Below are 72,089 nucleotides of genomic sequence, written 5' to 3'. Positions count from 1 at the left end.
GTTGTTGAAAAGGAAAATATGAAATCCATCAATGCAAAACTAGTGATCTAAAATGACTATAAGCAAGAAAGCAACTCAATATGAGTTAAAATGTAAAGAAGTTACTCAATATGATAAATATTTCAAGAAAATACATAATCTGTTCCTCAGTTTTCGATCTTCACAGGATTTCGACTTCTTACGAAAATATCCTCCTACACGATGAAAATAGGGTTGTGTAGGTAAGCCAAGCAGTGTTAATTAGACACCGCCATTGATAAAAAATAGTAAAAAGATGTGTTTAGTGAAAGTATAAAATGCGCACAATAATATAAAATAAACTAAAACGTAAAAACCACGGAACCAGCCAAGACAGTTACAAAGATAAGTTTGAAAGAGTGGGAAAAGAATGAGAATTTAAAAAGATCTGACTAGAACCTGGTTCGCAGCCTGTACACCTGTAACCGCTCACCGCAAGAGCTGGTGAATGAGTGAATCTTGAGAGTTGAACTCTTGAAATTTCTGAAAAATGATGAGCCATAACCAGTCGAAGACTACAATCTAACTTCGCGTTTCAGCACCTTGACATCGCATTCATTGTATAAAAACTCTGGCTTTAACTTTCAAGTCCTCAAAAAGTAACGTAGAACGAGCAATCCTGAGAAGTTCACCAACAAAAGAAGAATAAAAAATCGATAAAATCATAAAAGTGATGTCATAATTATGTTTAATATCATTATTTTAAATTTGAGATTACATGTCTAGCTCCCATCGAGAAACATCTGAATTCCCGCCATCTTGAAATTTATGATCTTGCATGATTTTTTATTATCCAACCACACGGTTTTATCTACCGGCAATAGTTGTTTTGGAGAACGCGATGGCCTATTGAATAACTAAATACTCCACAACAGTTAACTAGAAATGAGATAACTTATCACGTTTTTATTGGCTGAGGGAAAGTAATATATGTGGAGTAATTTGTTATTCAGATTCAATAGGCCGACGCGTTCTCCAAAACAACTATTCTGTTGGTGAGTAACTTGAGCAGTAAATATGAGATTATAAAATGGTAGAGCGGAGCTGTGCAGTTCTTCTCTTGTACTGTTACGTTTGGTTGGTAGATCCAAAGATTTTCTCCCAATTTATGGTTAACTTGGAGCATAATCGGGTGCTCGCATTTTTTGAGGATTTCAGAGTCAATGTCATTGCTAGCTTTGTCTGATTTTAGTTGATGAAGGTGCTTTTGAATTTCCTCGATGGGCGGGGTATCAGTGTCTATAGGGATGTTGGTGGAAATTTTACGAAGCTCATTTATAAAATCTGGCACGTTAGTCGAGAGTTCTTCAGGGATTATGAGATTATCACGGCTAGGATTGAAATGTTTTTGGTAGTGCTTTAGAAGCTTTTCTGGGGGGGGGGGCATTTTGCAGTTGTGTTTCTAAGGGTTGTCTCTTGGTTTTTAGCCCTCGAAAAGAGTTTGTCGAGTTCTCTATTGATGGCAAATTGATTGATCTTTTCAGCGTCTGATTTATAATACTGATTTCTGAGATGTTTTGATCGTAATCGTATCCTCTTTCTAATAGTAAATAGTCCCTTACTATTGTTACGAAGAGTTAAATCATCTTTCAATCCGTACAGACGTTTCAATTCCTCATCGTTATGCCATGGTTGGTATAATCTTGATCTCTCAATTTTGGTAATAGATTCTTCTGCAGATGAATTTATATACGTAATAAACGACTCATTGATGATAGAGTTATTATTTTGAAGTAAATCGATTTGTTCCAGTTTAGTAACGGTATTTCGAGAAATGCGTTATAAATTTGCGTATCATGTAGACACAAGTTCAGCTTGATACTTTTCGGTGTCCTATTTCATAAAATGTATCGACCAATTTTTGAGCTTGGTGTACAGATGTCTGCTATAAGTAACCGATGGTCAGAGTCAAAGTCAAAACTGTTGTACACACGACAGTTATTGGCATATTGGCGAAGCCAGCTACAACACAATACGAAATCGTATACTTTCTTGGTAACTCCATCTGGCGAATGCCAGGTGATTCGACGACACTTTTGTGGGTAAACCAAGTGTTCAGAACAGATAGTCGATTAGGGTTGAAAGATTCATGAAAGCGAAGACCATTTTTATTTAGTATAAGGTTCGATCAGGGTGTTTTCACGAAGGGAAGAATTATATAAGGTGGCTGATGAGGTAGCATTAAAATCACCCAGACAGATTACTTTTCGTGTCTGTTCACAGATGAATTGTTTGTTTAGGCTGGCGTAGAAGAGGTTTTTGGATGAGGTTGAATCGTCCTCAGTCGGAGCGTAGCAACAAATTATTTGAAGGGAGCAGCCACGTATGGTAATGTTTGCAGTAATTATTCTCGGACTTACTGGAAGCACTTCCTCTATTTCAATATCATTTTCGATTTTGATTGCAATACAAACTCCATGCTGTCTTTTCATTGAATAGCCACACCAGTACAGTTCATATTTATAGTTTTTATCGTTTATCTTGTGTTCAATTTTCACTGAGCTACTATTGAGACGACGGACTTCTTGGAAAGCACATACAGAAAGGTCAGCTTTAGCAATTTCAGTAAAACAGTTCTCTAGCTTTATATCATCTTTTCCAGTTCGAATGTTTACAGTACCGATTCGCCATTGATGAAGGTGATTTTTGTTAACCAGAAGAAAGTTGTTCGACCAAAATATCAGGAGTGTGTTAGGTCAGTTCCTCACTCCGAGACAAATTAATCCTGAGACAATTCAAGTCAACACAATAGCGAAACCTTGCATTAACCTTGAAATCCTTGTTCGGTATTTGATACATTCCTTCTGTCACGACATGTACTTGATCAAGCTTGATAGGTGTTTTGCATCCCTCGCACTTGGGTTGCTTTCCTTTTTGCTTTGATTGTGAAGGTGGTGACGGTAGTTGGTGTGGCTGCTCTGGTTCTGGCTGTGGTGGTGGAATATCTATTTATTTATTCATAGAATTATATTTCACAGGTCTATCGACCTCTACGAAATAATTTTAGATTTATAAAGTATTGTCTAATTCTTCATCTGTCGTCCAGTCGTCAGAAGATATGGACATGGAAGACGTTGTTTTGGTCTTTGTCCTAGGTTTTTGAACTAGGCGAAGGTTTGTTCTAGGGCTTCCTCTTACATGCCAAACGAAATCATATCTTTAATAATTTTTCTTTCGTTGATGGTGAAGTCGTCTGTAATGCTAAAGCCACCAATTTCATTTAATCGTTTCAGCTTATGCAGATTTTGCATTATCCGTTCTTTTTCCTCTATACTTTTTAAGATCAACTCCCGGGGGGGGGGGGGCACTCAAGGTAAATGATCTACCCGACGTTCGGCCCTTAAGGGTAGGTTTTTCATAGTTCAGCTAGTGCACTGTAAGGGTAGGAAATTACAAAACTGCACTGAACTGCACTGTAAGGGTAGGAAGTTGTGATAAAAGGCCAATTTTTTGACTAAATTGGCACAAAATTGGTCAATTTTGGAGGAAGAATTCCATATTTTCTTGGAAAATTGCAAAAATTTTTGCCCTTGCGGGCGAGAAATTTTGAAAAAAGTGCACTGTAAGGGTATGATTTTTCATGCCAAATCACTGCACTGTAAGGGTCCGATTTTAGAAGCCAAATTTTGGGCCGAACGTATGGTCGTTTTCAGATCGAGTGCCCCCCCCCCGGGGATCAACTTGATTGAACGCCAATGTAGCCCTTTTCTGTTTTGTCCAATACGATGATGGTGGGACGGATTGACACCAATGTTACCTAGTATACCTTCAATATCTATTTTGTCTTGTTCCTGTTGTTTCTCTTTGTTATCTACCTCTAATTCCACCATTCCATGTATAATAATATTTCGTGTCTCTTTCTTAATTCTTGTTTCTTGTTGGTGTTCTCTCACTGCTGATTTGAAATTATCCTTGTGTTTCTTAGTTATTTCAGCGTATGTTTTTTTCTGATGTTTTTTTCTATGTAATTCGTCGTTTGCTTTATTTCTTCTTTTATAATCTGCTTGGTTTTCATTTCAAAGTCAGCCATCTTATTGGTTAAGATGTTTTAGATATCGTTCTTAAGGCTGCGGTTCTTGGCCAGCTGGTTTTTGAGCTTTTTAATGACGTCGTCCTTCTTCTCGATCTCCCTCTGCATCATATGATACGAGTTCTCACCTATTTTACTCATGAGAGATCGTGTTATCCACACGCAATTCTGACATAGATATTGTTCGTTATAAGTGTTGGCACAAATTTGCAGCTGATAAAGCGGTAATTGTGTGCACTCATAGTGTACCATGCGGTGGCATTTTCGGCATTTTAGACGGTTTTGTTCATCGTCATCTGAGCAGGAGGTGAGAGTGCATGTTTGGTTTTGTTTAGCTTCTTCAAAATCTAGAAATCTAGAAAAAACTTTAGATGACATATAATATAAAAAGACTTTTTTATAATATATTGACATATGCCCCAAAGGACCAATGTTATATCTCAGCCATCCTGAATAGTTGCAGAAAATTCAGAAAACATATTTTGATTATTAGAAACGTTGCAAATTTTCTCACTAGCTTGTTGCTGATTATCACAAAGGTCAAACATTTTTTATATGTTTTTAACACAAATTTGAAAGCCTTGAACTAGACAGTTTACTGAACATACTAGTTGTGTCGTTGCTTGGAAGTAACTGGTCCTTGCATCCTTTCTTGAGATCGTTGAATTCTTTGCTCGTATATCCCACTTGATATAGCCATTAAACCGATCCGACCCTGTTGCAAATGTAACCAATGACGAGACTATCCTCAACCATAATCGGCGGAGAAACTCTGATGCTCGCAATCGTAAAAATGGCCTTTCAAAACCTTCCAAGATGTTCAAAGTCGCATCATTAAATTGTAGAACACTACAAACCGACTCGTCTATTTAGTTGAACTCAATAAGCTCCTTCATTCACAAACCATTGATATTACTTGTATTCAAGAACACAGATTTGTTCATAAACCTACAGACCCTGACATCGTTGCTCATAATCTTGGCTCATCTACACTGTTCACTGCTTCTGCCAAACGTAACGATCAAGGTGCTGCTATTCATGGTGTTGGCATTGCCATTAACTCTAAACTTCTTCCCATTCTTTTATCAGTAAAGAAAATCAACGAACGTATTGTTATCGCAACCTTCCAAGGAAATCCCAAAACTGTCATCATTTCATGCTATTCCCCACATAATTCACTACCCGAAGAAATGGTTTCTGATTTTTACGATGATTTATGTCACATCGTTGATATGATCCCTCCCCACCATATGCTGATCATTGGTGGAGATATGAACGCAAGAACTAACAACAGATTTTCTTGGCACACTATAACCGACAGAAATGGTGTTTTCCTACAAGATTTTACTAATCAATTCAATCTAATCATTGGAAATACGTCCTTTCAGAAACCTACGGCGAAACTTTGGACATACAGATCTCCAACAGGCTCACTGTCCCAAATCGACTACATCATGTATCGAAAAAGATGGAGAAACAGTGTCCTTGATTGTCAAGCATTTTCGTCTTCTCATCCTGTTGGCAGTGATCTCAGAATTGTATCGGTAAAAATAAAACTTACCGTCCGTCGCCCTCCTCCTACAACTGTGAAGAAGTTATACTGGCAATATCTACCTAGGGACAAAAATCTCTCCAATCGTGTTGCTAGTTCAATTAAAGGCCCCCCCCCAGCGGTTTGCATGATTGCGTGAATGGGCATATTCGGTTGCGTGAATGCGTGAAAATCGAAAAAAAATGCGTGAATACGTGAATTGAAAAAACTTGCGTGAACGTGAAAATGTACTTTTTGATTGCGTAAATGCGTGAATCTGGGCTATTTTGTGCGTGAATACGTGAATTTTCCCTTTTTTCCACCAACTATGTGCGGTTTTCCCGATTTTCCAATGTTTCCCCGATTTTTCCCAAAAAATTTTCCGATTTCTGAAAAATCGGGTTATTGCGTGAAACTCGAGGAAAATTTGCGTGAATGCGTGAATTTCGAAAAAAAATTGCGTGATTGCGTGAATTGAGGGTCCGCTGGGAGGGCCTCATTAAAACCCAGTTTGATAACCTTCCAAGAAACCAACAAACTTACTCTTCGTTCGTCAAAATTGCCAACAAAATAGGTTCTCAACTTCTCCCTACAAGGGATCGTCCTCCTCAAACAAACTCTGCTGACGTTCACGATGTAGTAGTTGCTCGGAAAGCCACTTTAAGAGCATCAACCAGAGCTATTCAAACAGCTCAAATCAACCTAAGAAACACTTACGACAGATCTGAAGACACTCGCATCAATGGTATCTTAAAATCATTTGATCACCCTCATCAGTGAAACATGCATGGGATCTTGTAAAGAAAATCTCTGGCAAAAAAGCTCACAGTGTTATCTTCATTGAAGGAGAAAATCGCCTTAAATGTTGGGAAACTCATTTCAAAAACCTTTTGAATTCAGAACCTCAAAATCGGACTGCTCCTGATCCTGTGCATAAGGTTTTTGATGAATGGAATGAAATCCCATCTGGCTTATTTTCTAAAGAGGAAACAGACAAAGCAGCTCAACAATTGAAAAACGGAAAAGCCCCAGGTTCCGATGGGCTACCTCCAGAGTTTTGGAAATTGCCTAAGACTAGAGAAAAACTCCATCAGTTCTGCAACGAAACCTTCCTTGGCAATCGCCCTCCTGAATGGGGAATCGCAAATCTAATCCCAGTCCCGAAAAAAGGTGATCTAACAAAAACAGACAACTACAGAGGTATTGCACTATCGCAAATTGCTGCCAAAGTTTACAACCGTTGCATCCTAAATCGAATTCGTCCTGTTATCGATAAAGTATAAAGTTCTCCGACCCAATCAAAATGGATTTCGTCGAGGCCGCTCGTCCTCTGCTCATGTCCTTGCCCTCAGAAGAATCGTCGAAGAACTGAAAAACCACAAGAAAGAAGCCGTCATATCATTCATTGACTTTCGAAAAGCCTTTGACTCCGTTAATCGTTCAAGAATGTTTGAGATTCTTACCGCCTACGGAATTCCTGTTACTATCGTTAATGCCATTAAAATCTTATACAAAGACACAACCGCTTCAGTTGTCACTCCAGAGGGAGAAACCGAACCTTTCTCCATTAAAACAGGTGTTCTACAAGGCGACCCGCTCACACCCTTTCTTTTCGTCATAGTCTTGGATTACGCTCTTCGAACTTCGATTACTTCTAACTATGGTTTCACACTTAAACGTCGTCAAAGTCGTCGCTACCCAACTGAACGTCTCTCTGACTTAGATTACGCTGACGATATCCCTTTAATCAAGGACGAAATAATTGCTGCTCAAGAGTTGTTAACAGCTGTTGAAAAAGCCTGTCAAGACGTTGGTCTCTTTCTGAATTCACCAAAAACAAAATACATGCATATCAATCCCTCTTCGAACACACAATTAAACTCATCCGATGGATCCAAAATTGAACGAGTCGACGATTTTAAATATCTCGGGAGCTTCACTGACACCAACCAGGACATGGAAGTACGTATCGCTCAAGCTTGGAGCGCCCTGCATTCCGTATCTAATGTTTGGAGAGCTTCCATTAAAAAATCTACAAAAACTGATGTATTTAAAGCCTGCGTAGAATCAATTCTCCTCTACGGATCCAAATCCTGGTGTCTCAATGTCAAACGAAGTAAACGACTTGATGGAGTTTATACTAAAATGCTAAGGCGTATATACAATATTTCTTGGCAACAACATGCTACGATCCAACAAATTTACGGCAATCTTCCCCGTATCACATCGGTTGTACGCCAACGGCGACTCAAACTTGCAGGTCATGTCTCAAGACATGACGAACCAGCCGGAAAATTGATAACATGGCTTCCAGATGCCCCAAGACGTGTCGGTCGCCCCTATGTCACCCTCAAACTCTTTTTCCTAAAGAAGATCAATGTTTTGAGCATTTAAGTTGCTTATAGTATAAACAGTTTTGACTACCTAGGTTTATTACGGTCTTGATTTTACATGATTTTAAAATGTTGTAACAAAATGAAGGTCCTTATACGTGAAGATAAAGATCCGGAAGTAAAATGCTAATAGGGTGATTTCTGGCAGCCTTTGATTAATATTAAGGCACAAATGAGTAGGAAAATAATTTTCACTTGGGGATTTTATAAACTATCTTTCGATTAGATCACTTACTTTTCTTTCTCAATTCATGTTTTCCTTTTCAGTTTCTGATCGATGTTTTCCAACTCCTGATGGACCAGACTGTGCTTGACGATCTATGATCATATCATCAAAACCATACATGCTGATTTCTTTAGCCATTTGGGTTGCCATTCGCTTCTGTTCTTTCTTTTGTCTCATGCATTTTCGTTCTAGGGAGAGTCCAGCACCTATAAAATTGTTTTTAGTTACATTTCTTATTATTTCTAGAAAATTAACCTATTTGAAGGTGACTTGGAGCCAAATTTCACACTTTAACATTAAAAATTAGCAAGAAGTTTTGATTGCTTATTGACTTTGAAAGACGAAGTTCATAATCATGCTTTACAAGTGAAAACAAGATAAAATTTCTGTCTGAATATTAACTGATCATTTGAATTACTGCTCAGGTTAACATATTTCTTACCAGTTGTAATTTGCCCTTTTTGGACCTACCTAAGGTAGTCCTTTAAATTAACCCTTGTCCGTTCGTTCGTTCGTTCGTTCGTTCGTTCGTTCGTCTGTTGCCAGCTTTTCTCGAGATCGGCTCATTAGTTTTTTCTAATTTTTTGCACAATGATGCAAAATGGCAATGTCCAAAATGTGACGGAGCCCGATTTTCGAAAAAACAATTTTTCCGGCCGAAAATGGCGGAAATATGCCGGAAAAACTGGTTTTTCGGCATTTTCTCGAGATTTCATCATTAGTTATTTCTGATTTTTTGCTCAAAGATGTGTATTAACAATGCGCAAAACATGGCCTAGTCCGATTTTTGAGAAAAAATTTTTTCCGGTCGAAAATGCCGGAAATATGCCGGAAATCGCCGTTTTTCTGGATTTTCATATGACTTTTCCATATAATTGGTTGTTTTTTCACTCAAAAAGATTATTAATAGCAATGCCCACCATAAAGCATGTTTCAATTTTCAATAAAATTGATTTTTGAAGCCGGAACTTTCTAAAAATCGCCGGAACAGCCGATTTTCGCCGGAAAAACGGTATTCCTTGAATTTCTTGAGCTGTACTCTATATTTTTTCATGAAATTTTGCACACTGATGCAAAATGTCAATACCTAAATTGTGACGGAGCCTGATTTTCGAAAAACATTTTTTTCCGGCCGAAAATGCCGGAAATATGCCGGAAAAAACGGTTTTTTGACTTTTTCTCGAATTTTCATGTTTAGTTTTTTCTGATTTTATGCAGAAAGATGCGTATTCACAATGCTCAAAAAATGGCCGAGTTCGATTTTTGAGAAAAAAAATTGTCCGGTTGCCGGAAATCGCCGTTTTTGCAGATTTTCATTGGATTTTTTCCTTGTATTTCTATGTTTTTCACACAAAAACATTATTGATAACAATGCTCACCATCAAGCATGATTCAATTGTCAATAAAACTGATTTTTGCGACCAGAACTTCCTGTTTATTTTTTCCCTACAACCCTTCTCTCTCCCCCCATCAACAATCAATGATGAATTTATTGTGTTGTGTATTTTCGCTAAATGCTATATTTTCTGACTGATTTTTTTCATTTTTCTTTTCGCATTGCTAACTAACTTTCATCATCAGGTAGGTCCATTCAGCATGTTTCTTGTTGGTACTCTTTCCATTTAGATTCTGTCTGCAAACTTTCTCCTGTATCCTCCCTTGCTGCTTGTACTAGTGTCAGTCCAATACTCAAGCTGTGAGAAGCATTAACAACTTCTGCCATGTTTGACTTTGGACACATGGAAGTTTTGAAAGCACAAGATCAATGAAGTCGTCTTGCATTCCACCATTCTATGTAGTATTTCATATTTTTAGTTGCAGCTGCACAATGAGCTTCTAAAAGTTTTCTGGTAGCAATACAAGCATTAGTTGTTTTTGCTCCAAGCCATTGGAATGCGAGGGCCTTGAATTTATGTTTTTGTTTTTCTTCAGCTGAAACAAAATGAAAATGAACATCAAAAAGGTTAAAAACTGTCATCTGTCCTTGAAAAAACAGACAGTATTAAATTAATTGAAATAAAACTAGTGATAATGATATAAAATAGACCTAATTCATTTATTTGCCAGACCAACCTTAAACAAAACTTTTAATGATGCGCTCAAACATTTCCATCCAACAAATTTGAATCAATGACAAGGTGTACTTATTAAAATAGTGTGAATGTTTCAAAACATTTTCTTTGAAATGGAATTCACAGGAAACGCTGTTTTCAACAACATCAGTAGGGAAGTGCTCGCCAACAGCTTTCCAATAACCACCTGCCTCCTCAGAAGTCATGGCAAATGGATGAAAGGATTCACCAGGATATTTATCTTGGAATGCTTCACAGATCAGTTTCAAAAACAATGTTATGGTTATGTATGATTCCCCAAAACATTCCATTGTTGCCAATCTGACTTGCTTTAGCAGAACAGGATGGTAGACACTTGCTCTCAAGGTTGTAAAACCAATGCATCTTTTCTCATTACCATCAAGATGTCACTGTCCCTTTACATTTGCCTCATCAGGCCCAATTTAAATGACAAAGTTTTAAACACGAAACTTGATTCCCCATTATAAGAACCATCATTCAGCTTATAGATGAGATATTTGTCTCTTTGATCTGTTGTTCTCTTGAATATGGCTACAGCCTGGAAAGATTGTCCCAAAGGGTTTAGGTCTTGGACAACCTTCTTCTTGATGTTCCTGAGTTTATTTGTATCACATGCAATTTTATTTATCTCATCTATCTCCTCCCAAGGGTTCTCTTTTTCGAAGGCTGCCGTTATCAAATTTAATGCAACTCTTGATGGTCTTGCATGACTGTCTCTTGAGAACTCCTCCTCTATTCTTTTCTTTTCTTTGGTAGAAAATACCCTCTTTGCGGAGCATGTATGTCTGATATGCTGTAACCTAAAGTTTGAAAAGTTTTGAATAAAGGAAAGTAGTACATCTATAAAAATACTATGACACATTTTTATTTATTTTCTCAACACCATGCATTATTCTAGGCCTCATTATTGTGAACCTTTTATTTCAATATGTTATTCTAAAAGAAATTAATTTTGATAAACAGTGTTAGTAGTTCAAAAGTTGTGCTCATGATTACAATGATTTTTAGTTATGTGTAAACTGAAAATTGTAATAAAAAACAGTTTCTTGTGTACATTTTCTAGATGGATTGCATACTAAGTGAAAAAAGTGCTTTTCAATTTTTAAAATTTTGTGATTTTCTTATTCTTTTCAGGTTCAAAAACTTGCTCTTTGGGTGGAGTAATGTATAATTATTGCTGTACTATTACAACTTCTGCTTACCTTCAAAACCATGTCTTTTGGAGTCCATGTATTTCCATTTACGTCCATCCATTCTGTTGCTCAAGTCAAAGGGAAGCAAATACACAACAGTGTCATTGATGTCATGTGGTAAAGAATCAACTTGCTGTACTTCAACACCTTTCCATACTTCAGGGGTATAATAAGTCTTGCCACCAACTTCTTTTGGTCCACTATAATGAAACAAATTTTAATGTGCTATTATCAGTGTTTGATAAATCTGGACAGATTGTACATCAACAGCTTGAACCATTTTCAGCACAATGACAAGCTTTATAAAAAAGACTGTTTTTCACCATTATTTGTAATAATTCAAAAGGGGCAGAAAGCAAAAATGGTAGACTTTCAGCTATATAGCCTTTTTGTGATATAGTAAGGACTTAACAAAAAATCTCTTACCATGGAGTGTTATCTAACTGATTATCTTCAATTTCTTTTTCTTGATTGACTTCAGGTTTTGTGAATGATGCCTCTGTTGTACTGCATATTCTAAAAGAAGATGGTAATTATTTTTCTTGATTTTACTTGTGACTTTTGGAAAATGTAAATATTATTTCAAAGTTAGAAAAGTTTATTTAAAAGATCAAACATCTGTAAGATTTCAAATACCAAATCCTAATTTACTGACTTTCGTTATTTACTTTTCATTGTATTTGAGATGGAATGAATAGTCAGACATTTTTTGAAAACCCTTACTCTTGCTGCAGCTTTTAATTATTTACCTTTGTCTTTCGATTTTTTGCTCCAGTAGCCTTATTTTCTCTGCTCTCTCTGGTGTAACTGGTCTGGTTATCGTTTTTCCATATCTACAAATTTGAAAAAGAACCCATTAGTGATTAAAGTCATTATGCGCAGACAAGTCGGACCCCCATTTTTGTTTCATCTCCCTATTTCAATAAATTTGCAAACCCACAATTTTTACAGAAGCCTTTCAAAATCAAATTTTACTATATACACTTGCTTTTTAGCTGGCCCGTGGAAGTGGAAAATTCCCGTTTTAAATGTTTTATAAAGAAGTCTTACTTTAGTCTAAACTCAGCTTCGTCCAGAGTGATATTATCATCAAAGTCGCTTCCACTACTGTCATCAAATAGGAGGCTATAAAGAAGAAATCATTGTGCTCAGTATCATAATTCAAAAGGAGAATCCTTTTACAATACAGTTGTTACCAATTTCCAACCTTTCTTTCAGATCAATCCACCGATTTAACAAAAGTGAAGAAAATACTTACCTGTAGTATCTGTCATTCTCATAGGCGTTTCTTGTAAGTAGTCTTTTGTTCTTCAGTTGATATTGAATCATTGATAGTTACGCTAAGAAATGAATCCAAGCATGTGTGATAAATACTGAGAGGTTCGGATCTTAAAATTTACTTTCACTTAAATTAAATTTTCAAATGTCAATTTAAAAACCTTGATGACCTAAGGTATGACCTAAGTTTGAATCTTAATGTAAGAACACCAACCAGCCTTCAAAGGTTACTGCAAAGGGCTCTGGTAGAGCTTTAATAAATTCATACAATACTGTTCTTTTAAGAAAAACTTCTTAGTTCCCTACCTTTGATTGTACCGGTCTTCTTGTTCTCAAAGTTCCTGTTTGATTCTTCCAGCTCTTTCTGGTGTTACTGGCCGTGACATGCTATTACCATATCTTAAAAAAGAAATTGAAAATATTTTCTTATGCTTACTATCTCTAGTCCTTCAGAGATTCAGCTTGATGTTTAAAGGCTATTAGATAAACTTTTAGACCTAAAGCTCAATTGTATAGTTGTATTTCGATTCAAAAAATCGATTCTTACGTTTATCTAAACAATGCTTCCTCTGCAGTCATGCTTTCATCTTGTGGGATATCATTTTCACTGTTGGAGTCACGGGAAAAATTGAAGAGAAAACAGTTTGTGATTAAGTAAACATCATTTTATATTATGCTTACTATCTCTAGTCCTTCAGAGATTCAGCTTGATGTTTAAAGGCTATTAGATAAACTTTTAAAGACCTAAAGCTCAATTGTATAGTTATATTTCGATTCAAAAAATCGATTCATACGTTTTTCTAAACAATGCTTCCTCTGCAGTCATGCTTTCATCTTGTGGGATATCATTTTCACTGTTGGAGTCACGGGAAAAATTGAGGAGAAAACAGTTTATGATTAAGTAAACATCATTTTATATCATACTTTAATTCTATTTTTGATTCATTTCCCTTTTGAAAACTAAGCCTTGCATTCCATTTATCCAGATTTTTTTAATTTTTGTTATATTCACTTAAAATAGATACCAATTTTATTAACATTTTAATTTTCTTTCAGGTGTCAGGCTTTCACTGCGAGTAACCAACCTTAGTACAATGACACTGTTATCGTGGTTATAATCAATCGTTGATTCATTTTCATCTTCACATGTGTTATATCGTGATCGTCATGTCCGAATCGTCCAAGTTGATGATGTGTCTTGAATAAAAATTTATAATATTTCAAATTTTATCATTTTTACCCAGAAAATAATGTGCATTAATTCAGGGGTGACCTATTAGGGCAAAAACTGTTGTTTTTGTTGGGACAACGCGTCAATTGATTATGTGCCATTTTTTTCAACCTGAAAATCAAACGTGAGCCTGTTAAAATGCGACTTTATTGGCAAAAAAGACCTTAATTTTAAATTTTAATTAAGAACATGGACCTATGCTTATAAGTAACGATTCTTATAGATAAAGATGTGCTTGATTTTTCTTTTTCCCATGGTATTTATCTATTATTATTATTGTTATTTTTATTATTATTGTGCAAAAGATCAGAAAAGTTTCGAAAAAGGTTATGGTCAGTCATGTGCTTATAAAAAAATCGAATTTGGCTCTTATAAAAAATTATGTAGCGGTTTTGTGCTCGTTAGAAAAATTATCCAGAGTGAAATATTGTTAAAAATAAAAAATGAAGAAGAAGAAAATCAAGTTCTTGTAGAACAATGTGATCTTTATTTTTATATCAGAGTTTCTTCTATCTTAGAGAGTCATAATGTGAATGCGAAAAAGTTCAAAAATTATTTATTCATCCAAAAAATACAGCTTAAACCTTGCCGACTAAAAATGGTTTTTCGGTGGTATTTGAAGTAGATTAGTGTGTCCTTATAATTAAGACAAATGAAAATTTTCCCTCACTCGCAAGATTTTTTTCAGTCTATTGTATTTACTAGTGCACCCTTCCTTTCATGAACAAAAAACATTTATTTTGTCAAAAGAACTGAGATACATGTTTTTTTTTTATAAGCAAGTGTATGCCCCTTGGTCAGGCTCGTGTATGCTTAAGTTCTCAAAGCATCCAGGCGTAGTTTATGCTTATTATATGCTTAAGAATTATTCTTATGATTCACCCCGAGCCAAGTTTTTTAATGAAATTTCAGAAATTTTGTAAAAAATTCGTTCAGATTTTGGGAGCAGTGGAATGTAGCTAGCCGTGGAATGTCTTATTTTTTACTTGACCTCTACCAAACCAGTTAAAAATAAAACAAAAACAGATAAAAATGACCACTTGAAAAATATTATGGCTGACATATATGCTCATGTTATGCTTAGGAATTCTGCAAATCTGAGCCTTCATATGCTTATAAGCGTTATGCTTATAAAAAAAAACATGTATTTGGTTAAGAACATTGTTCTATGCCTGGACGAAATAGTGATTCTTATAGATAAGGAAATGTTTTTTGAGCAAAAATCTGCTTGAGCCGTCTTTTATCTGTAGTCTAGAAGGGCTCTTCCAGAAAATGTTCGTACGGATAGGATGTATTGTCCGGGGGGGGGGGGGGGCAAACGGGGGGTCAAAAGTCACTGAAAATTGTTATATCCTCCACCCCCCCCCCTATGTAGAAATTTCTTTTCACGAAAAAAAAAAAACTCAAGAACTCACGAAAAAAGTCAATAAAATTCGAAAAATAAAAATGTCCATTTTTGGAGTAGTTTACACCACGCATCGACTGAGGTAAAGGTAGGTACAGTAGAGTCTCGAATACATGAATGAAAATTTGCTCTAGAGGTACAGAGACCTCTTTGAAGGGGCCAGAAAACTTGTTCTTACTTGATGTCTTCGCCGAATTCACGAGACTCTCTTCTCTTTCTTCTTTCTTCCAGTGCTTCACGAAGTTCCCTCTTCTTTATTTTCTCTCTTCTTTATTTTTTCTCTCTCAACTCTTCTCGGTAGGATAAAAATCTATCATCTTCCGACAAGTCCAACGATTGGGAATCTTCAGACGAATCAGACATTTTTGCAGAGTGCACTTACTATGCGGAGCTCTGTACTGCATACACGTGAGATAGGCCCGAAGATACTGACCTCGTGGGGAAAAAAATGCGAAAGTTCTAGAAGGTTTCATTTTGTTACTAATCCCCAAAACTTGTGTTTTGTTATTTCAGAGTGCTATGAGCCTGGGGACTAACTTTGCTAATGAGTGAGAATGAATAATTAATGAGGAGTTCGAAATCTGAAGGTGTGTTTTAGTTATTTGACTTTTTAACTCCAAACCAGAGAGGAATGTGGTGCATCCAAAATTCATTTTTTTAGAAGGTTTTCAAGTAGTAAACTTAACGGAAGGACAGATCATTTTATTTATGTAGAACATGTATTTTTCAAGGGAATAAAAATATCATTACATATGGAATAATTACTATAATTACAGTTCTTCATAATAACTATAAAATGAAAGATTTACCTTCCACAAGAAATAAGTTCTTTAAAAGAAACTCTTATAATTACCTATTACAACAAACATTCTTATAGAAAATGCGAGATTAGATTAAATGATCCCCGCCTAAAAATTTGTGCCGCAAAAATAACCCGGTTTCTATCATATATAGAAAGTATACTTCGGTCCCGTGAATTCCAGTATAGCTTAGAAACTTTGCAAAATTTGACTTGCAAATCACAACTAACAACAAATAACTAAAGACTAACAACTAAAAGTTTACTGGTACTCCTCTGGTGGCTAGCTTCCATTCAGTTTGAACGTTTGGTGAGTTCCTCTATGTAGCAGCAGTTAGAAAAATAATTAAAAAAACACTTTCAGAAACTGTTTTTCTTTACAAAAGTTTGGTTGGTTCCTTAATGCTTTCCATAACTGAGCATAGCTATAATCTTGATTCAACGTCTTGTTTCTACTTTAATTATTGTTATCATTAATATTTGGATGATCATTCCTTCAAAAAAATGTTGTTGTCTTCGTTCTTCTGAATCTCAATAGCAGCGTTCGACGCCATTTTGCTTCTTTGCAGTGAACTAAAACTGACCTCTCTCCGCGCTCTCCATAAGGGTCTAAGGGTCACACAATAGATTGCGCATACGGTGCACGATTAACATCGTTGCACGCATTGCCCCAGAAATTCAGACACTGAAGGTGTATGGATATGTATCGCACACCTTTGACGCGGTGTTACGATATCTATCAGATACTCATTGCATAAAAAGGTGTTTGGCAACTTGTTGATTATTTCGCCCGTTTCTTGTCTTGTACGTTTTTTTGTTGCGTTTTCGCATTTCGAACAAAAGTACAGTCTCATCTTGAATGGATTATCCTCGACTTAAGAATTTTCTTTGATCTCAACATTATACATTCCTGTGAATATGAAAATACAAAAGAAATTTTGATAAAGAAGGGTTAGGCTTGTAGAATAGTCACGATCGATGTCACTTAGCTCTTTGTATGCGTTGAAATCGGCTTTAGCTCCTTTTTGACATTTGTTGAATTCGTTACATTCATCGACCATTCGGCGGTACCATGTTTTCAGGGGATTCTCTTTGGCGAAATATTGTTTCCTTCGCCTGATGGAAGTAAATGATTAATTTTTGATGTCATTTGTATTTTTTGATTCATTTTGATATTATGAAAATTATAGAAGATTTAGTTATTTAACACCTAGGACAATATATTAGGCAGACCTACAGTTATACCTCGTATAGGGTTCGCTTCAAATGGCAATCTTTATAAGCTGGTTTCAACCCTTGGAGCATCTCATAATCGTTTCGGCAATCGAAAAAGCCTTGTTGGGCGTTAATGATCCTCTCCTCTGTAAGCTGGTCTCCTCCGAACAATAGAGATTGAATGATTATTTTCGGGATTGGTGTCCTTATTTCCCCATCTTCGTCTTGGATTTCCCGTTGAAATCAAACTTTGTAACGGCATTTACCATTGTTTAAAATGTTTCAAACATAATGTCACTCATTTCCTCGTCAATTTATATTTTTAATAAGTAAGGTCTGTGAGATTATTAGGGTTAATACCAATACTTACAATGTGAGATTTTTCTGACATTGCTTTTGAAAATGCGTGCGGATATGCCAGCTGACGTTTTTACGTAGAAACTTGAATGCGGATGAGGTTAATAATGCTTCTGGCTATCAGGATCTTGTAGGTGCTTGAAAGCACTTCTTGCATTTTCAATCCAGGGAATATAGGCATATTGTGATATTGAATTTAAACATTAAATTACCTGTATGTTTCAGGCATATGCGTCACGATCGAGTGAAAGAACGTGAAGTAATACTTCTCCAGTGATGGATCCTCTCCAAATATTTGAAGTGAAAGGATGGCATGCTTGAATGTAACATTGAACATTCGAAGAATAGATTTTGGAGACCTATCATTTGCTTTTTGATAAGCAAGTCTTGTTATCTCGACCAAAGTGTACATAAGCTCGCCGAACTCGTTTGAAACTTCATCCTTCATAAGCTTATACATAAGGATGGTGGACAATCGATAATCTGATCCCCGATATTGATTCTTATCAGATAGCGCCAATTTAAGATTAATCTCAAACTTTTCCTTCGTTTTCTCTGGCAGAAGATCCCAAACATTGCGAACGTGTCCCTTGATGTCATGGAGAGGTTCTGAGGGACTTACCTGGATACAACAAAACGTTTCACTTTTTTTCAAATTGTCTGTGGCTAACTTTTTGATATGTTTCTTATATCAAAATGGGGAATTTCCCCAAATTCTGCGTAATTTATGCAAAATTAAAGGTTTTTTCTACCACAAAAACGACAATAACTTTTGATATAGAAAGGTTGGAAATTTGCTGTAGTTTATTTTGTTGTTCAGTTTGAAGAGCTCTTTCACGTGGTATAGATCCTTTTTGATTTGAAGAACCCCAAAAATTTTGTTGGCCGTAGGATTTTGCCTTTAAACGCAAAAAACGCAAATTACGCAAAAACTGCGGGCTTTCAAGCTTGGTAACATTCAAATTCTGAATCAACATCCTCAAATTGAGTAAGAATCATATCAAAAAGTTGGTCACGGATATTTTGAATTTTTCTTTTATTTTTAAGCTTCAGCAATCCACTGGCCATGGCATATTTTAAGAATATAGTACATTCTTCACGAAGCATTTTCTAGATTAAAAATATAATAAATTTTGTGGGAAGACAAATGAATGAATGCATGGGATTAATGCATCAAAATCATCAAAATAATTATAACTGAAATACATTTATCAAAAATTGAACAGGACTGTCTAAATACCTCAAAACTTCCTAAATTAGATTCATCTAATGTTTTGCCAAGATTCTAATGTTTTGCCAAAGGTTACACCAGGAGCACGTGCAAGACCAGTCATTTCTTTCCTTAACAAACGTTGATCAGTCAGTCAGGCCAGGAGTCAGTCAGTCATATCGTTGTTGTCAGTAGGTTTGACTGATGATCTGAAACTTCATTCAGAACACATCAGTCGCGACAGTCAGTCAATCAGTTCAGTCAAAAGTCAGTCAGTCAGCAGTGTCAGTCCAGTCACAGTCAGTTTCTCAGTCAGTTCCGTCACAGTCAGATTCTTCAGTCAGTCAGTCAGTGTTCAGCAGTCAGTCATCAGTCAGTCAGCAGTCAGTCAGTCAGTCAGTCAGTCAGTCATCAGTCAGTTCAGTCAGTCAAGTCAGTCAGTCAGTCAGTCACATCAGTCAGTCGTCAGTCAGTCAGTCAGTCAGTCAGTCAAGTCAGTCAGTCAGTCAGTCATCAGTTCAGTCAGTCAGTCAGTCAGTCAGTCAGTCAGTCAGTCAGTCAGTCAGTCAGTCAGGTCAGTCAGTCATCAGTCAGTCAGTCAGTCAGTCAGTCAGTCAGTCAGTCAGTCAGTCAGTCAGTCAGTCAGTCAGTCAGTCAGTCAGTCAGTCAGTCAGTCAGTCAGTCAGTCAGTCAGTCAGTCAGTCAGTCAGTCAGTCAGCAGTCAGTCAGTCAGTCAGTCAGTCAGTCAGTCAGTCAGTCAGTCAGTCAGGTCAGTCAGTCAGTCAGTCAGTCAGTCAGTCAGTCCAGTCAGTCAGTCAGTCAGTCATCAGTCAGTCAGTCAGTCAGTCATCAGTCAGTCAGTCAGTCAGTCAGTCAGTCAGTCAGTCAGTCAGTCAGTCAGTCAGTCAGTCAGTCAGTCAGTCAGTCAGTCAGTCAGTCAGTCAGTCAGTCAGTCAGTCAGTCAGTCAGTCAGTCAGTCAGTCAGTCAGTCAGTCAGTCAGTCAGTCAGTCAGTCCATCAGTCGTCAGTCAAGTCAGTCAGTCAGTCAGTCAGTCAGTCAGTCAGTCAGTCAGTCAGTCAGTCAGTCAGTCAGTCAGTCAGTCAGTCAGTCAGTCCAGTCAGTCAGTCAGTCAGTCAGTCAGTCAGTCAGTCAGTCAGTCAGTCAGTCAGTCCGTTCAGTCAGTCAGTCAGTCAGTCAGTCAGTCAGTCAGTCAGTCAGTCAGTCAGTCAGTCAGTCAGTTCAGTCAGTCAGTCAGTCAGTCATCAGTCAGTCAGTCAGTCAGTCAGTCAGTCAGTCAGTCAGTCAGTCAGTCAGTCAGTCAGTCAGTCAGTCAGTCAGTCAGTCAGTCAGTCAGTCAGTCAGTCAGTCAGTCAGTCAGTCCAGTCAGTCAGTCAGTCAGTCAGTCAGTCAGTCAGCAGTCAGTCAGTCAGTCAGTCAGTCAGTCAGTCAGTCAGTCAGTCAGTCAGTCAGTCAGTCAGTCAGTCAGTCAGTCAGTCAGTCAGTCAGTCAGTCAGTCAGTCAGTCAGTCAGTCAGTCAGTCAGTCAGTCAGTCAGTCAGTCAGTCAGTCAGTCAGTCAGTCAGTCAGTCAGTCAGTCAGTCAGTCAGTCAGTCAGTCAGTCAGTCAGTCAGTCAGTCAGTCAGTCAGTCAGTCAGTCAGTCAGTCAGTCAGTCAGTCAGTCAGTCAGTCAGTCAGTCAGTCAGTCAGTCAGTCAGTCAGTCATCAGTCAGTCAGTCAGTCAGTCAGTCAGTCAGTCAGTCAGTCAGTCAGTCAGTCAGTCAGTCAGTCAGTCAGTCAGTCAGTCAGTCAGTCAGTCAGTCAGTCAGTCAGTCAGTCAGTCAGTCAGTCAGTCAGTCAGTCAGTCAGTCAGTCAGTCAGTCAGTCAGTCAGTCAGTCAGTCAGTCAGTCAGTCAGTCAGTCAGTCAGTCAGTCAGTCAGTCAGTCAGTCAGTCAGTCAGTCAGTCAGTCAGTCAGTCAGTCAGTCAGTCAGTCAGTCAGTCAGTCAGTCAGTCAGTCAGTCAGTCAGTCAGTCAGTCAGTCAGTCAGTCAGTCAGTCAGTCAGTCATCAGTCAGTCAGTCAGTCAGTCAGTCAGTCAGTCAGTCAGTCAGTCAGTCAGTCAGTCAGTCAGTCAGTCAGTCAGTCAGTCAGTCAGTCAGTCAGTCAGTCAGTCAGTCAGTCAGTCAGTCAGTCAGTCAGTCAGTCAGTCAGTCAGTCAGTCAGTCAGTCAGTCAGTCAGTCAGTCAGTCAGTCAGTCAGTCAGTCAGTCAGTCAGTCAGTCAGTCAGTCAGTCAGTCAGTCAGTCAGTCAGTCAGTCAGTCAGTCAGTCAGTCAGTCAGTCAGTCAGTCAGTCAGTCAGTCAGTCAGTCAGTCAGTCAGTCAGTCAGTCAGTCAGTCAGTCAGTCAGTCAGTCAGTCAGTCAGTTCAGTCATCAGTCAGTCAGTCAGTCAGTCAGTCAGTCAGTCAGTCAGTCAGTCAGTCAGTCAGTCAGTCAGTCAGTCAGTCAGTCAGTCAGTCAGTCAGTCAGTCAGTCAGTCAGTCAGTCAGTCAGTCAGTCAGTCATCAGTCAGTCAGTCAGTCAGTCAGTCAGTCAGTCAGTCAGTCAGTCAGGTCAGTCAGTCAGTCAGTCAGTCAGTCAGTCAGTCAGTCAGGTGTCATCCAGTTTCAATCAGTCAGCATCAAAGTCAGGGGTGTCTGTCAGTCAGTTTTCAGTTCAGTCAGTCAGACAGTTCATTCAGTCAGTCAGTTTGTGTCCAGCAGTCAAGTCAATCATCAAGTTTCAGTCAAACCAGGTTTAAAAGTAAAATGAGTCAGAAGTCGTCAAGTCAAGTCAGTCTTCACAGGTTCAGTCAGTCAGTCAGTCAGTCAGTCAGTCAGTCAGTCAGTCAGTCAGTCAGTCAGTCAGTCAGTCAGTCAGTCAGTCAGTTCAGTCAGTCAGTCAGTCAGTCAGTCAGTCAGTCAGTCAGTCAGTCAGTCAGTCAGTCAGTCAGTCAGTCAGTCAGTCAGTCAGTCAGTCAGTCAGTCAGTCAGTCAGTCAGTCAGTCAGTCAGTCAGTCAGTCAGTCAGTCAGTCAGTCAGTCAGTCAGTCAGTCAGTCAGTCGTCAGTCAGTCAGTCAGTCAGTCAGTCAGTCAGTCAGTCAGTCAGTCAGTCAGTCAGTCAGTCAGTCAGTCAGTCAGTCAGTCAGTCAGTCAGTCAGTCAGTCAGTCAGTCAGTCAGTCAGTCAGTCAGTCAGTCAGTCAGTCAGTCAGTCAGTCAGTCAGTCAGTCAGTCAGTCAGTCAGTCAGTCAGTCAGTCAGTCAGTCAGTCAGTCAGTCAGTCAGTCAGTCAGTCAGTCAGTCAGTCAGTCAGTCAGTCAGTCAGTCAGTCAGTCAGTCAGTCAGTCAGTCAGTCAGTCAGTCAGTCAGTCAGTCAGTCAGTCAGTCAGTCAGTCAGTCAGTCAGTCAGTCAGTCAGTCAGTCAGTCAGTCAGTCAGTCAGTCAGTCAGTCAGTCAGTCAGTCAGTCAGTCAGTCAGTCAGTCAGTCAGTCAGTCAGTCAGTCAGTCAGTCAGTCAGTCAGTCAGTCAGTCAGTCAGTCAGTCAGTCAGTCAGTCAGTCAGTCAGTCAGTCAGTCAGTCAGTCAGTCAGTCAGTCAGTCAGTCAGTCAGTCAGTCAGTCAGTCAGTCAGTCAGTCAGTCAGTCAGTCAGTCAGTCAGTCAGTCAGTCAGTCAGTCAGTCAGTTCAGTCAGTCAGTCAGTCAGTCAGTCAGTCAGTCAGTCAGTCAGTCAGTCAGTCAGTCAGTCAGTCAGTCAGTCAGTCAGTCAGTCAGTCAGTCAGTCAGTCAGTCAGTCCAGTCAGTCAGTCAGTCAGTCAGTCAGTCAGTCAGTCAGTCAGTCAGTCAGTCAGTCAGTCAGTCAGTCAGTCAGTCAGTCAGTCAGTCAGTCAGTCAGTCAGTCAGTCGTCAGTCAGTCAGGTCAGTCAGTCAGTCAGTCAGTCAGTCAGTCAGTCAGTCAGTCAGTCAGTCAGTCAGTCAGTCAGTCAGTCAGTCAGTCAGTCAGTCAGTCAGTCAGTCAGTCAGTCAGTCAGTCAGTCAGTCAGTCAGTCAGTCAGTCAGTCAGTCAGTCAGTCAGTCAGTCAGTCAGTCAGTCAGTCAGTCAGTCAGTCAGTCAGTCAGTCAGTCAGTCAGTCAGTCAGTCAGTCAGTCAGTCAGTCAGTCAGTCAGTCAGTCAGTCAGTCAGTCAGTCAGTCAGTCAGTCAGTCAGTCAGTCAGTCAGTCAGTCAGTCAGTCAGTCAGTCAGTCAGTCAGTCAGTCAGTCAGTCAGTCAGTCAGTCAGTCAGTCAGTCAGTCAGTCAGTCAGTCAGTCAGTCAGTCAGTCAGTCAGTCAGTCAGTCAGTCAGTCAGTCAGTCAGTCAGTCAGTCAGTCAGTCAGTCAGTCAGTCAGTCAGTCAGTCAGTCAGTCAGTCAGTCAGTCAGTCAGTCAGTCAGTCAGTCAGTCAGTCAGTCAGTCAGTCAGTCCAGTCAGTCAGTCAGTCAGTCAGTCAGTCAGTCAGTCAGTCAGTCAGTCAGTCAGTCAGTCAGTCAGTCAGTCAGTCAGTCAGTCAGTCAGTCAGTCAGTCAGTCAGTCAGTCAGTCAGTCAGTCAGTCAGTCAGTCAGTCAGTCAGTCAGTCAGTCAGTCAGTCAGTCAGTCAGTCAGTCAGTCAGTCAGTCAGTCAGTCAGTCAGTCAGTCAGTCAGTCAGTCAGTCAGTCAGTCAGTCAGTCAGTCAGTCAGTCAGTCAGTCAGTCAGTCAGTCAGTCAGTCAGTCAGTCAGTCAGTCAGTCAGTCAGTCAGTCAGTCAGTCAGTCAGTCAGTCAGTCAGTCAGTCAGTCAGTCAGTCAGTCAGTCAGTCAGTCAGTCAGTCAGTCAGTCAGTCAGTCAGTCAGTCAGTCAGTCAGTCAGTCAGTCAGTCAGTCAGTCAGTCAGTCAGTCAGTCAGTCAGTCAGTCAGTCAGTCAGTCAGTCAGTCAGTCAGTCAGTCAGTCAGTCAGTCAGTCAGTCAGTCAGTCAGTCAGTCAGTCAGTCAGTCAGTCAGTCAGTCAGTCAGTCAGTCAGTCAGTCAGTCAGTCAGTCAGTCAGTCAGTCAGTCAGTCAGTCAGTCAGTCAGTCAGTCAGTCAGTCAGTCAGTCAGTCAGTCAGTCAGTCAGTCAGTCAGTCAGTCAGTCAGTCAGTCAGTCAGTCAGTCAGTCAGTCAGTCAGTCAGTCAGTCAGTCAGTCAGTCAGTCAGTCAGTCAGTCAGTCAGTCAGTCAGTCAGTCAGTCAGTCAGTCAGTCAGTCAGTCAGTCAGTCAGTCAGTCAGTCAGTCAGTCAGTCAGTCAGTCAGTCAGTCAGTCAGTCAGTCAGTCAGTCAGTCAGTCAGTCAGTCAGTCAGTCAGTCAGTCAGTCAGTCAGTCAGTCAGTCAGTCAGTCAGTCAGTCAGTCAGTCAGTCAGTCAGTCAGTCAGTCAGTCAGTCAGTCAGTCAGTCAGTCAGTCAGTCAGTCAGTCAGTCAGTCAGTCAGTCAGTCAGTCAGTCAGTCAGTCAGTCAGTCAGTCAGTCAGTCAGTCAGTCAGTCAGTCAGTCAGTCAGTCAGTCAGTCAGTCAGTCAGTCAGTCAGTCAGTCAGTCAGTCAGTCAGTCAGTCAGTCAGTCAGTCAGTCAGTCAGTCAGTCAGTCAGTCAGTCAGTCAGTCAGTCAGTCAGTCAGTCAGTCAGTCAGTCAGTCAGTCAGTCAGTCAGTCAGTCAGTCAGTCAGTCAGTCAGTCAGTCAGTCAGTCAGTCAGTCAGTCAGTCAGTCAGTCAGTCAGTCAGTCAGTCAGTCAGTCAGTCAGTCAGTCAGTCAGTCAGTCAGTCAGTCAGTCAGTCAGTCAGTCAGTCAGTCAGTCAGTCAGTCAGGTCAGTCGTCAGTCCAGTCAGTCAGTCAGTCAGTCAGTCACAGTCATCAGTCAGTCAGTCAGTCCAGTCAGTCAGTCAGTCCAGTCAGTCAGTCAGGTCAGTCAGTCAGTCAGTCAGTCAGTCATGCAGTCAGTCAGTCAGTCAGTCAGCACAGCATCAGTCCGTCCAGTCAAGTCCAGTCAGTCAGTCAGTCAGGTCAGTCAGTCATCAGTCAGTCAGTTCAGTCAGTCAGTCAGTCAGTCAGTCAGTCAGTCAGGTCAGTCAGTCAGTCAGTCAGTCCAGTCAGTCAAGTAGTCAGCAGTCGTCCAGTCAGTTCAAGTCAGTCAGTTCAGTCCAGTCGTCAGTCAGTCAGTCAGTCAGTCAGCCAGTCAGTCAGTCAGTCAGTCAGTCAGTCCAAGTCAGCAGTCAGTCAGTCAGTCAGTCAGTCAGTCAGTCAGTCAGTCAGTCAGTCAGTCAGTCAGTCAGTCAGTCAGTCAGTCAGTCAGTCAGTCAGTCAGTCAGTCAGTCAGTCAGTCAGTCAGTCAGTCAGTCAGTCAGTCAGTCAGTCAGTCAGTCAGTCAGTCCAGAGTTTCTCTCATACGACTTCGCTCAACCCAGGGAGAATGCTTACTCTTTGTCTTCTCGACTCTAATGATGGATATTTCACGTTGAGAGATTTACTTAAATCCATAAAGGAATCTCTATTCAAGCCACGTGCGCAAGGGTAGTTACCGCCGATGCTGTTACCACTCTCGAATTGTATTTCAGAATGGTCACCTATAGAAAGAAAATACAATAATATCTAGCTTTTAAAAGATTTTTTCAAATAATAGCAGTTGGTATATTTTCTTTAATTTATTATCCCTTAAAAATTGTTAAAAGTTTGAAAAACCTCTATAAAAGAATCCTGAAAAGACGTGACTAATTTCAAAAAACGAATACCAAAATTACCCAACCCAAATTTTTCAACTCAAACCTTGAAAAAAACGCATTTTATCTTCCAATGTGACTCCCTCGACTATCAATGGAGTAGCCATCTGCATGATGTCCTCTCTCCTCAACTCCACAAAAGAATAATTCTCAGCCAAGCTATCTTTACACTTTCCAAAAATATATATCTGGGGTTGCTCAACCAGACTCTGAACATCAGCTTTTCTTTTGAACTTTTCTTAATACTCTTTATCAGTCAGGTGAAATTTGTCATTGTATAAAACTTTGATTGTATAAACCAAAAATCCGTGAGATAGTAGCCCAGAATGATCTATCTCCCCATGTAATAAAATGACGAACGTGAACAATGTTTTCTCTGAGCGCTCCTAAAATAATTTAAGATCTCTTTCGTTCAAAAGTGAGACAATTTAGAAAAAAACAGACTTACGCCGATCTTTTTTTTAATCTTCAATATCACAATCAATTTTCAGTCTTTTTAGAATCAGATTTCACCGTAACGAAGATCAACCTTCTTTCTTTCTTGTTAAACTTTCATCTGAGTAAGGTGTAAATTTCGAGTTTTCTTCTTTTAGGGTTAAATTTAAAAAAATAGAAACAAGTTTTATAAAAAATTGTTTCGTGATTTATTCACTTTTATTTTGTGTCTTTCTGTTAATTGAATAATCAGGTTACCATGGAAGCGCAATTAAAAATAAGTGTAACTTAATATATAGGAACCATGTTTTACAATTAAATGTAATTAGAAAGGAATTCTGACTCATTTGAAAAAGTTTCTACATTTTACAGAACGTTTTCACAGCTATTAGAAAAGAGAAAATAATATGTAATTAGAGCACTTTGAACTTCCGACTTGAACTTAACACGTACCTATATTTATTAAAATCAAGGCTAAGTTTGGATGAACAAGATACACGTTTTTTTTGTTTTTTTAAAACACACTTTTAAGAAACATGAGGCTCAGAATGCCTGAAAACTAAGAAACATCTAAGAAACATGCTGAGGCTGAAAATGAGAAAATAACATTTTTTAATTGAGTTTTTCTTTAAGAACCTTCCAATCCAGCCTTTCCTGAGGCTGATTATGTCAAAAAGTCTGATTAGAAAGTTTAGTGAAAATCCCTACCTTTTACACCCTATTTATTTGCACTGATGAGGTCTCTTCAAGATAACAAAATATAATCTAGTCTGAGAAAGATCTGCTGCTTTGCTCTACCTTCGTAAAAATCAGGATTTAAAATAAGCTATGTAACAACTTCTATCTGCTAAGGAAATTTTACCTGGCATATCTAACTTTGCTCTTCTGGCCCCTCTATTAGAATCTGTACAAGGATCGATATCATGATCTAACAAAAACCCTTTCGCTATCTGATTGCTTCGTTCCTTACATTCTACACCATGCATTCTTGCAAGTTCAGAGAGATTCAACTAGAAAAAAAAATATTTTATAAGTTTTTATAGGTTCTGGATAGACTGCAAAACATAGGTGATTAGAACCAAATTATGCCATTGTCAGTTTAGTAATAGAGTTGTTTGACTTGTTAACAAAGAAACAAATGAGCTATAAAAGAAATTAATGGTTCTTTGTATTCATGTCAGTTGATATTTGTCAGTCTAAAGCAACAAATCAACTAAGTGAAGGATTCGTTGAGCTTTAGACATTGTTACCATTTGGTGGTTATAGTCGGGTGTTATTAACTATGACACCTCCCTACCCTTTCCGCTTCAGGGAAGGATCATTCACGGGAATGATCTCGGTGTCCTGGTAACAAATCAGACCTGAAGCATTTAATAAAATAATGACATTTTCAAAATGAAGGTACAAATATACACAAATAATATATTTTAATTTTTTTTTTCTTAAACTGTTCACTCTTATACTTACCTTTGCATTAGGATTATTGCTTTTATGAGCTCTAGCGTCAGCAAGAAGAGCTTCCTTGCTGAAATTTACTTCAGAATGATGTGGACAGGACCTTTTAGGATTAACCTCTCCAGTCTTTTCCATCAGTTTGCCTGGTGATGAGAAAAGATAGAAAAACTATTGCTTGTGGGGTTCTCTTTTTGCTTTGATCTTACTTTAATCTAACCTTTAGTTTTTTAAATAAGTCTTGTTTAGAAAAATATTCAAAATACTTTTGAAGCTGAGTATATTAACTGACAATTAAAATAACTAAATAATTACGCTTTTCAGCTCTAGCTGCAGCATCGTGCTTTGTTTCATAGCAAAGGCCTAATCGAGTGGCATCATGTCGTGATTTAGACTGTCTTGTACCAAAAAAACATCAACATCTCTTGAGATCATTGTACTTTCAATATCATTTTTGACCTAGAAAATAGAGAATACTTCCAATGTGAATCGATGTAAATTGCAATGTTTTGAGAAAAGTTGGATTCTTTTAGAAATGGCTTGTATATATATTTTCATGTTTTTACTTTTCAGTATTATCCTTCCTGGCCTAACCTAGCATTAAAATGGAAAAAAAATAATGAGCATTTCTCCTTGCTTTCAAAGAATCTGTTAATTGAATAATATAAATCATTATCATATTTAGTACTACTGTAGTAGTCGTATGGTTTAAAGTGCAATTAACGATTACTCACGAGTAACAAAGGAAAAAATAGTAGTTTGCACGAGTTCGAAAGACGAGTGCAAATTACGGTATTTTTTCTTTTGTTACGAGAAACATGGGGCAAAAGTGCCCCCCCCCACCAAACAGTGCAAAAATTGATAATCGTGCAATTAACGACCAAACACACTCCCCTAAACCAATCAGATTCGAGTAAACGTGCACCACTGACGATTACCTTATTATATGTTATATTTTGTTGAAATTATGTTAAAAACAAAAAGTTAAATGTTTATTAATCAGAGTTTAATTCTTACACAACATTAAAATTTATCTATAATTTTTGACACAATTTACCTTTCTATGTATGTTACGTAGCTTTTTCATTCGTTCTGCGTTGGATGGCTTTCGAACAAGGTTTGCATCTTTGATTTTTGGGAGCACTCCAGTGAATGGTTTTGACAACCAACTGGTCCCAATGACTGTTCACTTGCTCCAGCACAAACCTAGCTGACTCATTATGGGTAGACATTAATTGATTTTATGGGATTGGCAACCGAACATTAATTGAAAGTGAACCGAAAGGTGTTGTTGGTGTAGATGCTGAATTTGCTGGTCCTTGTGATACTGGTGTGGGTGTAGAAATGGTGTGTGGTGACAATAATTGGTGTTTACGGTGTTTGTGGTGAAGAAATTGAAGTATTAATAAAGGAATCGGAATGTTTTTCACATCCACCACATTCATGAAGAGTATGCAATTTCTTTTTCTTATTTTCAAGTTTATTCCATGCTTCCAGAGTATATTCAATAAGATTTTCTTTTTCTTCCTTAAACTTATATTTTTTTGAGCGATAGTTTGAAAGGAAGCGATTATAATACTTATTGAAAGTTTTTTTGTCGATGTCAATATTGTCAAATTGGCTTATGAAATGTTCATGTTTTGCTGAGTTTGTGTTGAAATTGTTGTTTAAATTTGAACTTATGTTATAAAGGTTCCACTTTATATACTTACACCTGAAAACAGTGGTCATTTCCTTTTTGTGCTGTAAAAAAATAAAAATTAAATAAAATAAATCAATGAACTATTGAAAAAACCATGAAGTCCCTTGTCAGCCCCTATTTTCTAGATTCCTATTATCAAAACATTTCTTTTTACTCTCAGATGCGTACAATGATGAGTGGAAATTTTTTTTTGTGATTTTAAAAAGTCCACAAGACCTAGTTTTGGGGAATTTGGAATTGTACCTCTATAGTCCGCCAAAATAAAGTAAGTATAGACAAAAATAATGCATTTAGGGAATAAAAAAGGAATAAAAGTGGGAATAATGATCAAATTGATAGTTGTGAGATCAAAAAATTGTTAAAACCTGGAGACAAGAAATCAAACTTGATTAACAATAACAGCCTCAAAATCATAAAGAAACAGATAAACAAATCATATCATTTGAAGAAAAATGCTATTTTAAAATTCTATCCTTCAGAAACACCCAAAGTTTATATCCTTCATCTAGCTCACGATTCAGATATCGATATGAAAAGTAGCTGAGAACATTCTCTGCTATCCCATCTTGCATCAATCCTTCTTCCATTCCACGTAAGCCTAAGGCTGCTACGTCATCTCCTGCTTCAGACTTTTCCTTGAAAACTCGCCAGATATCATAGCACTCGTCTAGCTTTTGATTCTGAGACCTGCATTGGAAATAAAAAAGTATTTCTTCGTCAAGGTTTTGATCAATGCAATTTTTACCATGGATTTCTAGTGAAGATGCTAAAGCAATGTACGGATTGTTCTTTGTTGAATCTTCCTCTTCTGACGGTTTGGATTGGGAATTGTTTGTTTGTGATTCACAAAAAGAAGAGGAATCAGCAGAAACAAATATGGGTAATTCCTGATGCTTAAGTGCAAATAATTTCAACCATTTTCTTGAATCTAAAGGTTCACTAAATGGAGTACCCTGTGTAGAGGCTAGCTCCTCACCAAACTTTATAATTTCTTCAATCAAATCTTTTTTAATAATTCAAATTGTCATGTTTTGAAATTTTTTCTTTGATAAATTCAACAACCAAACCATCATTCTGAACAGTTAAGGGAAAAGATCCAGGAGAAAGTAAATGATTTTTTTTAGCTTTAATAGAAAGTCTATCAAGAAGAGTAGTTCTGGGAACTTCAAATTCCCTGGAAGCACTTGTAGCTGTCATTTCCCTAGCAAAAACTGCATCTATTGCATTAGCCATTTTGTCCTCAGACCATTGAATAATCCTTTTTGAATTCAATTGAGCAGCTTCCTCTTGTGGTTCATTGTTTTGTTTAGCTCTTCTTGTTGTTGGAGCCATAGTTTTTAAGATAACTATTTATATATATAAAATTGAATGGTATCACAATTACTCTGAAAATTCTCAAGCCCAAAATAAAAAAGAGTGCACTCTGTACAAGAGGGTAACCATTTCAGTACCAATAATTAGAACCTAAAAACACACTCCCTCTAAAGCCCTTGCAAAAGCGGCTGGTAATGGTCCCGTATCGGGGTTACTCTCATAAGCAAGGAATAACCTCCGTGAACTGAAACAGGAGATTCGTCTAGTATGCAATTTATAAGAGTAAAGAAAAACAACACACAAATTATTTACATTAAAAATTACAGACCTGCAGACCTCAAAAATCTGCTGCTTGGAGTTGACTAGCAAACGACCCTGAACACCACAGTACATTGTGCGGTGGTGTCCAGTTGGTGTACAGTGGATCGAGCCTTATTTTGACATATTTTGACCACCGTACATGTCCCACCGTACAAAAAGTAACGAATGATATCATTGGACGTCTTCAAAACCTCGGGATATATTTTCTTAACAACAGCACCTTGCAAGAATCGTCGACGACTATATGTCGTAAATGTTTTACCGGAATCGCTGCAGTTGAAAAAGCCGAAGCAGTTAAAATTAAATGGAACCATTCAAACTCACAAAAACGTAGACATGTAGACCACCTGGACAACTTGGAGGAACCAGAACGAGCTGGGACATCAGAAAGTCAGGTAAAATATGGTATAGTAAAACAAAAGCATAGCCTTATTCTTTTTTCTCTATTTTGAGACATTTTGCCTATCCGTTAACAGGGAAAATGTCGTGTAAAAGTGCCTTTTTTCCGGGTGAAACTTACCTTACAACGTCTTAAAAACCCAGTGTCTTTTGAATTTTCCCGCCAACCTTTTTATCCTTTTTTGTTTACATTCAGTCAAATGAAAAAAAAGAAGAGGATAAATTCAAGAAAAGTGTTGCGGATCACTGTCAATTTGAAATGGGAAAACTGGAGAAACAGAACTTTGTAACCAACGTATCCGTAGAGGCCTTGGTCACTTTCGACGATCTTGCGTTTTACAAAGAAGTTGAAAAGATTTGTCCCGTACTGACTCACGCAATAAATGGATCACTCAAAGGCATCGATGATCCTAATAAGTAAGTGATGGTCTAGCAATGATATTTTTTAAACAGTAAATGTATTTGAAGCCTTTGCGGGGATGTTCTAATTTTTTAGGAAAACCGCCCTACCTACAAGATTTTATGATTATATCGTATTTACTTTTCAAGGCACATTGGAGCCCGTACACTTTGTGTTGGCCTACTCTTCAAAGCAAGGTTTTTTAACAGTCGTGCAAACGTGGTCACACATCGAAACGATCAATTGTTTTTTGCGTAACAAACAGTTATCGAACAGCTCTGAAAAAGAATACCGAACTGGCTGAAAACCACGACGAAGAAGTAGTAGACTGGACGAAAAGAGCCGAACGTGGTGATTTATTAGCTGGGGAATTCGCGGTATTACTTTTTACACATTAATTTTCTATCCGATTTTTAACACGGTGTGTTTAACTGGTCAATTTGGGTACTACCCTCAAAAGCATATAACGCCTTAAAACATATTTTTTCTAACGGCCAGGATGTGGGTGATAATCTCGATATTAAACAAACAGCAAGGCATCAAGGAAATGATCGAACGAATAAGGATTTCCATTGGTTCCATCACATTGCTGTTAAAGATCGCATACTCTCATCACAAGGTATTCATATGCTAGTACTTGTTATAAAAGTCTCTCTAACTCTAAGGGACGTAAAATCGGCAAAAAGTCTCTCTAACTCTAAGGGACGTAAAATCGGCAAAAAATCGGCTGAATTCCAAAATCTTCAGTCTCTGTAAGGGTCGATTTCCAAACTAATTTTAACTGATTTTTTTCTTTGCAAAATTACTTTCTGACCACCGATCAGAGGATTTCTACAAACAATTTGGGATTTTACCAACATCCCAAACCTGCGAACACCTCAAAGAAGAATTCGGTTTTCTAGTGGCTAGGTCAATCGTTACATATTTACCAGCTTTTTTACCTTTAAAGAAACACATCCCGCGTCACATTGTTCATCCCTTCGTGAAAGAAATGTCACAAAAATTTAATCTTTGAAAACGAAAACACATCTTCTGGCATCGCAAAAATCTTACGAGAAATTCAAGAAAAATATGTGCCAATGATTGTTGAAGATGGCCAAAAACGGGTGAGTTAGACCGAATTCTTCTTCACTGTGGAAACTTCTCTTCTATAAATCTGTGTTAGGATGAGTTGAAAATGAATTAAATAATTGTTCTTAAAAGTGTAATTAATATCTTTTTTTCTTCAGATTCTTGCCTATCCGTTTCGAGGGAGACCAACTCAACTTCATTCGGGCAGTACAGGACGGACACTCTGACATTGAACGCCTTGAAGGAATTGAACCCCAGTTCGCTGATTGGCATTGTAGGAAAACTTTGTACGAAGTAAGTAAAGCTGCACTTAACACTTAGAAGAAAGTCTTGCCAAAAAGGAGCCATATTTCTCTCATTTCGATGTTCAGAAGAAATTCTGACCGAGCGTACCTTTCGCTGGTTAATTCAAATTTACAAAAAGAGAATACGCGCAAAATTCTGTTTCAGTTGAAGAGAAACATTAGCATGTTTATGCTTTATTTTTAGGTCAAGGATAAATTGTTCCGAGTCAGGAGTTTGGAAAAAGAAGATGGTACTTCGACGTGGACAATGAATGTCATGAAGACTGCCAACGCTAAGAAGGGTCCACACAAGGCCATGACTGCCTACGAGGAGTATTCAGAGAAGGAGCTCGATGCACAAGTAGCTGCTATTACAATGGATCATTTAGACATGAGTAACTTTGAAGGTAACGATTCCATAAGCTAAATATACATTTTTTAAAGAACAAAGTTACGGACATTACGGACAAAAAAGAAGTGGACAAACTAATTTCACTTTTACACGTGCTAAAAATATTTTTAAAAAATTTTTCCGCCATTCGCCAGATTTAATTCCCGCCAAATTTAATTTTTTGAAAATATGATTCCTTTAGGTGTTTTTGCATTTTTTTCGCTGTTTTTACGCCACTTTAAGGTTAAAATTTTCAGCAACCGCCAAATTAAATTTCCGCCAAATTTTCTTCCTTTTTTAAGGTAAATATTTCACAAAACGCCTCAAAATTATTTTGGTAAAAAAAAATCTATGTCATATAAAATAAAACTAATAAGCTAAGTATACTATAAAGATAAGTAGAGTTTACATTTCAAAAGAATAAGAACAAGGCTCAAGAAAAATCTTCTTATAAAAAGATGTATGAAAATCCAAAGCTATTCTTATAAAAGGCGTTTTCTCCATCGATCAAGACAGATTATTTCACAGGTTCACAGTTATTTATCAAACTGCTGGAGAAGAAAGTAAAGATTCGCCTAATTCCTCAAAGAACACAGGATTGAAACTCTTTTTCTGTGTGAAGTGCAATCACCAGCCATTCCAGGTTGAAGGCGACCGTGTTCTACATGAGCAAATGATTCACAACTTTCATCGGTATGTACTTTATTTTTCCTAGTTAGTAAAGGTTTTCGGCACTTTTGGAAAGACGAGTAAATACACATTTTATTATAAGAACAAAGTATATAAGAACATAATGCTTCAGGCTAAAAATTGTTCTGACAATTTGGCACGTTTTCCCTAACAAATAATAACTAAAAGTGATTCAAAGCTACTAATGAGTCTCAAAATATATAATAGAGAATTTTATCCTAACCTTTTCAGGAAACCGGTGTCCGAGGCAGAGAAAGAAGATTGTATGATAAATTACCGACAGGCCTTGTTCACGATCAATCTTATATTAAGAAACATCCACGACGCAGTTTTGGGAGAAATCGAAAAGCTTAGAAAGTCTTAATCATTTTGTACATATTTTTTGTAACTAGTATTGGGATAACTCATTCGTGCCTAATTGTAACGGGTCTTAAAAACAGATGTGATATAAAAAAATAAAAAATGTGGGTCATAATAAAATACATTTTCTAAGTGATTATCTATAGAAAAAAAAATTTGTTTTGCCTATTTTTGGACAAACGGAAATAATCAAAATTTCTTAGTGACACCTCTACAGTTTTGTACGAATAAAAGGGTTAAGCTTTTCCCTCTTATTTTAATATTGATAGAAACCAGTATTTCAAAGAAGGAAAAACATCAACTATTCATTATTGTCCCTATCTTTGGCATTTTCACTTTTGGATATTTTCTGTTTAAAAGATGGTTTGAGCTTTTTCAATTGATTTAAGTTGAATAATAAAATATAAAAAATTAAATTAGCAATACTAAGTTAAAAAAAAATACTTATCCTATGAGTCAGCATCACTACTTGTATCAGTGAATACAGCAGAGGCAAGTGAATCGTTGTCAGAAAAGTACCTCTCTGTTTCAACAGGGGTATTCTCTTCTTCAAGCTCCAAGTCATTAAAAACCATATTCACAATTTCCAAAATTTTATTTATTGTTTGGTCTCCAATTATTTCAAGACTTTGTTTCAAAATTTGCTTTGAAGCAATAATTTCTAAACTTGCCACAATTTTTAGAATCTTTTCATTATTTAACCCAGTTGCTATTTCAGGGGGGATGCACAAACCAGTCGCCATACTTTCTACATAGCCATTTAACAAATCTTTCACCAAGTCTCGTTCCTCCTCAGATACGTTTCGAATTTTTTCTTCTGTTTGTCGTCTGATAACGTCTTTGACCTGAGTAAAACAAAATGCAATATTCCATAATATTTGATACACCAAATCTAGGTTCTCTATTATGTTTTACCATTAGGCAATTAGGATACGTCTAAAAAGCAGGCTGTCTAACAAATCTTCCTGCATGTTTTCCATCTCCCTTTAATTAACGAATATAAGATATTCTCTATTTCAAATAAAAATCTGTTTCAATACATAGACAGAAATTACCTCGTATTCTTCCACTGGACAATCACATGTAGGAGCACAATTTGAACAACAGCTATGCTTCAAATTGAGAGGTGGAACAATTTCATTGTCCTCATTAAACTGAGTGAATAGCTCTGTCCTTAAGCATGAATTGCAACTCATATAATTTTTCAGTCGTTCTGACACGTTGCGCTTTGAGTTAGCATATTGATAAAAAATAGCATGACATTGTTCGTCAGTGTTTCTACCAGCACGTCCAATTTGCTGACAGTAGTCAACAACGTCATTGGATGGCCCATAATGTAACACGTATCGAACATTTTTCATATGGACTCCACATTCCAATGCACTGGTACACAAGATTATCCTAATAGTTGACTGTGAAACACACAAAGATTCTAGAACATCGTTTTGACAACCAGGAGAGGTATAAGCATGATACATTTTTATGATATCATTAGGGTTTTCCACATGACCAGTGAAGAAAGATAACAAAGCAATGTACAGACGACCACAAAGGTCCACTGATCGACAGTAAATCAAACGTAGACAACCAAAATATGTTTTATCTTTAATGTTTATTATATTTAATTTGATGTTGGGTCGATCACTACACGACGAAATGACCTTCACATTCTTTGACAGCTCAATGCTGCTCATGACCAATCCAGTCAAATCTACATTCACTGTTGCACTCATCGCTAGGACTGGTAAGTTGGGACGACAAGTAGACCTCAATTCACAGATGCGGGAAAACGACTCCCGGAATGCAGCTTCTGTTTTTGACGATTCTCCCCTGAAAAAATGAAAGTTATGTGCTGCAGTTATGTTTGAATAGAAAATTTTAACCATTTTCTACAAAAAGGCTTTTATGACAGACTATCAGACTTTATTTAGTCTCAAGAAACATAAACAACAATCACCACCACCAAAGTTAGTCTAGTCTGCACGCATAATAGTGATCAGACAGGAAAGTGATAATTGACCTTTTTTATGATATAATATCAAACAGACATCTTGAATTTGCCCACTGTCATTATAAACAGCAAGCATGAGAAATAAAGAGAACTGTCTGACTGTTTCTGTATAGCTGGGAAAATTCAAGATGTCTCAAATGAGAAATGCTCAAGAAAAAAAGAAACACATAATAATATACCAGGTAACTTTATGAACCTCATCCACAACCAAACAAACCAAATTCCTCTTGGTGGAAGACGACTTTAAAAACTTTTGCGCTGATCTGTTGGCAAGCCAGGTCTCAGGGTTTCCAAAAATGATGTTGAATCCTTTCATATCTTCTTGAACAGAACATGCTTTTAAACCAGGGGGGGGACGAATTGGCCTCGTTTATCTGATCCTTGATCAAAGCAACCAAAGGTGTTACCACAATGACCAAAGGGGATGCTGACACCCCTAATGAAGTGGGGAAAACACACAACGTATCTTTCCCACGTAAAATATTGACAATTGCATCGAATTGTTTCTCCTTGATATCAAAGGGATAAACTTCCATAATCTTATTTACATGATTTCGAATGTTTTCCTTCTTCAAATTTCCCATTTTGTGTAAGTTTTTATGATTTTTATTCTCGTTTTCTGTTCACTTCTTTTCGCTTGCTTTTCTTTTACCAATTTGATTTTTTTTCTGTTTTCATATTTCTAACCCGCTTCATAATTATGCCTAGGCTGCTCGCATCCACTAACGAATCCGTGCTTCTTTTAGAGGATGCTTAATGGAGAGTAAATCCTCTTTCCACAGAAATGCCGCTCTTAGTCGTATATCGGTATATCGACTAAGGAGTATTTTAGTTGGCGAGAGCGGACTTTGGACCTTGTGAAACGCTTTCTAAAGGGAAATCTATCCGATGTGATTTAGAAATCAAAATAGATTTTCCAAAGGAATCAAAATTGTAGCGAGGAAGTGATTGTGTAGATTTTCAAAGAATCCACACTTGACACTGGCTTTGTAATGATGGATGAACTGGATGAAGCAACAACACTACAAAATTTGGCTTTCCAGTTTGGTATCCCATTTTTTCGAGAGCCCCAAATCAATGTACTGGGAGCTTTTGCAAATGGAAAGCACACATATTTCAGTGCTCCAACAGGTTTGATATTATTTTGTTTTGCATTATTTCATAAAATCCATGTTAATGTTTCTTAGCTTAGCATAGCTTAATAATATGAGGGCATTTCCATTACCTCAAAATCAATAAACTTGCTTGTTATCAATTTACAATTGATGCATCCCTCTTGATTGTTTGTTTTTGTTTTTGACCAGAAATTATGGACTGTAATTTATTTGGAGATTTCAAAAGTTTATACCCTCAGCCTCACACCTGGTACGTGCAATGGGCTGTTTCCAGTTATAGTCTATTCAAGCAGCGATTCCCCCTCACATATTTTTCTGTTTTTCACCAGAATGGGTGACAACATTAAATTAAGGATTCATGACCGAAAAAATCTTTTGCAATCTTCATTCAAAGTTTCTGGCAAGCCCCCGTCAGCCAAAAAAAGGAAAAAAAGCCCTAGATCCACGGACGCCTCTCTATTTAAAGGCGCCCTTCGATCGGGCAATTGTCTTAAACTGGTGATGAAAAATCCTTAAATATTTATATATTATATGCGTGCAATGTTGAGAAAAATAAACCTCAAAGTGTAGATCTAAGTTTTAGTGATTGAACATTACTTAGATTAAACCTGATTTGTATCCAGAATTTATTATTTTTTATTATGTTAATCAAAAGATGTTTTGAGAAGTTTCTACTGTAGGAATAAACCTATGACATAAAGCATGTAGAGGGGAGAAATTTGACTTGAAACGTGCTAGCTTGTTTATGTTTATTGAGTAATTTTCTTATGTCATGATGTTTTGTTTGTTAGGTTATGTAAAGTCTGTTGTTTTTCAAGCTGCTCCAAGGTTCATAGAAGATATGAGTAAGGCTGTCAGCAATCCATTATTGATAGTTTTTTCCCCATTGGTAGCCTTGATGAAAGATCAAATCAAGATCGCAGGAGAAAGTTCCATCATGGCCATTTGTTTAGATAAAGATGTTTCTGATGAAAGCTACGAAGGTATGTATTTATTAGTTAGATTATTTTTAAGCCAAGAGTTTTATTATGTTTGCTTAAAGGTGAAGTTTCAGATTCAAAACAGAATCACATTTACATTTTCTATAATAGAATACTAAGCCATTAGAAATATTTGATAGAAACAATTGAATGAACAGCCTTGATGTAAAATGGAATTCAAGTTTTGTTGAATTATAATTCTTTTAAAGATATTAAAGCTGGAACATATTCTTTGGTATATATATGCCTGTCCTGAAGTACTTCAGACAAAACGTTGGAGGAAGTTGTTCTCTTCGTCCGATTTTGTTGAGAGATGCCTTGGGGTTGTTGTGGATGAAGCTCATGTAATGGTTGAATGGTTTGTAGATCCTATTTAAATCCATTCCTTGAGCACTAACCAGTAATTACATTATTTAACAATGCGTCAGCTGTTACACGTCTTTTTTTTTTTTAAGAAACACACTTTTAAGAAACACGAGGCTCAGAATGCCTAAAAACTAAGAAACATCTAAGAAACATGCTGAGGCTGAGAATGAGAAAATAACATTTTTAAGACGGTTTTTTTAGAACCTTCCAATCTTTGCATGAAAAATAGGCTGATTATGTCAAAAAGTTTAGAAACATGTAAGAAACATTTAAGGCTCAAAAGGCCGATTTCTTAAGGAACATTGAGGCTGCTTGGTAAAACTAGTTTCTTAAAAAAAAAAAACGTGTACTCGATCAGGATACGTATTCCAATTGGGCTTTTCTTCAAATTTTTGAATAGCCAGTAATTGTCAAATCTTTTAGCTTGCAAGTGGTTTCGGTGTCTAATACAGGATAGAAGAAATTGAAAGTGAAAGTGTATCCCGATCGGGTCATAGTGCCTTATTGTTTAAACACTTGTCCATCCTAGTCCCTCTGAATTTTTCTTCCCATTTTTAAAAACCATGAGATTTAAGTTTGATTACTAAAGAAACTCTACTAGATCATTACCAAGTATGCGTATGATACATTTTCATGTTACTGAACAATAATATCTCACATAATACATAAAGTTGGCAAATTTACCTAATGAAAAATTATGATTATCCTAGGGATCAGTCATCAAATGAGGAGACCAAAGCTTTCAGAGGAAGCTATTCAAAAATTTTTGAGTTGCGGACTCTGCTGTCATCAAATGCACGGTTTATGTTATTTACCGCAACAGCAACAGCAATGACCCAAAATACCATCTTTTCAATGCTTGGTATCCAGTCAAGTGATACTTATTGTGAAATGCATCACCCAAACAAAAACAACATTAGGTATTAACTAGACGGTTCCCGTCGTCGCAAACGCCGGTTAACGGTTTTGCTTGCACATCAAAAGCCTTTAAAATACTATAATGTGGGTTAATGCCTGACATCGTTTTGGCTTAAAATGCCGAATACAATAATAAAAATTATACTTTCTACATTAGTCAAAATTTTGTGTCTGTAAGCCTCGATGGTATGTCTTTTTAAGATAACGGAAGTTTGTGCTCAATGAAATGCCATAGTGACCCTGTTAAAATTATCGAGGGTACCCGTCGTTGCAGACGCCCAAAGGTGTCTGAGGTGGTGAGAGGGTTGCTTCTAGGAAAGAAAAAGCCTTAGTTGTGAAGGAGAGGCTCGCGCTTTGCGATTGAGCACTGAAGGTTTTCCCGTTTGTTGGCTTCACATGCGGACAGCTTAAGACCGGCGCATATGCAATGCAACCAACATTGAAACCTTTTTAAATAATGTTAGACGAAGTTTAATCATCAAACAACAATGTTGGATTTTGTTGCGAGTGTTGATATAAAATAATTCGAAATCGTGCGACAAAAATGTCACACCTTTTTATTTGAAACTTTGTGACGTCGCAGTACTTTTTTATGAAATTGACGTCAGAACTTTTTTCGTTTACAAATAGCAGTGTAGAGTCTTCTCTAATCCGAGTTTTCTACGCTTGTCAAACTTAGCGCGAGACTTTTTGTATCGAAGGTGGATAGGTTTTCCAGCCGCGGCGTTCAAATTTTAGAAACCTTAACATATGTTACTGGGCTAGCGTTACAGACATTTTTCATAAACTCATTTAGTATAGTAAGATATAAGTTAGCACTATTGTATTCTAACCTGATGATATTCTGTCAGACAGATTTTCCTTGTTTGACTATATTTACCTTTGCTCAAAATTTATGCACCTTCTTTCTAAAAGTTTTGGAATTTCATCCTACCTAATGATATTTAGTCTAATCAGGTCTAATCATGTCAATATTAACTTGCTTTGTTAAAAGTGGTATTGTGTATAAAATAACAAACTTTTTTTCCAATAGATTTACAGTTGAGCATATAACAATGGGAAATGATGATCATAAATGTATTGTCAACTTTTTCAACTCGATAAAGCATGAAATTATTTCCAAAAAAGAGCATACAACAAAAACCATAATATATGTAAATACAAAAAAGGAGGTAAACTTATTGAACAATGGGCTTGCTTCAAGACTTGGTTCTGCTCTGTTTCTTAGTGGTAAAGAAGGCAAACCACGATATCGTCTTGTGGAAGAGTTTCATGCTGACAGCCCTAGATCAATCAAACAACATGTCCTGGAACAAGCTTCCATTGGAGAAAGTCATCTACGCGTTGTGATATGCACGTCAGCTTTTGGAATGGGAGTCAATATCAAAGGCTTCAATCGTTGCATTCACTATGGACCGCCCTCTACAGTTGAGACTTTTGTGCAGGAGGTTGGAAGAGTAGGAAGAGACGGGTCTCAAAGTGAAAGTATTCTCATCTTCCATAGGAGTTTAGCAAGCCATGCTTCATCAGAAATGGTTGAGTATTCTGAAAGTACCATCCATTGTAGACGCCAGTTTCTGATGGCCAAATTTCCAGGAAACTATTCATCTTTGTCTAGTTGTTTGTGTTGTGACTGTTGTGCCAAGAACTGTAAATGTGGTAAACTTGATTGTTCCAAAAAAGTAAGAAGCCCCTTCCAGACGATCCAGCTGTTGTTCAAAGAAGAAATGTTTTAGGAGCTGACAGGGTTAAATTGAGGGGGCTTTTAAATGATTTTAGAATTGACCTTTTTAACAAGAAAAAAGCTGTGAAGCAGGTTTCGCTTCCAAACCTGTTCGATGAATTTACTGAACACCATATTAAACAAATAATGGCCAACATAACCACAATTTTTGACCGCAAAGATCTAAAACTCTATGTCGAAATTTGGAGAACAAGTCATGCTGTTGAAATTCTGAAATTAATCAATTCAGTTTTCAATGATATTGAAGCTAATGAAATTAAAGATCCAAAACCAGATGTTTGTGAGGAAAATAAAAATCTTTATGATGCCCCTGGTGATGTTAGTTTCATGGATGATACTACATTATGTTCTACAAATAATTTTGTTGCTGATTCGAAAGTCAACAGCTTTATCATGTCGGACTGCACTGATGAAAATATTTCGAAACGATATCTTGATTATGATGATAGTGATGAAGATCTTTGATTATTTTGATTGATTCACTTTAAGGGAAGAATTTTTGTTGAGATTTTAATTTGGCTGAAGACCCAAAAATTGTTGTTTCAGAGGGAAAATAAGTTCGATAGATTGAGAATAAAATTGATTTTTGGCAGGAATTGATTTTTGGCAGGAATTGATTTTTGGCAGGAATATAAGTTGACGGACAATCCATTCAAAATGAAAGTGAAAATTTTCATGATATATATATTTACATCCTTTCAGGGCCTATTAAACAAAAAGTCAGAAAAATTAGATTTGACAGGAATCAGATAAATAAAATTTCTATTCCTTCAAAACTTCTTCCCTTAAGGTTCATTAGAATAGAAGACAAATATATATTTAGTCCAAAGGTAAAGCAAAGGTAGAGTGTTCAGAACAATTTTTTTTATCGTCTCTTATCACCAAACATTATGGTATATAATCATAAAATAGTCTCTAACTAGTACTTACATTTAAAAAAAAGATAATAATAAAGAGCCCTAAATACATCTAAGTTTTCGTTTTTCAAAAAATGTACAAACAGAGTGACCGGTATAGATCACAAGGACAAAAGCGATCACTAGGGGGAAACAATGCTCATCCGTTGCAGGGCCTATCCGCAGGTGAGGATAACTTCTCCCCAGATTACGTTCGGTCCGGACTGTGGGAATCTCCTTAGTAAAGGACAGAAAAAAGCTTTTTGAAGTTTCACAATTTTATAAGAATGTATCTACTCGTTGTCAAAAGATATTGTGATTTCACTTTCTTTAGGTGAGCCTCTCCCTTTTTCAAAAATATGTTCTATTGTATTGTGAAAAATTCCATTTTCTCCTGGAATATTAGAACTATTCCCTATGGGATGTTTGTTAATTTACTACTGAAAGTTTTTTTTATCTTGACTAGTTGAGCAGGTCACTTTATATAAAGAAGAAACACTGACTCTGAAGTTTTTTAGTTTTCATATACCTTAAGGGAACTAATTTTCGCGGGAACTTATATTCACGGTAGAAAAAGAATTCGGAAAAATTGCATTTAATTTTTGCAGTTTTCTTGGTACTGAATTTTTAGCGAGAATTAATTTGCACAGTTTGGATAAATTGGATTATCTTTAAGCAATATAATTCACCATATTTTTTCTTTTTTATTCTTCAATTGTTTTCTAAAACCCTTTAAATTCAAAAAAAAACTTGCACTAAGCACTGTAAAATTAAAAATACTTTGTTTAAAAGCTGATCTTGATTCGTAAGAAAAATTTTTAATTTTTGCAGGAATTAATTTTTGCAGTTTTGACTGAAAACCGTGAAAAATGCTATATAAAATAGGTAATAAAGAAAAATACAAAGCACTGTAAAAACCTTTTTTAAATGTGTTTATAAAATATGTAATCAAAATAATAAAAAGCACTTTAAAAAACATTTTTTAAATGTGTTTATAAAATAGGTAATGAATATAATAAAAAACACTGTAAAACATCTTAAAAACCACTTCAAAAAGAGTACTATAAAAATATAAAAATTCACCTCGCAGTTTTGAGGGTCAAGATTTGATCCTTGTGCCTTTGAAGCCATTTGTGGAAGATTGTCATGCTAAAAGTGACGAGCTCGCCTTCATTTTGGTTCGGGAAATATTTGTAATCCTTTCCAGGTGACAATTGTAATGCCTTTTCAGAGATGATCTGCTTGATAAGCTTTTTGAGATCTACATCATCACTATTATGAAATTCTATGACCCAGAACATTCGTTCGATAAAGAAGTTGTTGATTTTTTTTGTTCGATCATGTATCTCGGGGGAAAAAGATGTTTCAATTTTGTTCGTGGACTGATGTTTTACGGCCAAGGGAAAGCTCTTCCAGCGGACCGTGATTATACCAAGGTTCAAATGAATCTTGGGGGACCATCCGAATCTCTTTGTCAAAGACAAAATTCGAACTTTACATGTAACTCTGGAGTATTAGAGTCACTAAGCCTTATCCAGTTAAAGGTGACTCAAACCGACGCAGAAAATAGACCGACACCTCTCCTCTCGACTGAAAAGACATTAGTGTACCCCTGCTGCTACAGTAGTGATGGGACTGCCCTCAAGACAGCAGTCGAGTTTGATCAAGTGTCGAAAAAAAACGTTGGTCTCACAGTGCCCGTTGATTCACAATTTGTCAAAGAAAATGATCCTCCATACCCTGAGATGTTGAAGGAGAAAATCATCACTGAAGCTTTTGTTGGGTCAGTGACCACTCTGGATGACAAGACCTCCCTAACAGTAACTGTGGACTATGCCCAAAAGTCAGGGAAAACTGGAGAAAACATTGAAAAGCTTATCACCAATCACGTAAAAACATTGCAAATGTGCGAAGAATGCACCAAGTACTCCAAAACCCTGGAACTATGTATTGACGGAAGTGAAATCTGTGACTCGTACTGTGACGAATGTTACACTAGTAAGGAACTTTGCGATTCGTGTATCGAAGCAGGGCAAACCAGTATTTACCCTGCAGTGCGAGCGTGCAAAACATGTCTTGAAAAGGATCAAAGATGTATCAAACGTGCTGTGCTCGTAGTTACTACTGACTGCGAAGAAGGGAACAAAAACATGTTCTTGTCTCTAAAGGAGCAGCTAAAAACTAAAACGATTGATCCTTCTTTATCGTTGACTGTGCCATTACCAGATTCCTCACACCTGGGAAAAAGTTTTAAAGCTTCTTTCAGCAATTGGTATCTGAAACTTTACAATGAACGAGGCTGTTTATCCTTTTTATACACCCTGAGAAACAAAGCAGACCAAGAGGAGATGGCTATCATGAAAAAACTGATAAAGAAGAATGATTATGTAAGGAATAAAGATCGTCAAGATCCAGTTGCTGTCTTGAGATTGTCTGACGAGGAGTTACTGGAACACATTTCAAACATTGGATACGTTGTTCACACTATCATTCCATAAATCACCGAATTTACAAACAATAACAAGGTAACACCCTAATCATCAGTTATGACTTTTAATTCAAGTAACGAAATCTGTCCAGGTTATATTTCTATTATAATCTGTATAATCACAATACTATAGCTTTGAGTGCTCGGAAAAACTATAAAAACCAAACATCAAAAACCCACCAATGCAATCCGCAACACTTGCGACAGGTGCAACGGCTTTAAACATGTTTTAAGGACTTCCAACACTCAGCCTCCCCCAGATTCCATAACCCTAAAACGATCCGCAGTCCAAACAAACTAACAAACATAGAAAATAAACAAAACTTGCACACAAATACAAAGAAACAAAAAAGGTGTTGTACAACAGACAAAACAAAGAAGTTCGAAAAGACAAGAACAAGACAAAACGACAAAATACAAGTATCAAAAAACACAAATTTTCCAAAAGTAGGCCCAGAACCCGGTTCGACACCTAAAGTCCGTGCAGCCGTCTGCACGGGAAAGAACGCCAAAGAAAATGACTGAGAAAACTAACATACAAATACATAATATAAAAAAATGTTTCAATTTTTCAAAAATGCAGTAGTCAGAGAATCTGCCGTATACTATATTCGCTTTTTGATTTGAATGATAGCGCTGCGGTAGGACGCCAGAAGGAACCCTCCGGCCGATTTCGGAGGCTAACTCGCGTGAGGAAAACAAAATGGCGGAGGGGATATCTTGTTACCTCTGCACAAATTCCTGGGACAGGAATTTTTTCTCTGCTAATCTGCAAGAAGTAATGAACAGAAATGGGACATACAAAATCAATGCCTCCAAAAGTTCATTTGATTGCCAATCGTGCAAAAAGAGTTTGACAAAGATTAAGGCATCATTTGTTGCATTGGATAATTTGGTGCAAAGGGTGAATCCTGAACACAAAACATTGGTAAGGATTATTTGTCTTGTGATGATTGACTTTCAACTATGAAACTGTGTGAACTGTCAATGTTGGCAAGGAGTATGAAATATATACAGACCACCTCCGTGTGCCATCTGGCCATGGGTGGATTGAAACCTTTATTAAAAGTCACTTCTTTTGGTGGCATATTCAGACTTTGAAGCTTATCCTGCTTTAGGACATCAATAGTATTCCAATACTCTGAGTGGGATCAAGGAATTTGAAATAGGAAGGAACTCGGTCGAATTACATATGCGTGCTTATAGAATTAATTTATGCAATAAATTTTTGGGAAAAAAACAGCAAAGATGGCAGAACATAAATAGATAAGAAAATATAAAAAAATCGAAACAAGCTGCACAGTACAGCAGTACACTACAGTATAATGGTTAAAGATGGCTGATACTTTTGGTGTAACAGTTCAAGACTTGGCACAATGGGAAGAGGAATTCATGATATTCATGATGTAATCTTTTATACGGAAGCACACAAAATAATCCGGAACTAGTGGCAAAATTTGCCACTAGTCTTTTGTTATTTTGCCACTAGTTCCCGGTTATCTAGATGCTTCCGTATAAAAGATTACGTCATGAATATCATGAATTGCCTACTAGGATTTGCCAAAAAAACTGGGGTGGGGTGAGAATTTAGGGAAATAAAATAATAAATGGGGTTTGAAAATTTTGGCCAATCTGATTTAATACAAATATGGTCAGTCCTGTTTAAAAGAATAAATGTGATTGATGGCAACAGTGTAGTTGATAAAACTAGCAAAGTTTCATTGTAATGGCTGCATATATAATAATTTTGGTGGTGTATAGCAGTATAGAGCAAGTTTCCTTCAAAACGGATGTTCTGTAAGAAAGGGGGGGGGGGAGATTTTCGATCATAGAAAGAGGGATGGGTATATAATAGGGGTTTTTTACAAGCTCTTATTTGATCTTGGGCCGACAAAAAAGTTTTTTGGGCTGACAAGGAATTTCTTTGGCCGACAAGAAAGATTTTTTGGCCGACAAAGAAAGATTTTTTGGCCGAACAAAAAAAAATTTTTTTGGCCGTTAGAAAAAATTTTTGGGCCGACAAAAAATTTTTTGGGCCTGACAAAAGATTTGGACCAAATACCCCCGAGACTACCACTACACACCCCACACGCCCTATATCTGCACACCGCCCCGACTCTACTATATCTGAACACCGCATCGACTCTACTATACATCTAAGCTACATCTCAAGTACCTTGAGTGACCCCCCGGGGAGATACCAGAAAACCGTTAAACTAATCCCACCCTACACCACCTCCCGCAAACTACCGCCACCATACTACACGGAAACTCAAACTTGGCACCCATCAAGACACACTACCCTACTTAAAAATATAGAAAAACATCATCCACTACTCATCTATCTTAACTCTACCACCACCCTTACCACCCACGCTCGAACCACCCCCGTACACATTTATCTCACGGCAAACCACCCCACAGCACATATTAACAAAAAATGAAACCAATCCAAACAATGGACTACGTCATTAGCACAACAAAAGCTTTCCACCATGAGAGGGCCCAAACAAAAGGGCTGTCTATGGCAACAACAAACGCGCTATCGAAGCGAACCAATCACAATAAACCTGAAACAAGAAAAACCAATCATGACCCGGAGATAAGAACAACCAATCAGAAACAGAAAAAAACCAAACACGTGACCATTGCACACAACAACTGCACAAAAAGAAACACGCGAACCAAAAACATCCTTTTTGAAGATAAACCACACTGACAAGATGAGCTCACAAGATCTATTTGAATCTGGTAAGTTCCTTACATATATTTACTTGATTTTTCAAGCTCCAAAACCCATAGAAATACATTAAAAAATACCCCACACCACTCCAAACAAAATTACTTTCCGAAAGAGTGTTCTCCATGAGGATGTTACCCACACACGAGTAACATGGCCCAACTATCATGAGAAGTTATCGAAATAAGGGCCGAAAACTTTGATTGAGTGATAGACTTTCGACAGAAGACCTCCGTAAACACTCTCGGAAAAATGAAACGCCACCATACGTTTTCATGCACAATGAACGTTCAAAAGTGATAAACCCTCGAAGAAAATCGAAAATTTCAAACCCAACCTACTAATCTATGGCAAATGCTATAACCCTCAGCCCATAGAAAAATATTAGGTAGTACTCTTATTCCCTCGACCATGAGGAAATTTGACGAAAGTCTTGAAAAGAATTTCGAAAAATGTTAAAAAATTGTCTTCAATTATGGGCAACTGCACATAATTAACTTATAGAGGAAACCTACACAAAAATAATGGGATGTAAATGACAAGGTCTTTACTACCCATGAAACACAATTTTTCCAAAAAACACTATCCAAAACCCCTTCAAAAAATTACACCAGATTATTTAAATTTAAAAAACTATAACCGAAAAATCAATTTACTATATGATAACTAATCAATCAGTTGAATAACTTACCAACCCAACAAAAATCTTGGACAACCAAAATCTACACAAACCAAAATATCCTTGCTCGACAAAAAATCGAGAAAACCTAATCATTCTTCAAAATAACGAAACCACCTTATCACCTCTATGAAAACTATGTCTCAACAAAAAAGTTTTTCCTAAAAAACTTCAAAAAATTTTCTAAAAAAAAAAAAACAACAACAAAAAAAGTACGCAAAAAAACTTCAACTTCAAAAAAACTCACACATAACAAACATATCAAAAAAATTTTCAACAAATTTCGCAAAAAACTGAACACGAACGCTGAAAAAATATTCAACAATAGAAATAATATGGTCCAACCATTATATTCTATTATCCCCCATTATTTAAAACAGTTTACATTCTTTCGACTACGAACTCACCATTATACATAAAAAATGAGAAATTATACAAAGAAAAAGCCCCACTCGTATTTTAAAGTTTATTTCTTTCATAAGAACACATACCAATTAACATCATACCACTACACTAAATTGACTTAAGAACTAATTACAAATTCTTATAAATACAAAGAAAAAAGAAAAACCCCACTCTTATTTTTACAGCTCACCACTTTTATAAGAACACAAATTAACATTGCACAATTACACTAATTCAACTAAAGAACTGAATATAAATTCTTATAAAATACGAATGTGCACAAAACTCAAAATAGACCCCACCCCAAATCTTTATATACAAAAAAATACACATAAACTCTTATAAACAAAATATTACAACCACAATAAACTTCATAGATTACATATATAAAAAAACCGTAGAAGCTCTTAGAAAAAGAAGGCATTGCATATATAGACAAACTACACCTAAAACGTAAGACACCACGACAAATACCAATTGTAATATTGAATACTAAAAACAAACCTAATAAACTGTGATCCCTAGATTAGAATCATTTAACTTCTTCACTATATTACCTCTACAGGAAATGAGGAAAACATCTCACCACCAATGACCACAGCCAAGACCACCAAACCAACCAAGGAAAACCTCTCACCACCAATGACCACAACCAAGACCACAACCAACGCCGCAAAACGAACCGCGAGAACACTGGAATACAAAGATCCCCCAGAACAAAACATAGACCCGTTCCTCGAGGAAATCGACAGAACAATCACACTAACACAACGTGCAAACACAGAGAGACAACAACAGAAGGTATCACACCAAGCCGTACAGGAATATAAATGGCATACACTACAAGCAATAAGCACCAACAATCAAATTATGCAACTAACCAGACACAGGAACAAAGAAACCGTACCGATAGGCTTAATACCAACTGTGACATCAAAGGTCACGAACCAACTCAACACTGACCACCGAAAACAATGGGACAAAATACTGACAAAAGCAGCACATGAACTAAGAGACGTCCTAATCGAACACCACACCTCAAAGAAGGAATACCACAAGGGACTTAGAGAACTGGCAAGAGAGAAACTTTCTGACGAGAACTTAAAAACGGTAAATGAGGAGATCCAAAAACAAAGACGGACACCACCGCCCACCGAAAATAAACGCCCCAACAATAAGAGAAGACACAGCCACCACGACGACCAACAACAAGAGTCAAAAAAGTGATTTATAATGTATATAATGTAAATAGTAAAACTCATAAACAAGAAAAAGATATACCTGCAAACAAAAAAACCAAAACGGATACCTTCCAAAAATACCCACAACTAGACATAAACCACTACCACAAGAAAACAACACAAAAAACAAAAAAATACTACTGTCAAAAACTTTTCGAACATGACGCTAAAAAAAGTAGAATTGAACCTGTTAGATAAAGGACTAACTTTTGTACCAACACCAAAAACAACACACATAAAAAAACATATACAACACGCCCTAAGAACCTTTACAAATAGAATATTCACTAAATATTTTTTCTCGAAAAAGCCTTCAAAACCAAAACTTTTATATAGAACTAAACAATGGAAACCACCAATCCCCAACAATAGAACATTAAAAGCATACATTAGAAAAACTAAATTTGAAATCAACAGATTTATACAAAAAAACAAAAACAGAAGCCTAAAACTTGAACCCGCACGAGACTAAAACATTAAAAAGATTATCCCAAAACAAAAACATCGAAATAAAACCAGCTGATAAGGGTGGAGCCCTGGTCATCTTGAACAAGACCTGCTATAAATCCAAAGTTTTCGACCATCTTAACGATGAAAAATCATATGAGCTAATAAAGGAAGAACAAACCTCAGACCTAAAAACCAACATTGAAGCTTTCTTAACCACCATAGCCTACCACTACCATATTGACAAAAACACATTTGAATACTTAATACCACCAAACAAGCCACGCATTGGCCTATTCTATATAACACCAAAAATCCACAAACCAAAAATCCCAGGAAGACCAATTGTTTCCGCAGTGAACTCGGTAACAGAGAACATTTCTGAATTCCTGACGAAATGTGTCCAACCACTAACCTTAACACTAAAATCATTTATCAAAGATACAAAACACTTTCTACAGAAAACTATAGACCACAATTCGAGCAACACAACATACCTAGTGACATTTGACATCAAATCCTTATACACAAACATACCCCACGAAGAAGGCATAGAAGCATGCCTACACTATATAAATAAAAACCACCTAGATATACCAAAATTCACCCCAAACAACAGAATTCTTCACACCCTGTTCCTTTTTATACTCGAAAACAATTATTTTGAATTTAAAGACCGGAAATATAAACAAAAATTTGGTACTAGCATGGGAACGAGGGTTGCCCCTAGCTACGCAACCCTGTTCCTAGGAAAAATGGAGGAGGATAAAATACTAATTGAACCATTCAAATCAAAAATCTCCAAATACTCAAGATTTTTGGACGATATCTTTTTACTATGGAACAGTAGTCTAGATGAACTACTCAAGTTTGAAAAATACCTAAACAATATCCACCCAACAATAAAATTCACGATGGAATACTCGACCAAAGAAATCAACTTCTTGGACACGACCATATACATTGATGAAAAAACTAGTAAACTCAAAAGTAAGGTATTTATCAAACCCACAGACGCAAGGTCCTTACTACATTACACCTCATACCACCCCAAACACACAAAAGAAAACATAATATATACACAAGCATTAAGATACCGATTACTAACCACCGACGACGCCATATACAAAGAAGAGTTAATAGACCTAAAGAAAACACTACTACTACGGGGATACCCCAGAAAAACCATCAACAAAAACTTCAACAAAACCAGAACCCTGACACAAAAGGACTGCCTCTTCCCAGACAAAAGCAAAAACAAACAAAGTAAACTTCAAAAACTTAAAAAACAAAGAAAAAATAATCTCAAAAAACCTACAAAACCTACACAACCGGATAAAAAAACCAGACTACCATTCACCATTGAATTCTACGAACACCTTTCGCCGATTAAAAATGCCTTACACAAACATTGGCACTTGATAAAAAATGACACAGAACTGAAAAAAATATATCCAGAAAAACCCTACATTGTATATAAAAGACATAAAAACTTAAAAGACATTTTGGTTCATACACGCTTTACTGAAAAATAGCAGGTATATATATAAAAATAGCGCTCAATTTTAAATATATAGAGAATTTATATCGCAAATATATACACATATATATTCAAAACATACTTCTCCCCCTCAATGAAACCCCAGACCTTAAATATACCTTTTACACTTATAAAATTATGTGACAGGGGCCTCTTACCTTCGGACCCGAAAGACGTATCTGATACGTTCAGGAAGGGCCAAACACCGCACCCTGGCCCCTGACCACATAAAAAAGTTTTTTTGGGCCGACAAAAAAGTTTTTTGGGCTGACAAGGAATTTCTTTGGCCGACAAGAAAGATTTTTTGGCCGACAAAGAAAGATTTTTTGGCCGAACAAAAAAAATTTTTTTGGCCGTTAGAAAAAATTTTTGGGCCGACAAAAAATTTTTTGGGCCTGACAAAAGATTTGGACCAAATACCCCCGAGACTACCACTACACACCCCACACGCCCTATATCTGCACACCGCCCCGACTCTACTATATCTGAACACCGCATCGACTCTACTATACATCTAAGCTACATCTCAAGTACCTTGAGTGACCCCCCGGGGAGATACCAGAAAACCGTTAAACTAATCCCACCCTACACCACCTCCCGCAAACTACCGCCACCATACTACACGGAAACTCAAACTTGGCACCCATCAAGACACACTACCCTACTTAAAAATATAGAAAAACATCATCCACTACTCATCTATCTTAACTCTACCACCACCCTTACCACCCACGCTCGAACCACCCCCGTACACATTTATCTCACGGCAAACCACCCCACAGCACATATTAACAAAAAATGAAACCAATCCAAACAATGGACTACGTCATTAGCACAACAAAAGCTTTCCACCATGAGAGGGCCCAAACAAAAGGGCTGTCTATGGCAACAACAAACGCGCTATCGAAGCGAACCAATCACAATAAACCTGAAACAAGAAAAACCAATCATGACCCGGAGATAAGAACAACCAATCAGAAACAGAAAAAACCAAACACGTGACCATTGCACACAACAACTGCACAAAAAGAAACACGCGAACCAAAAACATCCTTTTTGAAGATAAACCACACTGACAAGATGAGCTCACAAGATCTATTTGAATCTGGTAAGTTCCTTACATATATTTACTTGATTTTTCAAGCTCCAAAACCCATAGAAATACATTAAAAAATACCCCACACCACTCCAAACAAAATTACTTTCCGAAAGAGTGTTCTCCATGAGGATGTTACCCACACACGAGTAACATGGCCCAACTATCATGAGAAGTTATCGAAATAAGGGCCGAAAACTTTGATTGAGTGATAGACTTTCGACAGAAGACCTCCGTAAACACTCTCGGAAAAATGAAACGCCACCATACGTTTTCATGCACAATGAACGTTCAAAAGTGATAAACCCTCGAAGAAAATCGAAAATTTCAAACCCAACCTACTAATCTATGGCAAATGCTATAACCCTCCGCCCATAGAAAAATATTAGGTAGTACTCTTATTCCCTCGACCATGAGGAAATTTGACGAAAGTCTTGAAAAGAATTTCGAAAAATGTTAAAAAACTGCTTTGTTTCTCAGGGTGTATAAAAAGGATAAACAGCCTCGTTCATTGTAAAGTTTCAGATACCAATTGCTGAAAGAAGCTTTAAAACTTTTTCCCAGGTGTGAGGAATCTGGTAATGGCACAGTCAACGATAAAGAAGGATCAATCGTTTTAGTTTTTAGCTGCTCCTTTAGAGACAAGAACATGTTTTTGTTCCCTTCTTCGCAGTCAGTAGTAACTACGAGCACAGCACGTTTGATACATCTTTGATCCTTTTCAAGACATGTTTTGCACGCTCGCACTGCAGGGTAAATACTGGTTTGCCCTGCTTCGATACACGAATCGCAAAGTTCCTTACTAGTGTAACATTCGTCACAGTACGAGTCACAGATTTCACTTCCGTCAATACATAGTTCCAGGGTTTTGGAGTACTTGGTGCATTCTTCGCACATTTGCAATGTTTTTACGTGATTGGTGATAAGCTTTTCAATGTTTTCTCCAGTTTTCCCTGACTTTTGGGCATAGTCCACAGTTACTGTTAGGGAGGTCTTGTCATCCAGAGTGGTCACTGACCCAACAAAAGCTTCAGTGATGATTTTCTCCTTCAACATCTCAGGGTATGGAGGATCATTTTCTTTGACAAATTGTGAATCAACGGGCACTGTGAGACCAACGTTTTTTTTCGACACTTGATCAAACTCGACTGCTGTCTTGAGGGCAGTCCCATCACTACTGTAGCAGCAGGGGTACACTAATGTCTTTTCAGTCGAGAGGAGAGGTGTCGGTCTATTTTCTGCGTCGGTTTGAGTCACCTTTAACTGGATAAGGCTTAGTGACTCTAATACTCCAGAGTTACATGTAAAGTTCGAATTTTGTCTTTGACAAAGAGATTCGGATGGTCCCCCAAGAATTCATTTGAACCTTGGTATAATCACGGTCCGCTGGAAGAGCTTTCCCTTGGCCGTAAAACATCAGTCCACGAACAAAATTGAAACATCTTTTTCCCCCGAGATACATGATCGAACAAAAAAAATCAACAACTTCTTTATCGAACGAATGTTCTGGGTCATAGAATTTCATAATAGTGTTTGAAAGAAACTTGTAGAATATTTGACCTCGAGATATCTTGCCTTCCCTCAGTAACTGGTCCAGCTTAATACATATGTCCTCTATTTTGTCAACTTGACAAGATTGGATCCTCCACTTTTCATCACAGCAGATATAAGTAGTCTGAAGGCGTCTGTCTTCGTCACTTGATTCAAAATCAACGATCTCAAAATCCTCGGTATCGCTCTCTTCGTCAGAAATAATTCCAGCTTCATATGGTTCACTATCACTCAATCCCCAATCATTGATTGCCTCATTCCCACTCAATCCCAAATCATCGCTTGCGTCCATCCTTAAATTTGAAAGATTTGACTTTGATAATTAATTTGATAATGTTGAAGCCTTCGTTTTAAAATAATTCACGTTGAAAGTTTTTGTTTCCTCGCCAAGGTCATTAATTTTAAGGATCTCTAGTGCAGTGGATGGCAAGTTGACTAATTCTATTCCCTTGTTGCAAAAATCTATATGTAAAACATTTTTAAGCGGGGGACGTTTCTTTTTGGGTGGAGGAGGTGAATAAACACGGCAATCTATAATGTCTAAGGCGATAGAGTACCACTGAGAAAATGGAAAATTTAGAGGACTAGATAAAAGTATGTCATTAATTTTGTCGGCCAGCTTCTTCAATTCTGATGTCTTCATATTGGTCAAAGACATTCGAATAAAATTAGATGCGTTCTTGATCTCAGTATTCAAAACATTATTAAGTTCCTCTAGAAAGGTCTTGTGATCAAACTTTCCTGTGCCCACCCTAGAAAAACGTCTGTGCGAACGGTTGAAATTGCGCTTTAATGTAAAAAATTTTTTCCCAATAAGACTACAGTTTTGATCTTTCATGTAGTCATCTACTAATTTATCATTTAGACCATAGGGATAAACCGTGCGTAGAGTCCTTATCCAGAAATCTTCTCTCTTTTTCCTAATCGATGTGAGTTTAGGGTCTAATGCCTTATGTTTAGTTCTTCCAGATCCTTCAAGCTTTTCTATGATTTGAACTGAATAATCCGAGCCCTTACAAATACCGTTGTTGAAATGTTTGATGAAATCAATCGAACTTTGCTTTTTGATTTGAATGATAGCGCTGCGGTAGGACGCCAGAAGGAACCCTCCGGCCGATTTCGGAGGCTAACTCGCGTGAGGAAAACAAAATGGCGGAGGGGATATCTTGTTACCTCTGCACAAATTCCTGGGACAGGAATTTTTTCTCTGCTAATCTGCAAGAAGTAATGAACAGAAATGGGACATACAAAATCAATGCCTCCAAAAGTTCATTTGATTGCCAATCGTGCAAAAAGAGTTTGACAAAGATTAAGGCATCATTTGTTGCATTGGATAATTTGGTGCAAAGGGTGAATCCTGAACACAAAACATTGGTAAGGATTATTTGTCTTGTGATGATTGACTTTCAACTATGAAACTGTGTGAACTGTCAATGTTGGCAAGGAGTATGAAATATATACAGACCACCTCCGTGTGCCATCTGGCCATGGGTGGATTGAAACCTTTATTAAAAGTCACTTCTTTTGGTGGCATATTCAGACTTTGAAGCTTATCCTGCTTTAGGACATCAATAGTATTCCAATACTCTGAGTGGGATCAAGGAATTTGAAATAGGAAGGAACTCGGTCGAATTACATATGCGTGCTTATAGAATTAATTTATGCAATAAATTTTTGGGAAAAAAACAGCAAAGATGGCAGAACATAAATAGATAAGAAAATATAAAAAAATCGAAACAAGCTGCACAGTACAGCAGTACACTACAGTATAATGGTTAAAGATGGCTGATACTTTTGGTGTAACAGTTCAAGACTTGGCACAATGGGAAGAGGAATTCATGATATTCATGATGTAATCTTTTATACGGAAGCACACAAAATAATCCGGAACTAGTGGCAAAATTTGCCACTAGTCTTTTGTTATTTTGCCACTAGTTCCCGGTTATCTAGATGCTTCCGTATAAAAGATTACGTCATGAATATCATGAATTGCCTACTAGGATTTGCCAAAAAAACTGGGGTGGGGTGAGAATTTAGGGAAATAAAATAATAAATGGGGTTTGAAAATTTTGGCCAATCTGATTTAATACAAATATGGTCAGTCCTGTTTAAAAGAATAAATGTGATTGATGGCAACAGTGTAGTTGATAAAACTAGCAAAGTTTCATTGTAATGGCTGCATATATAATAATTTTGGTGGTGTATAGCAGTATAGAGCAAGTTTCCTTCAAAACGGATGTTCTGTAAGAAAGGGGGGGGGAGATTTTCGATCATAGAAAGAGGGATGGGTATATAATAGGGGTTTTTTACAAGCTCTTATTTGATCTCAATCGAACAGAACTGTGTATTTTGTCGTTTGTCTTGTTCTTGTCTTTTCGAACTTCTTTGTTTTGTCTGTTGTACAACACCTTTTTTGTTTCTTTGTATTTGTGTGCAAGTTTTGTTTATTTTCTATGTTTGTTAGTTTGTTTGGACTGCGGATCGTTTTAGGGTTATGGAATCTGGGGGAGGCTGAGTGTTGGAAGTCCTTAAAACATGTTTAAAGCCGTTGCACCTGTCGCAAGTGTTGCGGATTGCATTGGTGGGTTTTTGGTGTTTGGTTTTTATAGTTTTTCCGAGCACTCAAAGCTATAGTATTGTGATTATACAGATTATAATAGAAATATAACCTGGACAGATTTCGTTACTTGAATTAAAAGTCATAACTGATGATTAGGGTGTTACCTTGTTATTGTTTGTAAATTCGGTGATTTATGGAATGATAGTGTGAACAACGTATCCAATGTTTGAAATGTGTTCCAGTAACTCCTCGTCAGACAATCTCAAGACAGCAACTGGATCTTGACGATCTTTATTCCTTACATAATCATTCTTCTTTATCAGTTTTTTCATGATAGCCATCTCCTCTTGGTCTGCTTTGTTTCTCAGGGTGTATAAAAAGGATAAACAGCCTCGTTCATTGTAAAGTTTCAGATACCAATTGCTGAAAGAAGCTTTAAAACTTTTTCCCAGGTGTGAGGAATCTGGTAATGGCACAGTCAACGATAAAGAAGGATCAATCGTTTTAGTTTTTAGCTGCTCCTTTAGAGACAAGAACATGTTTTTGTTCCCTTCTTCGCAGTCAGTAGTAACTACGAGCACAGCACGTTTGATACATCTTTGATCCTTTTCAAGACATGTTTTGCACGCTCGCACTGCAGGGTAAATACTGGTTTGCCCTGCTTCGATACACGAATCGCAAAGTTCCTTACTAGTGTAACATTCGTCACAGTACGAGTCACAGATTTCACTTCCGTCAATACATAGTTCCAGGGTTTTGGAGTACTTGGTGCATTCTTCGCACATTTGCAATGTTTTTACGTGATTGGTGATAAGCTTTTCAATGTTTTCTCCAGTTTTCCCTGACTTTTGGGCATAGTCCACAGTTACTGTTAGGGAGGTCTTGTCATCCAGAGTGGTCACTGACCCAACAAAAGCTTCAGTGATGATTTTCTCCTTCAACATCTCAGGGTATGGAGGATCATTTTCTTTGACAAATTGTGAATCAACGGGCACTGTGAGACCAACGTTTTTTTTCGACACTTGATCAAACTCGACTGCTGTCTTGAGGGCAGTCCCATCACTACTGTAGCAGCAGGGGTACACTAATGTCTTTTCAGTCGAGAGGAGAGGTGTCGGTCTATTTTCTGCGTCGGTTTGAGTCCTTTAACTGGATAAGGCTTAGTGACTCTAATACTCCAGAGTTACATGTAAAGTTCGAATTTTGTCTTTGACAAAGAGATTCGGATGGTCCCCCAAGATTCATTTGAACCTTGGTATAATCACGGTCCGCTGGAAGAGCTTTCCCTTGGCCGTAAAACATCAGTCCACGAACAAAATTGAAACATCTTTTTCCCCCGAGATACATGATCGAACAAAAAAAATCAACAACTTCTTTATCGAACGAATGTTCTGGGTCATAGAATTTCATAATAGTGTTTGAAAGAAACTTGTAGAATATTTGACCTCGAGATATCTTGCCTTCCCTCAGTAACTGGTCCAGCTTAATACATATGTCCTCTATTTTGTCAACTTGACAAGATTGGATCCTCCACTTTTCATCACAGCAGATATAACTAGTCTGAAGGCGTCTGTCTTCGTCACTTGATTCAAAATCAACGATCTCAAAATCCTCGGTATCGCTCTCTTCGTCAGAAATAATTCCAGCTTCATATGGTTCACTATCACTCAATCCCCAATCATTGATTGCCTCATTCCCACTCAATCCCAAATCATCGCTTGCGTCCATCCTTAAATTTGAAAGATTTGACTTTGATAATTAATTTGATAATTAACCCGCCTACATGCCTTTTTTATAAGAACATACTTTATAAGAATATTCATGATGAAATTGGCCGAAAAATTAAGAATATCCTAAGAATATTGACCTCATGAAATTTGTTTTGCCAACCATAATATTTCTATTATTTTTCATCTTATTTTTTTTATTCGTATCTTATTACCTTATTACAAGCTTGATTTGGAAAATTGTAAATCTAAGTCGTTTATTTCCAAAAGGAATTAAAATCATCAACATTGAATGATGCATATTGTGTACTATTTTGTCATTGTGTTTTTGGCAACCACTTTAAAAGAGCAGCTCCTACATCCCTGGAATTTTAAAGCTTGTGAATTTTAACAATATTCTGTTTAAAAATTAAAGCATTTATGGCTCAGATTAGCTTATAACATCTTTTTCTACCATGTTTTACTATAAAATGTACAAAAGAAATATAAATAAAAGCAAAATATAGAGATATGCTCACACTAAATGACCATCATCAAAATAAACATCATTATCGTCAATCAAGTCAACCGTCTCGATGATACCAGTTTTGTGCATTTCCTTTGGAGGCTTTGGGGGTTTAGTTTTTCGAATTTTTGATGGTTTTTGAACGAAAAAATCTGCTTTCTTAGGAAGATCATCGGACTTTCTCTTTCCAGCCTTCGTAATGCACTGTTTGTAATGTTCTGTAAAAGTAAAGTTACAACAATCTATCAATTCCAAGACGAGCAAAATGTACCTAATGACCTGACCTTACCTCAAGCTAAGACCAGGTGTGAACATGATAAAGTATAGCGTGAAGAATTTGATATATTTTGATGTTTAGAATAATGAGTAATCTTAAAGATGTGCAAAGGGATTTCTCAACAAATTCAAAATGATTAACAACATGATGATTGTTATTTGTTTAGATTTCTGATCAATTTGAAAATAATTCAAAAATAATCACCAGCAGGATAAATGCAATAAATCTAGTAACAATATCCAATAGGTATAGTGAATACTCACGGCGGTCAAAACTGCTGACTTTTCCTTTCAATTTAGAGTCAGGTCTCAGCATTATCAATGTTTCACAATATCCACATTTTACTTTCCAAGGCCAAAGACCAGTTTTCATATTTTTTCCACGCCCAAAGTTGATTTTCACTGGGTCACCTTTAATAATACATGATGAATTTTTGACTGAAAGTTCTGAATATTGAAAAAAAACATAGATTATGAAAAGTAAAAAGAATTTTCAATTTTTACACAAAATCAGCATTTTGGACTGGTGAAAGAATACACTAAACAAAAAATCTCATGTTTACGTAAATGTTTTTTTTTCCACTCTAGCAGTCTCATTATCTTGCTCTTTCCAATTTTATTTGACATCTTATTTGATGGAGGAGAACCTTTAACTGATTCCAGCCTCCAAACATAACTTGTATTTATATTGACCCTCACCCATAGAGAATAAAAGTCAAAAAAAATTAATTACTAAGTTGGGGAAAATGATTTTGTTATCATAGATACTCATAAATGTAATTGATTAAGAGTGATCAGAAATTCCCCAAATTGGGAGTAATTAACTTTTATGACTTTTAACTACTTTTAGTTTCAATGGGTGAGGGTCAATATAAATAGAGCTAAGGTATGGAAGCTTTAATCAGTTGTAGGTTCTCCTCCATCGAGAAGGATGTCAAATGAAATGGGAAAGATCGAGATGATCAGATTGTCTAGGCTTTTCTCTGAACACATACATACATTTTCTGTTAACACAAAGAAAGGATTTTTTTGTTATTTGTATGTATTAAAGATTTCATATTCCGAGAATTTCTTAAACACAACAAGCCTTAATTACAATATAGAAAAGAATATTTATTGTATACCTTTGTTTAAATCATCTATGTCTTCTTGTTTCATTTCAAAAGTTTCAACTGGGTTCCCATGTTTTGGTTCTTCCCCATCAATCACAACTTGGATTACAGGAGCAGCTTTGAAAAAAAGTTTGATCTCATGAACCAGAACTGAAGCAAATCAAATGAGAATGAGAAATATTAAAATCCTCTTAAAATCTTTAATTTAAGCGAAGACACCTACTTACCAAGTGTTATAAGAAAATTGCAGATGTTACATCACTGTAGAGAATCATGAGTTTGTTTTCCGTAAAAGTATAATTCCTTTTTGGTAGATAATAGATTTTTTATAAATACATTGATCACTTTGATTATCATCACTGCAATTTTGAATGAATCAGCAAACACAAGGCAAAACATGAAATAAGAGGCAATTTTAGGAAGGTTGTTTTAACCCCTAAATTGATACATCCATTTGACATCAATTTCACCATTTTGACGGTATTACTAAATATTCCAAGGACTGACCAATAAAAAAGAAATTATATGTCCAATTTAGCACAAAATTAAGCAGGAAAACAACTTTCGTATTACCTTGTAATGTGTCTGATCCACTGAGAACAGAGGGCATTTCAAGTTTTAATTGAGAATCAGTGTTGATAGCAAACATCCTAGCTCCATTTTTTCCCAATTGCTTTCGTGCCAACCTGATATCGAAAGGTTTATTGAGACCTGCTCGCATAGCTGCTTCCTCGATTCCACATTCATTCCTAAAAACAAATTTTTTTGTTGTTATTGTTTGTTTGTTACTCACTTATATATTATTATATTATATAGAATTTTTGTGTCACTTCACCATCAGACATCATCACTATTTATAGCAGTGACAACATCTTTTGGCTCTGATGACGCTTGGCATGAACACCTGTGTGGTGACAAAGAAAATTAGAAAAACTCTGAAGTCTAAAAATAAAAAGTACTCGAGTAGTAACAAACAAGTTCAATTATTGTCGAAAAAACAAACATGACTTGAAAAATAACTTGGATACAGTTACAAGATTACAATAAAACAAAAAGTATTACCAAAATGGCAATGATCAGTGGGTTTTACAAGAAAGAATGAAACAAGAAAATGCTTAAACTTAGTGCTTTTTAAACACAAATAGAATCCAAAAAAACATTTCGACTGTCTTTCAGTTTTCCTTTCCAAAATATTAAATTTGCAATGTTTACTTCCTAAAATTTCGTGTGAAATCACACGAAGGTCAACCTCATATTTTACTGACCCGCCTTTAGGCGAAAAAAGGGAAGGTGGTAAGCGGTCTTTGTTTTTATCTAATCAAAAACTATCGTGGATGTTAAAATTATAAAACTCGATTTAAAAAAACCGAGAAAAAAAATCCTCTTTAACATCCTATATCTCCAATTTCTCTTGGGGCCTCTGTCTATTTGATGCTTAAAAATATATCCAAACAATCTAATCAGCCAATATATAAAAAAAGTATGAAATAAAAATCTTACCGTATAGCATCTTTGAATCGTTTACACGAGTTAAGAACTTCATCTTCAAATTGACCCCGAAATTCGAAAGACTCAATGTAGTTTTTACCAGATTTTCCAAACGCATAATCTAGCCAATTAGAATAAAGAGCTGCATAATCCAACCAGTCAGGTTGCGTTAAAAATTAGTCCGGCGGCGATCCAGGATCACCCTTACAATTAGTAAATATGGGTTTTTATTTTATTTTTCCATCATATGGTCCCTTGGGACCCCAAAACCAGTTTTTGCCAAGCAGGCAAAGTTGGGGAAAATTTTTTATTGGGGCTTTAAGGGGGTAGGGTCATTTTAGCCTGGGGGTCCTTAGAAAGTCGATTTTGAAGTTCTCATTTAGCTAAAACTGATTGTGCCATCAGATAGAGCTTGAAGAGTAGATCTCCAAAATGGGGTCATTTGTCTCATTTAGTAAACTTAGTCCCCCGGAATTGGCCGATACGTCTTCAAAATTGCAATATTTTGTGCTGACGTCAGCATTTTTGAGAAAATTTTCAGCGAAAGATACCAGTTTTAACAGATGCGTCTCGAAGAGTACTATCGATTAGAGGGGTCATTTATAGGGTTTCCTAGGCTAGATCATGAGATATTTGAGTTTGAAATTTTGCTGACTCAGCGTTTTTCAACGTTTTTTGCACTTTTCTGCTGAGTCAGCAAAATTTCAAAATTAAACACAAAGGCCAGTTATGCAATTCTAAAAATAACAGACCGTGCCTTAGCAGCGAGGAAAACTAAGGACAAAGTTCTCAAACAGCGTGCATTGAGACAGATTGTCCAATATTCAACCGATGCACTAGCTTTTACTACAACTGCTAACGTTCATGTGGAAAAGATGTGAAGAGAGTTCATTGTGCATAGAATGGCACATGACCAACGTAACATCGGCAGAAAGGTCAATCCGACTGACTCACTTCTTTTCGGTGACAACCTGGCTAAAAGTATCCAAGAAGCTGCGGGTACTCCCAAACTTAAACTTAAAAGTTCATTTCAATCTTATCCAAAAAACCAACATTGGTCGCGGAAAAACCCCCGCGACCAGAAAAAGGGTCAAAATACCAAAAATACCAATACAAAAAATCAAAGAGAAGGTACCGCAAGAAATCAAAGGATACCTCCTCCAAGAAGAGCGACTATAGGTAAATACCTACAACGATATAAACATTTCTGAACTTCTTGAGGAAGTTAAAAATGTTAAAGGTGGTAATATTAAAGGGAAGCTAAATGAGTGGGTGAGGATTACTTCAGATTCTTTTATTCTGGACATTGTCAAAAAAGGTCTCCTATTAGAATTTTTTGATGGCATTGTCCCCATACAAACAAGCTTTCCAAAAATTCGTTACTCTTCAGAGGAAAGACTTATTTTGGAATCAGAAGTAAATACACTCCTTTCCAAAGATATCATCTGCAAATCCACTAAAAAGCCAGGTGATTTCATAGTCATCTATTTCATCATCATCAAGGTAATCCTGTTTCAATTCATCAAAATTGAAATCTGAATCAGAAGAATCTGATAAGTCTGCCTCTGAGGATGAGTATCCAACCAATTCGTTAACTTTTTGTTCCATGTCGGACTGAGTTGGAATAGATATGGCATCCACAGGAGTATCTGATTTACTAAAAACATTTTCCATCTTAAGTTTTTTGTGTGATTCTGAAATATGAAAATCAGTTTTGCGTTTCTTCCCTGTTGAAGAAATAGTAGAAGTTGATACAGTATGTTTTGATGATGATGATTTGGCTCTATCCCCTGCGCTATTCCCCAGCTCTCCATAGACATTGGTTCTGGGAGTGTGGGTACTAGATACATTGTCATTGGACTTAGTACCAGGCATCAAAGGGAGGGAAGGACTTACACCCTGGGTTTTACCCTTAGTGGCGAGAGGGAATGTGTCATTAGACGTACCCTTGCCCTTCATGGAGATCTTCGGTACCAGTAGTGGACTTGCGTCATTGGACCTGTCCTTGGTCGAAGAATGTCTGGCCTTTTTACGTTCTTTAACAACCATTCTCCGATCAGTACTGTGTTGAGGGTTGACCTCAATGGTTTTGCATTGTTCTTTCTGAAATTTTAAGAATTGTGAAAATAAAAAAGTTTCATGTGAAAAAGGATCATTGGTTTTTTCCTCATTAAGAATTTTTGTTTGGGTTGGTAGTGCTGGCGATGCTACTGTGGGTAGTGCTGCCTATTTGGGCAGTATTATATCTTTGGGCAGTACTGTTTCTTTAGTTACTTTTTCCTCCTCCTTCTCTTCATAAGGAATGGTATCAGTGGATGAACCACTTTCTTCAAGTGAAGCCATGTTCCTTATTATAAAGGAGGGAGATAACTAGAACACTAGAATAATGAAAAAATTTTTAGTAAGTCTTATCTGTATCTTTGATGTGTATCTTCAAATCCAATGGATGATTGTTCAAATTTCTTGTTGAAGGTTGAAAATAAACACGCCTATAACCACGCAACTGTTCTGTCTGGAAGTCGAAGTTGAACATCGTCATAGCGCAAAAACTGGACAAAACAGCTTTTTCTGGCTGAAAAACACTGTTTTTAAGGGGTTAATATCTCGAGTTAGGTACAGAAGTCACCTATACTTGCAATATATCTCTAATCTTAATTTTTTGAGAGCTTTCCAAAAATATAAAACAGGTCTCCGTTTTCTCAAGCTACAATTTTCATTAATTTTTGTCCCTATGGTTTTTGCCTGAGACCGTCATATTTGTCCGAAAATCACACCAAAGTGTCCGAAAAAAATTGGAAACATCGTAATTTCGATTTCTCTTAGGTTGAAGTTTCCAAAAATGTATAACAAGTGCTTCTAACAAAACAATCGAGCGATTTTACAAATTGCCCCCTACTAAAAGTTTTGGTCACATATTTTAAAATCCACAAAGTCGGAGTACATATCTTCCTCTTTCTCGTGTAGAATTGGTGTATGAACTACAGCTTGAAGCAATGAAAACGTTACCTTTCTTGCTCTTGTAGATTCTTTGATGCACCCCATGGACTTGAGCTTGTTAATGGTAGTTTTAAAAATATTCCCATCCATTTCAAATCTCTCCCAGTAATCTTTTAGAAGTGTCAAAATCACTGCTCTTCTTTTTGTCTTTCCTCTCCTTGATCAAAGCGAGTAATGCATCTTTGTTATCAACAGCTTTATCATTTACTTCAGGAGGTTCAGTTATTATTACATTATCCAATTTGTCAGTGACATTTTGAAGATCAGATTCAAAATTAGCCATTTTGAAAACAATAATTTGGCACTGCTTCCTCGACGAAAGTCAAACAAAACAATAGAATTATACTAATGGGTGTAATACCTTTAGACTTTATGTACCCTTTGATATAATCATTAAAGTTAGATTGTCACAAAAACAGTTTGAATTTCGATTAGTTGCAAGATTTTCACTCATATATTGTTGCCAGCCATTCATTTGTCTTTTAGGATTTAAATCGACTGAAACTGGAAAGATTTCATAAGTTAAAGATAGTATTCTAATGAGATCCCGGGAAAAAATTGACTATTTGCTTAATAACAAATCTTTGTTGCATCTTATGTTCCAGAAATGTTTCGTTTGATGTTTGGTGCTTCAGATATTTTGTTTCAGTTTTTGATGTTTCATGTTTTGTTGGTGACTCAGCTTTCTGATAAAGTCAAGAAAAAACAATTCACCACCTTAGTTTCAAAAAAGCCTAAGCCTTGAGAGCCTTAATTTTTACGGGACCGAGTCCATTTTTGTGATTTTGAGAGAACTGCGTTAATGGTTTTTCTTGATTTCTGAATTTACTTTTATCGGTTTCACCGAAAAATGCTACACCAAAATTTGAATTGAGAGGTTAAAGGGGACGTCAGCCCAAATTTTTGTCACACATTTTTTGTTACATTTAGAAAATTTAGAACAAGACGATCAAAACGAGCTATATATTATTGAAAGTTTTTTTCTAGACAAAACTCGGTTCTTGATACTTCCATTCGCCATTAAAAGTGCAGAAAAAATACTTGCGATTCCACACGTACGAGTTTAGACCTTGGTATGGGAAAATGTTGTTATTACATTGTCCTTGGTTTACGATAAGAAGCTCCAAGGAATCTACGATGAAGCGTTCTTCAACCACGGAAGTGAAAAAATTGAGCTTCCCTATTATGTCTGGTGGAGGATCCGAAAGTAGAGAATCACAGTAAAGCATTTTGCCTTCTGGGATGGCAATTGATATGCGCACCCAGTGGCTTCCTGATAAACCAGAAAGAATTGAACAGAATGTTTCTTTCGAATTAACATGCTTTCCAACGTTAGCAATTACGTTTATAAATGAGAAGTTTTTGTCAAACAGAGAGTTTATGTTCTTGCAAAAGATTATCGCTTTTCATGTCCTTCAGAGCACTCAATGTTATGAACAAGACGCTTGGTTTCAATTTGTTTAGCATATCAATGTAAACATTAATGATTGGCAAAGTCAACCAAGCATTTCCGACGATTGTTGCCAAGTCTGAGGTTGGAGTTGTGGATATTCGTCTGTGACCGTCGAGTCGATCTTTCTGTTACGGATGACCTTGGGAAAATTTGAAAGCGTGCCCTGATCAACCTTTGTCAAATGGATAAGAGAGACAAAATTCTTTGAGCGGCCAAACCACGCGTCTTCTTTTGCCAATTAGGTTTTCATAGATTTGATTTCCTGAATTCTTAAACAAGAATGTATTTGATGACGGTTGAAAAAATATTCATTTTCAACTATGGCGATTTCAGAATCATCATTTTCTTCATCAAAGTGTTCTTTCACTTTGTGACAAAGGGACAAAGGAAGGAGTTGTTTTTCCTCGTAACCATTTTCAAGAATAATCATGTCGTCTTTCCGCTTGTATATAACGGAATCAGGATCAGCTTGCATTGGAAGAGGTACCGAATAGATTTCTACGTCAGAGCGTTTCAGTTTGCTGAGTAGGTAAACAACTTGAGCAGCATTCTGACAAAGAAAAAGAAGACAAAACTTTTATTAGAACCTAGACTAATAGAACGTTTGGCTGGAACATCAAACATGCCTCCCGTACGCTTTTCTATATAAACACCTTACTTTGGCAAGTGCAGATTTGGCTCAGGCGAGTTACGTCCTGTCCAGAATCGAAGTGAAGCAGGTCCACTCATTTTTAAATTGTCAAATATGTTGTTTTTTAAGTGCATTACGATGTAGATTAACGTGATCGGTGTGTTGAAATTGTTAATTAAGCCTAGTAGGAATTATACCCAAAAAACCTCTTTTGTGACGTCATAAAAATTACGTAAGATTATATAATAAAACTAAAAATCCGAATATCTCGAGAGCCAAAAGTTGTATAAACGTAAAATTTTGACCATAGATGTATATTGATGCAACAAATTTTTTTGAAGTGATGACGTCAGCATTTTTGAGCAAATTTCAATTTTTCGCTATAAATTGATGACGTCATCAAATTTTGAAAATAATTTTTCTGTTACAAGTTTTATAATATTAAGAAAAATTTCATGTTTAAACGACATGTCTCGAAATTTTTACATACCGGATTTTTCACTTTTCACCTCATGTTTGATTTCAAAATTACATGTACATATACATCAGGACTCTAGTCAAAATTTAGGTTCTTGATTAAAAACGTGTGATAAAACAGCAAAAGGATAATTCTCATAATTCTTCAAATCAAAACTATGTATAAAATATATAGAATTATATTTACAAATACATCCATGGTTCTTTTTGCTTTTTCTCTGTGATCTAAACACACTCACTCCACACTTACTACTTTCAATTTGTCAAAAAACAAATGTAAGCTGAAAAATTCATTTTAAAACTTTGTTTCTTTTTCTCGATTAAACAAAAACAAAACATAACTGTAACGCCCTTTGCTTAGGAGAAAACACGTCGCCCACAATGCGTATGATCGTAGAAAAAAACATCGATCTTAGTATGACAGCTAATTTTGTTGTAATCTCTTCATATTTTTCCATGCGTTAACTTATTCAGGTCTTGGGCCGCTGATCAACAGTAAGTTGTCAAAAGTCACTAAGTTTTGCAGGGCTTGGGCCAGTAATTGAGGGCTTGGGCCACTCTTTTTTGCCGTAATGTCTTTTTCGAAGAGCTACGTCCGCTAAAAGAGGGCTTGGGCCCTCGTGGCAGCATGACTTTTCCTCGTGGTGGCGTGACTATTCCCTGTGGCGTCGTACTTTGGCATTGCAGCACTGCGATGTCGCACCCTGGCATCATGATTTTCCTCCTGGTATCGTAAAACTAGGGAATCTTAATGTGTATATGAAATATTTCAAACTGCAGAAATGAATTTTGTGAGTTTACTAAAATGTAATAAGTTTTAAACAATTTTCGACTTTTGCCATTTCTATGACTTTTAAGGCCAGAAAATTGTTCTTTACGAATTTTTCAACCTTAAACTTTTCTGATAAAAAAATAGAAGCAGTTACATTTTGAAAAGTGACCTTTTATTGGTCGGAAATCCAATTTTTCGAAAAATGATTTTTAGTGTAATTTTCATTTTTTTAGATTTAAATTTTCGGATTATCCTTCATGAATACTTTGGTAAAAATTCTTATTTGAAAAAATTAATTGTCCAAATAATGCTCTTGCGAAGTAAACGTAAACAATGGTAACCTCTGTTGAATTATCCAACCAGTGAATAGACATGAAGTGCCAAGCAAGAATTGACAACAATCTTCTAAAACAATACTTCTACCTTACGACTTCGTTACTAAAACATAAAATGTACATTTTCGCAGGAATTTTATTTCGCGAATCAGAATTTTTATTTAAAGAAAAATTGCAAAAACAACTTTTTTCTTCGATGTATCGAAAATTTAAGCTTTGAAGACCTCAGATTTTTTTTCAGATTTTATTGTTTCAATACCGCATAAAGGCATTCAGGGTGATTCAGGGTGTACGTAAATTTGACCCCTAAAATTAGACTTACGGGTCCGGTCTACACTGTTTTAGATAAATTGAAAAATAATAATATTCGATAGTAATATCGAATTTCCGCTGTAAATATTACTGTAGGTTTGATTAGTATTCCACTGCATTAATAATTATGAAATTATGAATTCCAAGTGCTTTGGAATACATTTCAAGCTTAAATAAAGAGAGCGTTAGTTAATTTTGGATCCATATGAAATTCAAGATATTTTTTATTTTGCATTTTGCCTAATATTACAATTTTTATTTTCAATATATCGATTGACCGACCAAACCATATTTATTCGACAATCTGCACGTAGAACAGCAAATTTAATTTCATTTGCCTTAGTAGGCATAATGGCTTGAGCTAACTGCCAATAAAGTATAAGCCCGAAGGGCTAGAAGCGAATCTCTAATCTTTCTCAGGCAAGAAAAAGTGAAGCCTTAAAATATGCCCCATATTTTTGAGGACGGACTGAATCTAGCAATACCATTTTTTCGGAGCGATGTTTTTTTTTTAAATTTAGCCGTAAATTTTAGTTTTAATCTGTCATTTTACCCCTTACTCATATTCCATTTGTCGCACTTTTACAACACTAAGAAATTCATAAAGCCGAACATGAGAATACCTTAGCTAATTAGAGTAATGAAACTCGGGTTGCTATTTAAATTATCAGTCGCTTGTATCATCAAGCATACAACAAAGAAAACAATAACTTAAAAAAAAATCGAACAAAAATAATTTAGATTATAGATGTTTAGATATCGATGTTTAGATATCGAGTCCAATTTGGCAGCCGGTCCGGCCGCATTTTTATAAAAAAACTGAAGCTAAAGCTGTAACGAACAAAATGCAAAGTTAAAAGGTATTAAAAGATCAACAAGCTCAATTTCAAAGACACTTCAGAAGATTTACAGTTAAAGAATGTTAGTAAAGTATCTAAAATCTACAGTTTTTCTGCAATGCCTTACCAACAATGCATGCAATCCTCCAGAATTTCAACTTTAATAGGTTTTCTCAAGCCAGTAGTAAAGTAGTAAACTTCAAAAGACGTTTGAGTATTGTGTCGTCGGCTGACACAATGAATTCATCAAACCAACCAATAACTTCTTCATTGTCACATTTAAGATTAAGTAGAGTTTTTTAAATAAAGGGAGCGGCGAGATGGATTTACAAGGCACAAAGACTTTGTCGATTATCTCTCTGTGACTTTTCATCACATCATAAAATCCACAGAATTTAAAACCGCTAATAACAGCATTCAGTATTAACCGGATTGCATATGTATATGTCACTGACAGAAATGTATGCGCTCGCATCACTGTATTCTGGTTTTCCACACAGGTTGAAGATTTCTTCGTTGTTTTCTGCGCCTTTAACTCGTTGATAAATTCAAGCAGGTGATCCGTAACTGCGTTTTTTAGAATGTGCTTTACGCCAAACAAGCACTTCAACAGATCGACGTCTTCCGGGTCAATCAGGTAAGTGAAAATGCACTTTTGAAATCGAAAGCAGGAGAATACACCTCCTTGGCAGTTTAGACTTAAATTTGTATATCAAGATTACGGGATTTCGAGTACGGGCCAATTTTACTTTCGTTTTCAGTGGTTTCACTTTCGATTTCAAGCCAACATCTTAGCAACCGGGTGCTTGCCCATAGTTACAGGGAATTGTGCTAAAAAACAAACATAGTAAGTTTAAGCCAATAAAATTGAAACTTTTCCATGTTTCACTCTTTTGCACCACCATTTCTTCAAAATGAAAATATTAAAGATTTAAAGTTCTTGTTTTATTGTTTTATTCAATGATTTTTGCGTTCTGCATCCGTTGGCAAGATCTGCGTACGCAGGACCTAAATTTGTATATGTTCGAAAAAGTCTTTCCAAAACTGCCGAATTTGCTCTGCATTGAAGAATGGCATCTGTTTAGCCAGTGAAAAAAACATTTACCTCGTACGATTTATTGAAAATTCATTTTAGTAAAACTTTGGCTCTGTTTTTTTCGTAAAATTCTTTCTAAAATTATATCGAGTTTGACTATCCAATCAAGTGCGAGATGTTTGTTTTTGTTCCGTTGCTGCTTTCACTTTTGCACACTTGCGAAACAAATATGTCGATTTTTGGAATTTTTGGAAGGCAGGATACTGCTGATTTTTTAAGCTGGAAGGCATCTTTTGCTTGTAAAATGACGTTACTGCTGTTCACACTATTGGAAATTTCACTCGAGTGTCATCATTGAGGTTATTTACCACTTCTTCTGGGAGAGGTAAGAGCTGTCCTATCCTCTACTTGCTGATGTGACTTTCAACTGAAATTTTTTGATAAATGGTCTGCAAATGTGTGATTAATGGTTGTTTACATTGTGGTATCCAAGCTTAATGGCACAACTATCTTTATGGCTTGACTAAACCAAATATCTGCAACAGTCTTAAGTTAGATTTAAAACAATATTCGGATTTCGAAATATTTGAACTTTTTAGTCTTTATTTATGACTTTTTGGGAATTATTTCATGGTTAAACTTAACATTCAACGAGTATTGTTGCCAAAAAGTGATTTTTTTTCTCACGTCAGCCAATATCTACTGTACACGTTGTCAGCCAATATCTACTGTACGAGTACGAGTAACACCTTTACTACCAAAA

General features: G+C 36.7%; 4 protein-coding genes across 4 annotated transcripts; 2 read left to right on the top strand and 2 right to left on the bottom strand.

Annotated features, from left to right (window-relative positions):
* The first annotated feature begins 1,916 nt into the window (after positions 1-1,916).
* On the top strand, positions 1,917-6,862 carry LOC136811548 (uncharacterized). The gene is made up of 3 exons (XM_067068170.1): positions 1,917-2,060; positions 4,894-5,695; positions 6,357-6,862. Exons 1-3 carry the CDS (start codon positions 1,917-1,919, stop codon positions 6,860-6,862), a joined length of 1,452 nt encoding a protein of 483 aa, XP_066924271.1.
* Positions 6,863-35,038: 28,176 nt separating this feature from the next.
* LOC136811547 (bifunctional 3'-5' exonuclease/ATP-dependent helicase WRN-like) lies at positions 35,039-36,916 on the bottom strand. Its single transcript, XM_067068169.1, has 3 exons — positions 36,780-36,916; positions 35,645-36,419; positions 35,039-35,434 (listed from the first exon to the last, which is right to left on the bottom strand). Exons 1-3 carry the CDS (start codon positions 36,914-36,916, stop codon positions 35,039-35,041), a joined length of 1,308 nt encoding a protein of 435 aa, XP_066924270.1.
* A 10,830-nt stretch (positions 36,917-47,746) lies between these two features.
* LOC136811462 (uncharacterized) lies at positions 47,747-50,300 on the top strand. Its single transcript, XM_067068073.1, has 2 exons — positions 47,747-47,858; positions 49,497-50,300. The coding sequence occupies exons 1-2, from the start codon at positions 47,831-47,833 to the stop codon at positions 50,156-50,158; spliced, it is 690 nt and encodes a 229-aa protein (XP_066924174.1). The 5' UTR covers positions 47,747-47,830; the 3' UTR covers positions 50,159-50,300.
* Positions 50,301-57,157: 6,857 nt separating this feature from the next.
* LOC136811546 (uncharacterized) lies at positions 57,158-64,817 on the bottom strand. The gene is made up of 8 exons (XM_067068168.1): positions 64,749-64,817; positions 64,421-64,577; positions 63,899-64,201; positions 62,487-62,595; positions 61,560-61,735; positions 60,999-61,136; positions 60,139-60,321; positions 57,158-59,816 (listed from the first exon to the last, which is right to left on the bottom strand). Exons 1-8 carry the CDS (start codon positions 64,815-64,817, stop codon positions 59,608-59,610), a joined length of 1,344 nt encoding a protein of 447 aa, XP_066924269.1. The 3' UTR covers positions 57,158-59,607.
* Positions 64,818-72,089: the final 7,272 nt, after the last annotated feature.

This window comes from Clytia hemisphaerica, unplaced genomic scaffold, assembly GCF_902728285.1.
Source record: "Clytia hemisphaerica strain Z4C2 unplaced genomic scaffold, Clytia hemisphaerica genome assembly, whole genome shotgun sequence".
Classification (NCBI taxonomy): Eukaryota; Metazoa; Cnidaria; class Hydrozoa; order Leptothecata; family Clytiidae; genus Clytia; species Clytia hemisphaerica.
This window is presented reverse-complemented; position numbering and strand designations above follow the sequence as displayed.

Coding starts and splice junctions, on each gene's coding strand:
- LOC136811548 (XM_067068170.1), top strand. CDS start 1,917: ATGGTCAGAGTCAAAGTCAAAACTGTTGTACACACGACAGTTATTGGC. Junction 2,061..4,893: donor ATTCGACGACACTTTTGTGG/GTAAACCAAGTG, acceptor ATTAAATTGTAG/AACACTACAAACCGACTCGT. Junction 5,696..6,356: donor TCTCTCCAATCGTGTTGCTA/GTTCAATTAAAG, acceptor CACCCTCATCAG/TGAAACATGCATGGGATCTT.
- LOC136811462 (XM_067068073.1), top strand. CDS start 47,831: ATGAGCTCACAAGATCTATTTGAATCTG. Junction 47,859..49,496: donor ACAAGATCTATTTGAATCTG/GTAAGTTCCTTA, acceptor TTACCTCTACAG/GAAATGAGGAAAACATCTCA.
- LOC136811547 (XM_067068169.1), bottom strand. CDS start 36,916: ATGAAAGGATTCAACATCATTTTTGGAAACCCTGAGACCTGGCTTGCC. Junction 36,420..36,779: donor GAGGTTCATAAAGTTACCTG/GTATATTATTAT, acceptor TCATTTTTTCAG/GGGAGAATCGTCAAAAACAG. Junction 35,435..35,644: donor GTCCAGTGGAAGAATACGAG/GTAATTTCTGTC, acceptor TGTTTTACTCAG/GTCAAAGACGTTATCAGACG.
- LOC136811546 (XM_067068168.1), bottom strand. CDS start 64,817: ATGGCTTCACTTGAAGAAAGTGGTTCATCCACTGATACCATTCCTTAT. Junction 64,202..64,420: donor GATCTCCATGAAGGGCAAGG/GTACGTCTAATG, acceptor TTTCTTCAACAG/GGAAGAAACGCAAAACTGAT. Junction 62,596..63,898: donor TGATATCTTTGGAAAGGAGT/GTATTTACTTCT, acceptor CTAATTGGCTAG/ATTATGCGTTTGGAAAATCT.